This window comes from Macrobrachium rosenbergii, unplaced genomic scaffold (assembly GCF_040412425.1).
Source record: "Macrobrachium rosenbergii isolate ZJJX-2024 unplaced genomic scaffold, ASM4041242v1 60, whole genome shotgun sequence".
Classification (NCBI taxonomy): Eukaryota; Metazoa; Arthropoda; class Malacostraca; order Decapoda; family Palaemonidae; genus Macrobrachium; species Macrobrachium rosenbergii.
Genome location: NW_027100732.1, coordinates 558,366 through 628,292, shown reverse-complemented (window position 1 = coordinate 628,292; position 69,927 = coordinate 558,366). Strand labels below are relative to the sequence as shown.

General features: G+C 44.6%; 4 protein-coding genes across 9 annotated transcripts in view; all 4 read left to right on the top strand.

The window, feature by feature from the left end:
• Positions 1-4,659, top strand: part of LOC136838320 (uncharacterized) — an 18,882-nt gene extending 14,223 nt beyond the window's left edge. For all 3 annotated transcript variants that reach the window (XM_067103211.1, XM_067103213.1, XM_067103212.1), the window contains exon 4: positions 2,433-4,659. In XM_067103211.1, coding sequence (XP_066959312.1) covers positions 2,433-4,426 — 1,994 coding nt within the window. In that variant the 3' untranslated portion in view covers positions 4,427-4,659. The remainder of the gene's footprint in view (positions 1-2,432) is intronic.
• A 23,734-nt stretch (positions 4,660-28,393) lies between these two features.
• spz6 (Spaetzle domain-containing protein 6) lies at positions 28,394-36,390 on the top strand. 2 transcript variants are annotated; one of them, XM_067103194.1, is made up of 7 exons: positions 28,394-28,546; positions 32,127-32,277; positions 33,318-33,438; positions 33,579-33,692; positions 34,062-34,733; positions 34,851-35,016; positions 35,666-36,390. In XM_067103194.1, exons 1-7 carry the CDS (start codon positions 28,523-28,525, stop codon positions 35,756-35,758), a joined length of 1,341 nt encoding a protein of 446 aa, XP_066959295.1. In that variant the 5' UTR covers positions 28,394-28,522; the 3' UTR covers positions 35,759-36,390. The 2 variants fall into 2 exon arrangements, with proteins under 2 accessions (XP_066959295.1, XP_066959294.1); XM_067103193.1 differs by lacking the exon at positions 33,579-33,692 and having other exon boundaries at positions 28,405-28,546; positions 35,666-35,906.
• Positions 36,391-37,001: 611 nt separating this feature from the next.
• Positions 37,002-44,420, top strand: LOC136838309 (chondroitin sulfate N-acetylgalactosaminyltransferase 1-like). Its single transcript, XM_067103184.1, has 7 exons — positions 37,002-37,377; positions 38,727-38,847; positions 39,203-39,302; positions 39,527-39,866; positions 40,894-41,617; positions 42,137-42,405; positions 42,708-44,420. The coding sequence occupies exons 2-6, from the start codon at positions 38,742-38,744 to the stop codon at positions 42,181-42,183; spliced, it is 1,317 nt and encodes a 438-aa protein (XP_066959285.1). The 5' UTR covers positions 37,002-37,377; positions 38,727-38,741; the 3' UTR covers positions 42,184-42,405; positions 42,708-44,420.
• Positions 44,421-47,857: 3,437 nt separating this feature from the next.
• LOC136838298 (uncharacterized) lies at positions 47,858-64,090 on the top strand. Of its 3 annotated transcripts, XR_010852926.1 has the most exons (17): positions 47,860-47,977; positions 50,349-50,504; positions 50,639-50,784; positions 51,672-51,785; positions 51,935-52,025; positions 52,110-52,261; positions 52,833-52,958; positions 53,338-53,416; positions 53,544-53,689; positions 53,824-53,949; positions 54,557-54,665; positions 54,996-55,190; positions 55,592-55,791; positions 55,952-56,101; positions 56,371-56,658; positions 59,907-60,238; positions 60,303-64,090. XR_010852926.1 is itself a non-coding variant. In XM_067103176.1 (16 exons), exons 2-16 carry the CDS (start codon positions 50,395-50,397, stop codon positions 60,101-60,103), a joined length of 2,229 nt encoding a protein of 742 aa, XP_066959277.1. In that variant the 5' UTR covers positions 47,858-47,977; positions 50,349-50,394; the 3' UTR covers positions 60,104-64,090. The 3 variants fall into 3 exon arrangements, 2 of the variants coding, with proteins under 2 accessions (XP_066959277.1, XP_066959278.1); XM_067103176.1 differs by having other exon boundaries at positions 47,858-47,977; positions 59,907-64,090; XM_067103177.1 differs by having other exon boundaries at positions 47,877-48,010; positions 59,907-63,882.
• Positions 64,091-69,927: the final 5,837 nt, after the last annotated feature.

Genomic DNA, 69,927 nt, shown 5'->3' with positions numbered 1-69,927 from the left:
GGAGTCTTGGAAATCAGTTGAAATAGTCTGGAGTTTGGACATGTCATGAGAATGGGAGATGGGAGCATTTACCGTAGCAAGTGTAATTATTACAGTAAATTGTATCACTAATAATATAATATTGAAAACAAGCCTAATTATCAGTCCGTTACCACAAACTTATGAAAAATTGCTTGCGACACGTCGGCAGTCAGCCTGTCGGCCATTTGTCGCGGTAACGCTTAAGCGATGTTTATTTATGGTAAATTTCGTACAGAGTTCACTCTCTCAGTATTGTATTTCATTCAGCGAATCAAACGTTTTTCCCTACAAAACCACTCTGCAAAATATCTTTCAATAAGTATGATGGAACATAATAAATTGTTTCTTTCCGCAGAATATCCTTGTAAAATACGGTAAATGGCGAGACCAAGGACCTAGGACCCAGAATAGAGTAAAACAAGAATAGGACCACAGAGTTAGATCCGGGTACGAGAAGACCTCAAAAAAAAAAAAAGCTTAAATCGTAGAGATTACCCAGTGAGGTCCCTTACAGCGTCCCTTGGGCCGCCCCTAGCGGCTGCAACCCCTTCCGTTCTTTTAGTGTACCTCCTTTCATAGTCCCCTCCTTCCATCTGACTTTCAAAGTGCAAATTTAAGAGGTTTTTCTCCTGTTACACCTTTCAGACCTTTTTGTACCCCTCGGTTTCATCTTCGGCACTGATTGACCTCGTACGATAGGGTGACCTCATCGCTGGTTGGCTTGGCCGTTAGCCTGGGTTTTATTGTCCGTTAACTGCGTCTCAGCGTCCGAGCTTTCGCGGAAATCTCGTCAGAGAAGTTACAGTAAGCCCCCTGGAATTACGGGGATGCATGCACTACCCCCAGGGATAGCTCTAATCCGCAGATACTTAAAACCCTCTAAAAACCCTTATAACTGCCTATTTTGATGGTTCAAAACACCAAAAACCCCTCTAGAAATGCCTATACCTGAAAATTTTAATAGTTTTATCACAAAAAGTGCATTTAGTCACGAAAATAATATGAAAATACAGTAATTTGTGAATATTTCTCAATGAAAAATCCTACGAATAAGCTAATTTTCTACAAATAATCCCACGAATTGTGCGAACACAAATCCCTGGGGGGATTTACTGTATCGTATGTCTGGAGAGGTCCTCCCTCCACAAGGGACGAAGCTGCCCACTGACGAAGCTTTAACGGCGACTGACGCTGTTGTCTAGGCTCAGACAGGGCGGTAGAGCGTATCGATCGTCGCGCAGGATAGTCTGACACCCTGCGTTCTTGGAAAACGAGCGCGACCCTCTTCGAGTCGGTTTGAAATCAGTGTTTTGTTCTTAAATGCTAATCATTGGCTAACTGAATTGGCTGTTTCTATGTTTTGTTTATTTCTTTGAAGGACAAAAACCAAAAAGACATGTTCCCTCTAAACTCACTCCATCCAGATTGCGTGCATGCGCGTGTATGTGTTGTGTATGAATGTGTGTATGTACGCACGTGTGTGTGTGTGTGTGTGTGTACGTACGCAAGATCTTAACATTTAACAGCTGCAAGCCTCGGGTAGATTGTTAGCACAGCCTTCAGATATCAATGTGGTAAGATAATTGAGCATTTCATGTTGTGGGGAAGGACAGACCAGGTGCCCACGCAGCCTAATTGGACCTTACGTTGCCTGAGAAAGTCTCTTTGGACTCGTCACGGATGCGACGCATCCAGTAGCTTATACAAGGAATGTCAGTTAAAAATATCTCTTAAATATTCAGCGTTCCTGTTTTTTCAGACATAGGGCAGAAGTCAATATACTTCCATGATTTTATGTCTGCTTTTGCCTCAAAATTTGGCCGTCATTTCTGCCCGTGTCGAGTCGTTGGACCTAAAGTAAGATTCGGAATTAGATACGGGGACTGTGGGTCCAGTTCTGTGCCTCCCACTAAGCTAATTGATCTCAGAGAGAGAGAGAGAGAGAGAGAGAGAGAGAGAGAGAGAGATATTAAACGAGCTTTCGTAGCATAGAACACTGCTTTGTGCTAATGCTTTGTAGGGCCATATGTGCGCTAAAGATGTCTTTGGAAAATTTGTTCAGTCATACCTCATAAAAGGGCGTAGCCTTCTTGCTTACTTAACCAGGTAACTAACCGACTCAGTAGTTCATCTGTCTTGATTTTGACTGTGTTTTGATAAGGTTGCAACAAGGGTGGGGTAACATACAAGCTTATGCCAAATCTATAGACCAGAGGTTTCGTTCCCCGTGCCTGAAACGACGGGAGCTCGAGTTTCGTAGGTCTCAGGAATGCCTGCCATAAACCCCCAGTGGGTCATATTTCCCTCTCTCTCTCTCTCTCTTTCTCTCTCAGTTTGCACAGCTCATGCATGAATAAGTTAAGCGGCAGTCAAATTTGTTGGTGCTTACTCAACCCTTCTCCTCTCAACAGACGGTCCCGGCATGCAACGCCCCGACACCATCGACGAGGACGGCAACATCTTCGAGCCCCAGATCATCCTGAAGGACGGGATGGTCGTGAAGAGCGAGCCCTCCGAGGAGAACAAGGGGGCCCTCATGCGTCCCGCGGGAGGGGAGACGGGCCCCCACGGCATGGCCAACACCTCCAACGGCAACGCGGCCGGCATCCAGATGCTGCCGCGGCCGATCCTGACGAAGGAGGAGATCGAGAAGCGGCGGGAGTACTACAACAATCACAAGAACAAGGTCAAGTACGTCTGCCACTACTGCCAGGTCCACTTCTACCACAAGCCCAACTTCGACTACCACATCTCCAAGCTGGAGTCGTCGGGCAAGTGCAAGATCTACGAGAAGGTTAACAACCTGTACCTGTGCGAGTCGTGCGGGGAGGGCTTCTCCTGGCGGGAGAAGCTGGAGAAGCACCTGCGGCTGGCCGAGCAGCACGGCACCCACAACCAGAAGGAGCTGCTCATGTACGGCGACTTCCAGTGCAACATGTGCGGCAAGACCTTCAACAAGCGCACCACCTACCTCCAGCACGTCAAGTGGCACGAGGACCGGGAGGACATCCCCTGCGTCATCTGCGGCACCATGTTCAAGCAGGTGGACCTCCGCCACCACCTGATGGAGGTGCACAGCAACGACAGCCTCCCCTGCTGCTACTGCGGCAAGCTCTTCACCAGCCGGAAGTACCTGGAGAAGCACGAGCTCATCCACCAGGGGGGCAACTTCCCGTGCCCCGAGTGCGGCAAGACCTTCAGCCAGAAGAGCAACATGCAGCAGCACCTGAAGACCCACACCCTGGAGAAGGAGTACTCGTGCGACCACTGCGGCCAGCAGACCTTCAACCAGAGGGCGGGCCTCTGCCAGCACCTGAGGAAGCACTTCGGGCCGGCGGAGTTCAGCCACGAGTGCGAGGTCTGCGGCCAGTACTTCTCCAGCGACTACAACCTCAAGCTGCACAAGAAGAAGATCCACAACATGCATATAGAGGGCCTTCAGGACGAATTGTCCGACCACCACTCCGAGTACCTCTCGTCTCCGATCCACTCCCACCTGACGGCGGCCGAGGACGCCCGGGAGAAGGCGGCCTACGGGGCGGCGAACACGGCCGTCAAGAACATGCTCGGCGTGTCCCTGGGCTCGTCCCTGAGCCTGTCGTCCATGAAGCAGGAGGGTGCCAACGAGTCGATGGACGACGGGAGCCAGCTCCACATGCGGGACACCGCCAGCCACATGGCGGACATGAGACACCTGACCGACCGACGGGGAGACACCCCGGGCCTCATGAAGGACACCCTGGAGGCCGAGGAGCACCAGATGCGCATGACGCAGCACCACTCCATGGCCGTGAGCGAGGAGGCCCTCCACATGCCGCAGGACCTCACGCGGATGACCGCCAGCCAGGCGCACATGAGCGACGAGTCCGGGCGGATGTCGGCGGCTCCCCAGTCCCAGCACATGAGCGACATGCGGAACTCAGTCGGAGACAGTCCGGGGAGGATCACGGACACCCCTCACATGACGACGGACAACTTGGGGAGGATGGCCGTGGCCGAGAACTTCGGGAGGATGACCGGGACGCCCGGGGGCTACCTGGCAGAGCACTTGCGGAGGATGGCGGAGAACCAGAGCCGGATGTCCGATTCCATGTCCCACTACGACGACCGGGACAACTACAGCCGCCTGGGGGACAACCTGAGGAGCATGAGCAGGGGGAGTGCGAGCGACCCCATGGGTCGCCTCGGAGACAACTTGGGCCGGATGACGGCGGATAACCTGAGCCACATGGGGGTCATACGTCCCACCCAGACGCCCTCCAGCACTCCCCAGTGGCCCCCACACATGCAGAACCACGCAGCAGCCCTGGACGGCATGAACCAGTCGTCCCAGGCGAGCCAACACACTCTCTACCCACTGCCATTCTGGCCCTACGATCCCTCCCTCCGCCAGTACCACCACTGAGAGGACACCTTCGGTGACGGCGGGAGAAGCGGCGGGAGCCGGGGAGGGTGACCGCTGACGCCCCACGTTGGCCCGGGGGCCTCTTCGGAGGACCTCCGCGACGCCGGGGACGAGGAGGGCCTCCTCCGCTGACCGGCGCGATCGCCAGGCAGCGGCCACTAATCCAGGCCCTTCTGGAGGACACACTCCCCCCTGCTGCCCTCCTGCGGTCGCGGTGAAACAGTAGTGAAAAATAATCCCCCTTAAACTTAAACTTTTATGTAAACATTCATTATATTGACTAACAGTCCTGCTGTAAAAAAAAACGCAAGGTATGGTCGTATAGATGAAAAAAACGTAAAAAAAAAAATAATATGAATTTAAGTTAAATGGACTCAATTTGTAGGTGACGTGCCATTTGAGTTTTGTGATGTGATGGTGGTGATGATGATGATGATGGTACTGATACCGACGTCGGTGAGGAAGACGTTGACTTGTGGTGAAGGGAGTGTCGTTTTTATACACGTGACTTGGACGAGACCGCAGAAGCCGAGAGAGGGGGCCGGAACTCTGTATCAGATTGGAGTGATGTTAGGGTTAAAGAGAAATGGAAAAAAAAAAAAATATATAAAATTGAAGGTTCCTACGACGATAGACTTAACATTTTGTGTAGTACAATTTGCCCAACGTATGTTGTTGTGTCTATATGCCTCCCTGCCTTCCCACCCTCCCGAAAAATTGTCCTCCCAACCCCGGAGGACCAGGGGTGCAGCCCCTGGTCCCCTCTGAATTAAATTTAGCTTTCTTTTGTGCGTGTTCTTAGCAGTCGAGGAAGGAGGAGGAGAGACTGTTTTGGCCGAGATAGAGGAACGGCTGACGATGTGATTGTTGTTATCGATTGTTGCTTTTTCCTTTTGTTATTTGGACACGAGACTGTCAGGATTCGTTTCCTCGTTATTTTTTAAACTTTGTTCATTATTTTTATCATTATTTAATTATATTTAGAGCCGACAGGGGCAGAGTCGTTTCAGTTCCGTACGCAGAGTAGTAGACTCCGGTTCCCGGGGCGAGACCAACGTCTCGAGTTGACGAAGGAAGGATGTCACTTTTTTATGATGAAATTCGGGCACAGGTCCTTCTCCTTTTAGCGAGAGCCAGTCGTTTAGGTTATGGGTTGCTGTAGAGAGCCGTTGCAGAGGGACGGCAGTCTAAGGCTGTGAAAATATGTCGTGATATTTGGGAATATTTCAGTTGCTGAAGTTACGGAGATGTTGTCGTCGTTGGAGTCTTGATGAGCGAGACGGTTTGAACATGTGGTGAGATTGGGGGAGGAGCTGTTGTAAGGAAAGCAGTAGGACTAAGTAGACCTTTAGGAAGGCCCTAGGAAGTCACACTTGGCCCCATTAATGGAAAATCGTAGATATATAACGAGTTCTCTCTGTCCAGTCTTATTTATCCCGCGCAGTTTCCGCCGTAGGTCCCATCAGATCCGAGTCTCGACCCGTCCCCTTTCTCCGGTGATTACCTGGGTCGTCCTAAAAGTCCTTTTAGCCCGAACAATCTCGGTTGATCGGCCAGAAGGGAGAGTGTAAACTCCCGGATAGCTGCGACAAATTGGGCCACGTGAAAGTTCCCCCCCCCTCCCTCCCCCGAAGAAATTCTCGTAAAAGGGACCACACAGTTCAAAATGTGACGAAAGACCGACTGCATCTTTCAAGTCAGGGCGCTGGTTTGACGAGTTCTTGGTGACTTTGGTGGCGGCGGCGTTTGGGGCCTGGATTGAATAGGTTAGGTCATTTGGGTTCCTCACGTTTGAAAGTTTAGTACCAGAGTCGTTGCAAATCGACTTGTGGGTTTGACACAGACCGTACCAAATTAAACCCTTGCTTGCTAACCAGAATAGTTCGAGGTTACCGACGGTAGTTTTAGAAACAGACTGACAGAAGTCGACTTAGATGAGACAGGGGAATGATGACGGTCGTGAGGACAGTGGCTCTCAACCTTTTTTCAGTGTATGCCCCCTCCTTTCAAATCAGCAGGCGGTTCTCGAACCCCCTGAATTGCTGAGTAAAAAAAATTATTTTATATATATTTGTTTGCCAAAACAGTAACATGCATATATAAAGGTATATTTTGCTTGAATCATTCACAGGCACCCCTTAGGGTCCCACTCTCCTGAGAAGCACAAACAGGAATTACCCAAAAGGTTTTTGCCGTTTCTCAAACTGGAAGGTGCCACAGACAGCGCCCAGGGGTGCCGCAAGATTGTCACGAATTGGGCCTCGGCCCAGATCACCTCGATGAACGTTTGTGAAAAAAAGAAAAGTTTGCACAAGTCTCCATGTGATTATAATCAGAGTGTCCACTCTATGTTTGTCTAATCCTGATATGCTCTTTGTTCGTAACAGTATATTTCTGCATGGTTTGAGTGTGGGTAATAATTTTATTCGTTAAACTAGAGGTTCATTCATGTGCTGTGGTTAACAAGGGGTGCCTCGGTAATGATTACGGTAGTTAGGGTGCCATCACCGAAAAGAGGTCGAGAACCATTGTCTCAACGACGACAGGAATTTCTCCATCGTTTACCAGGCTCGGAAATGAAAGTCTCCTTTCCTTTAGGGTAAATTTTATAGAAAAATTGGTATTTTTGTGTCTCTAATCACGAGACGCGTCACGGGAAGTTCATGTCGTTTCCACATTGATGAAATTGTGTCCAAACTTTGAATTTTTTATTGGTTCTGACAAGGGACTCGCTGTAATAGCTCTAACGACTGAGGTGTCATTTGTCGATTTTTTTTTTTTATAGATTTAAGACAAGACTATTGAAAAATTCTGGGCAGTTTGTACCGTTAAATTTGTACGGAAACTGAATGACGACTTTGGACTCTGTAATTATTAGAAGGAATAATTTGGTGGTGTAATGCATGATAATTTGTACTGTATTTAAACTTGTCAAAAGTGAGGAATGGAATGGCTACGATGTTTGTGAAAGGAATTGAAAAATTGTACAATTGATATACACTTAGATTAAAAAGCATTGGACGGTGTTCTTTCAGGTGTTCAGCGTGAGAAGGACCTCTCGCCCCAACTTTTGAAAATGGGGTGTTCCCCCCAGATCAGCTTTAAAATAATCCCCCCCCCCTTTCCCCCCCAAAAAAAGAGGTGGGGTTGAATTATAATTATTTTTATGCATTGTATTTTATTCCCGATTGGAAATGCTTCATCACGTACAAAATTCAACTTCGTATCCTGAAAGATAAGGAAGTTAGAGCAGGTTGAAATTCTAAAACTTTGACGGCCTATAACTCGAAAACTTTCGGGGGGGGCGAGAGGCCCCTCTGACGCTGAACGCCTCAGTCGATATACACTTAGTTTAAAAAGGCAGTGAGTAGTGTTATTTGTACTTTGAAATACTGAATGTTATCTATACATTTGTAATTTACACGAAAAATGTGATTGGTTTTGTACGCGCAGTGGCGTCTTGCGACGACGAAATTGGCACCGTCGCTCCAATGTATATTTATATATTATTCTAAGGCAGTGACTAATTTTAATTGGTATTTTGCAAATAATGTTTGAAATATATATATATATATTTACCTTATATTCTGAAGTAGTTCGCGTTACGTTACTGAGTTGGAGCTGAAGTTATTTTTCTCACGGAGCTGAGCGCAGGAGTGTTGCTTGGTTTGCGGAATTGGAGAGAGAGAGCGGAAAGTTCTATCATTTGGTCAACGGAAGATGACGACAGAGTTATAGATATATTTATGGTTATTGTATCATTAAAAGGCATTGATTGTAAAGTGACAGAAACGTTTATTAGCATGTAGAAGGTTCGGTCGGCCTATGCCGGGCGTCGACGCGAGTCTCGCGCCGGCCGCCCAGTGATATGGAGTCGAAGAGGTGTCGTAGAGTTCGTAAAAGAGTGCGTGTGTGTGTGTGTGTGTGTGTAAGCGTGTGGACAGGCGATGCATACGTGATTTTTTTACACTTTGTAAATGTGTTTCCGATTCCATACGTGACTGGGACCTTAGTTTTCTCTTCGTCACTTTTAAATCTAGGTTTAAGTACTTGCGCCTGTGTGTGTGTGTGTGTGTATAAGTCCAGAGCTCACTGCCGTGTCCCCCCGGGGGGGGGTTTGAGGAAGGCCTGTTGAAGGAGGTAGAGGTATAGGTCGAGGAGGAGAAGAGTAGATGCAACTTCGCCTTCTCATATACGCGTCACCTACTCTCGAGGTGCTGGCACTAAACATGGCGGAAGCTCCCTGGGACGCCGTGTTTTAGCACGAGCCCCTCGGCGGCCGTCTGCTTTACATTTATCAAACGGTGTTTAGTGCTAGAACCTCAGAGAGGTGACGCGTGGACGCCAGGCCAGAGTAGCGCCAACGATAGCGTAGAGGCAATGTTACCAGTGTGTGCAGTAGTCGGTATACCAATTGTAGTGGATTGTTATGATATTTTTATTTTTGTTATCATCATTATTATTATTATTACTATCAAAATCGCATTGTAGAGTTACCCTGTCGTTGTCGCATTCATTTTTGTGCTTGTGATCGTACCGGTCTCCGAGCGCTGGTTTCTAAAGAGTCTCGGTGTCGGACGTACTTGTTCGAGGGGGCGGAGGGTATTCGAACTGCTTTGGGTCAAGTTAAAACGTCCTCCGCTGGTGGAGATACCTTTCTGTCGAGTCGCCGGGTGAACGAGGAACGAAACGTCTCCGCGTCTACGTGATTTCAAACGGTAAAGGCTGTGTCTAGGCGTTACTGCGGCACTTAACGATGCTGAAATTTGCTTGTGATAATCTTAGCGGCGGAGGTTTACGGTGAAGGCTGCGCGGTAAAGTTTGTGATAAAGCTGTCCGTAGAGAATGTGATATAAGCCTTTGACGACGAAGAGTACCACGTAAGTCTTTCCTTCGGAAGGCGCAGATTGTGATATATATAATCTTCAGACAGTTGGACAGATTTTAGGGAGAAATTTTTTGGTCGTGTGTGTGCGTGTATGTGTGTGTTTGCGTGTGCGCGAATTGGCCGACTTGCACAGAGGGCCGGTTGTCGTTAGAGGTCTGTACCTGGCCGATTCCGCAAGGGGGGTCTTTAGAGTCTGTGATTGGGTTCTTTTTATCAAGGCGACATCCTTACTGGGGGTTCCTCTTGCAAATGCGAGGTGCCCCCATCATTGAAGACAAGTCTATCCCCATTTCACCTTTCCTCTACAGGAGTTGTCCTGTCGCTACCGTCCAGGTAGCTGTTACCTATGCACCGTGCTCCATTTTCAGACTCCAGACAAATGATCGAGTCCTCCTCTTCCATTCCCACGCAACTGATTGATTGGAAGATGTATCTGGCAGCGACTCCCTTCCCCAGACGAGATAAAGTTTTTAATTTCTGTCGGTTTCTCTCCACTGCCACGTGAGACCTCGATCTTGGTGGCAGCTTTGGAAGGCATTGGTTGGTGATCGAGGTTTTCCTCCTTCTAGATGTGGTACAGAAAGAGGCCCACAGTACAGTTGACCCGCGGTGTTCGTGGGGCATGTATGCCACAGCCCCACGCGAATAGCTAAACTCTGCGAATACTGCCTATCTTGAGAGTTCAAAAGACCCTCTGAAAATGCTTATACCTGAATATTTTGATAGTTTTATCACAAAAGGAGCATTTAGTCACGAAAATTGTATGAATATGCAGTAATTAGTGAATATTTCCCTATGAAAAATACTTTGAATTTTCTGCGAATAATTTGTATATTGTTTCACAGAAAAATCCACAAATCGTTGAGTCCTCGAATCCGGAACCACAAATAGGGTCCACTGTACTTGTCCTTGTACCAGTGCAAAGCTGTTGTCGCTTCAGAATCTTACCCTTGGATACCAGAAGCAGGTGGTCGAGACTCGTCCCTTCGAAACGAAGGCACGCGCAGGTAGATTCTCCTGCTGAAGGAGGTCTTCCCATCATCTCCTGGGCTTGGTCACCGATTCTCTTATTCCCAGTGCCTCTAGAAACTTCAAGATGAGAGCAATTTTCCATCTCATCTGAGAGCATCTTGCAATCTTCTGGGTCCGTTGCGTGGAGGCTGTGATTCGTCTCGTTTGGTTCTGTCCAAAACGAACCCTTAGTTGTTACGAAGCAGCTTGACTAGGCCGCCGAGTAACGTTTCTAGACTGTGATAGCGCTGGGTGTCAGAAAGATTAGCTTTCCAGTGAAAGTTGGAGCAGCGTCAAGCTCGAGAACTTGGAAGAGACCAGGAAGAATGAGTTGGGGGTGTTGCAAAGAGCCTTCAGCCCCATAGGTGGGTAGGGACTTCGGTGCACTACGGCCATTATTGAAGGTTCATATTCTCTTTCTTCCATCTGACTTTCCACCCTCTACTAACAATTGATTCGTAGTGCAACTGCGTTGAGGTTTTCCTCCTGGTACACCTTTCAGACCTTTTTGCCGTCGATTTTCGTGTCAGCTCTGAGTGCCCTCGTAGGTCCCAGAGCTTGGCGTTTGGTCTAAATTCCATATTCTATTCTGTTCTCAAAGAGCCTTTAGAAGTGCCAGCTTTGAGCTAAGTAAAGGGGTCTTCTTTTACCTGCAGAATTGCTGACAGGGTACCATTTAATTAGGGCATTCCTTCGGCAGCTGTCTTGTATGCAAACATCATAACCGAGCCAGTTCGGGTAGCCGGTTAACCCAAGATTGACCGAACGCCTTCGTTTTATTTTTTGCTTCTTTGGTATGCATTTGAGAGGAAGTGGGTTGCCACTTTGAAGACAAGTGGTTAGGTACATTGAAGGTTTTTCAAACACAGTTGACCCCCTAGAATAGCTAAAATCCGCAAATACTTATAACTGCGTATTTTGATAGTTCAAACACCAAAAAAACCCTCTAAAAATACTTATACTTGAGTATTTTAATATTTTTATCACAAAAAGAGCATTTAGTCAGGAAAATTATTTAAAAATACATTAATTAGTGGATATTTCTCTGCAAAAAATATCACGAATAGGCGAACTTTCCACGAATGACGTGTACAAACGCTCCACGGAAAAATCTGTGGGTAGGTGAAGCCGCAAATAGGCTGGGGTCGACTGTATACTTCCTCGCATCAGGCTTAATACTAGTGCCCGGTTTAAGGGTTTGATCTTGGCCACAACTAAAACGTTAAACAGTCTTTCAGCGCAGTTGTGGGAACCTTGCGATCTCAGAATGTTTGAATTCAGGTGTGTCGGTCTTATTTTCCGTTCGCCTCTTCCCATAACTTTCTCTTTCTCTCTCGCTCTCTCTCTCACTACTGGTTGATTCCCCTTTGGGGACCTCGTGGGTTTACGAAGCCCTCCTCTTGCAGTGCTTTTGCGCGCGGACCAACCGTGGATGTGTGAGTCGCCGGTGTGACTGTGTTTTAGATTACGACCACTTTCAGATGATGCTTATTCCTACTACACTTAAGAGTCGTTGAACTTACCCGTAACTCCACCAGCAGCAGGACCGTGACGGCTCGTTGGGGCACAGGCCGGGCTCTCTGAAGTACCCGGCAGTACTTTGGAAGATCAGGTCAAGGCCTTGAGATTTATTCGGTTTGTTACGAGATAATTAAATTATTTATCAGTGGGTTTTGTTATTTTTTTTGGGGGGAGGGGGAAGTGGCAATCCAGTCCTGAGATGGGTCCGTAAATATTGTTACTTCGGAAAACAGGCTGTGGACGTAGGTTACTATTTGCCGTGATGGGGTTAGGATTTAGTAAGGGAGGAGGCAAGGTTGAGGAGTTGGGGTGGAAGGCACGAAAAAGAAGGTGGACGTTAGACGACGAGGAGGAAGAGGAAGCGGTCGCAGCCTCCCGTCCGCTACGGCGAATCGCGTCCGTAAGAAGTGCAATGTTAGAGAGCTTTATACGTCGTCGGACTTTTCTGTGATGCGTGCCGGTCGCTGTAGTTTGTTGAAGATTCCTGCACTGTTTTTTGTTATGAGAGTTTCCACGATTTATGAGTAACTGTTTGATCTTTTACAGTCGAGGATGTGAGTTGTGTTTGCACAGTTTTGTACTTGGTCGCTTCAACGCCTTCTGGTAGCGAGGGCGTTCTGCGTCTGTCTCTGTCATCCGTGAGGTGGCCCTGCCGTGTCGGACAAACTAGATTTGGGAAGAGAGGAAGGCAGATGCATGCTGTATTTGCCCCTGTCCGGAACAGTGATACGATTTTCTAATTCTTTTCAACGGACATCGAGCGAGCGGCCGGGGACCTCGAGATCATTCCTTGTCTGCGAAATAATCCAAAACTCTGACTGAGGGACAGAAGTGTTCCATTGAACGCACGCACTCTGCTTTCCATCGGCGTTCTGACGTCCTGATTTGGTTGCTAGCTGAAGACGAGGACTTTACGTTTCCATTTGAGTTCTGTGGGTATTTGCCGAGCTTCAGAAACACAGGACTTGGACAGATTCCCAATTTGCAAGAGCTTTGGTGTCGTCAGGAAGTTTGTAGGGTGGCCAGACCTTGGTAGAAGTACCAACTGGATGTGCAGTTACCTCCAGAATTCAGAGGGACATCTGCACGGGCTTTTCGCGAGGCGCCGTTTTCTTCCTCTTGCCGAAGGGACGCCTTAGTCCTCTCGCGAGACTGAAGCCGCAGCTCGAATCGTGCGGCCGTTTGGCAAAGACTCGGCCGTCTGCCTCTTCGCTGTGACGTATTGTGATGCAATTGATCCCAGATAGTTCCTGAAGTTAGTCAGCTTAAGGTTGTTCATTATCTTACGAAGCGGGGGAAGGGAAGGGTACGTCGGGACGGGGACGTTCGATTTGTCGTGGGCGGGGACCGACAACGAGGCGGCTGTGGAGGGCGGGAGGTTTCCGGGAGGAGAGAGGCAGTCGGAATTGTCGTCGGCAACCGGGGGGGGGGACACGGAACGCGCTCTGTAACCATGCTTTCGTTGTACGTTTGTCTTTGGCTGTGGCTAACGGTGACGCATCTTCCACTAACTCGTTCTTCTACGGCTGCGGAGGAGAGAGAGGTCCGACGTCAGTCCCCCCCCCCTCTCCGCTCGATGCATATATATATAGGTGGTCGTTATAACGTTGCTGTATATCTTTGGGCTCTGCAGAACTGGGGCGGTGGGGAAGTGCTTCTTGGTGTGGTCCTGGCGAGGATCTCAGAATCTCTTTGGTCGTCGTTGCGTTTTATACACACGTTTAGTTTGTAAGGGCCGTTGTTTGTTCGTTTCCGGAAAAAATTCAACCCCAGTACAATTAGGTTAGGTTAAAGGCAGCCGCTTCATAGCAGCACTGTCTCTCTCTCTCTCTCTCTCTCTCTCTCTCTCTCTCTCTCTCTCTCTCTCTCTCTCTCTCTCTCTCTCTGGATTTGTGTGATAGATCCAAGTCGGTGTCATTTTGCCTTAAGGCCGTAGCAGCAGCAGCAGTGTGTGAGGGAGTTGCTGCTCTCTCTCTCTCTTTTTTTTTATTTTAGGTAGGCTGAGGACGAAGACCTCACCGCTGTGGTCAGGAGGACGGAAGGATTAATGCTGTAAGTAGAAGCTTTGTATAACAACGTCTGCCGTCTGCTGAGGGTCCGGGGACCAGGCGCTGTTCGAGGCTGCTTTCGCGCCAGAGATTTGGGAGAGCGCGGTCGAACGCACTGCTCGCGAACGCTACCAGGAGGAAGTACATCGTGCCGCTGGTAGCAGAAGGGAGTAGACATCTGTGTGTGTGTGGCGACTTCGTACCGTCAAGGTACTCTTGACAAAATTTGGGAGGAAGTAGGAAAACAAAACTTGATCGGCAACTTTAAGTCGGCGACGTGATTCGTCTCCCGTCTTGAAATCGGCGACGTGATTCGTCTCCCGTCTTGAAATCGGCGACGTGATTCGTCTCCCGTCTTGAAATCGGCGACGTGATTCGTCTCCCGTCTTGAAATCGGCGACGTGATTCGTCTCCTCCCCCCGGTGTGACGGCAGCGTCGGCAGACTGGGGTCCGGCCCATCAGCGAAACGGCAGATCTAGACAAAATAAAAAACCCTTCCGCCTCCTCCTCTGCTCTGACATAAGGAAGGAAGGCGAACGTTCAGTTGTTTTGTGCCATTTGATGTTATTAATATTTATTATTTTTTATAGGAGTGGAGGGAAGTTTTGGGGACAGCGGGGATTTAAAAAAAAAAAAAGTCGGCCCCGCCCCCGTCGGGTCGCGCGACGGCCCGGGAGCAGTTGTCGACAAAAGTTCCTATGCATAAAAAGATGATTATGTAACTTGCGATGTTTATTTAAGGTCCATCGGTGTTTTTTCCTGATTATGCAATGTGTGTGTCGTTGTTACTCTACTCTAGCCACTCGGTCGCGGGGGCCCCGGCTCCCGAGAGCGTCACTCGCGAGGGTTGCGGAGCAGTTTGGGGAAAGTCGAGGCGGCCGTCGTCGCTAGCCGAGAGCGACTGAACGTCCTCTTCGCCGCGCCCGAGCTTCCCGGAGCGACGGCTAGGCCAAGGGAACGTAGGAACCGGCAGAAACCGAACCGTGTCTAGGGAAGTCGGGCGCGTGTTTTTCACTCTAGGCAAAGAAATTGTGTGAGTTGGGCATTTCACTGCAGTGTTTTTATTTTTCTAAGAATTTTTATGCACGGCGTTCGCGCCACAAGGGGGGCGTGTCGAGCCGAGAGAGGCCGTTCTGTGTGTGGCGGGGTGTGACGACGAGGCGGAAGCGTGTGTCGAAGCCCTTCGTGAAGCAAGAAACAACTTTCATTACCTTTCTTAAAAAGTGTGCTTGCGTTGTTTGCCATTTTTGTTTTCACTTTGTTTTCCAAAGGCTAGCGAGCGTCTGGGATGCGAAGTCCGTTCCCCCGCGAAGAAGGACCCGAGTTAGCGTTTGGTCCGCTGCTTATCGCTTTATGTTTTAGGGTTGGTTGAAATTGCGCGCACTTTCGTGACGGCGTGTAGCGAAATTCAGGTCGGGGACGAGTCTACAAGAGCCAGGAGGCAGGACCCACGACAGCGAATCTCGTAAAATGTCGGATTTCGAAGTATTTCGGGGACGTGTCCGAACGACAGGCCCCCTAGGGAAGGCTCGCACGCGGCCGTAATATCTGTCTGTCTTTCACTCTTTCCTTCTGTCAGTCGTCGGGCGAGGCGAAACTTATAAATATTTGAGGGTTTGTCGAATTACTTTGTCACTGCGGTAGAAATTTTGAGAGCTATTAGGCCAACTGTAAATATTATGTGGGTAAAAACAAAATTATTCCTTTTCAGAAGAGGTCCCTTTCTCTCTCTCTCTCTCTCTCTCTCTCTCTCTCTCTCTCTCTCTCTCTCTCTCTCTCTCTCTCTCTCTCTCTGTGACTGACAGCAGAGCAACAGGGGGGCATTAGGAGTGCCCCATGTCCTATAAATGAAAAGTGGGGGGGGAAGCCAAATAGCTCGTAACCGTGCAGTTCCAGTGCGAGTCCTAATCGCTTGGGGTCCATTCGTGCACGCGAGACGACGGGAAGAACGCGGCGGTGTCCGAGAGACGCCGACTCTGCGCGGCAGTTAGAGTCGATCCCCGGTATTCGCCGGAGATGCTTATCACTACCCTTCGCGATTACTTGACGTTCTCTCAAAATGCTTACAACTGCCTATTTTGATAGTTCAAAACGACAAAAAAAAAAACTATGAAAACGCTTATACCTGAATATTTTGATAGTTTCATCACAAAAAGAGCATTTAGTCTTGAAAATGATATGAAAATACAGTAATCGGTGAATACTTCTCTACGGAAAACACCGCGGAGGGGGCAGATTTTCCCCGAACAGCGCGTACTAGATACGTGCCACCGCAGAGAAGTCCGCGAATAAGCGGGGGTCCACTGTACGCTGCGCGAAGTGGAGTTTCCGTCGTGTTTGCATCGGGGACGGACGCATCTCTCTCGATATGAGCCGAGGGGTAAGAAGCGGGAGGAACAACTCCGCCAGCCGTTGGACGGGGAGTTCTCGCGGGGAAACGACACCCCCGCCCTACTCTTGGGAAGCGTCGGAGAGAGAGAGCCCAGGGCAGGTTACACCCTCGCAGACGACCGGAAAGAGCCTTCGCTCGCGTCCGTCTCCGTCTGTCGACAGGGAACCAACGGCGGTCGTTTTCTTTGCTGAGATTTTCCTTCGAACATTTCCATTCGCGCCCCTTCTAGTCAAATTGATTTTTTGACTCCTCCCCAAGTGTACCACTGTACTATATTTGATAAAAACGATAATAATAATAATAGGATTTCGACCAGTCTCTTTTATTTTCAGTTCGAGTCGTTAGGAAGAGGAAGTTTTTTAAAATCACAATGTCCAATTTATATTTATATTTTTAGCTTGTCGAGAACACCAGTGTGTGTAGTGTCAGGTAGAGATTTCCCTCTTGCTTATATAGATATGTGGGGGGTCGGGTGTCCCCCCTCCCCACCCCTCTCGGGGGGGGAGGAGCAGCCTCCCTCCCTAGGGGGACGCGAGGGGGGCGCCTCCTCCGAAACCCAGATTTGTACTCTCTCGTTTGTAGGTCAGCCGACGCAGACTGTCTCCACTCGTCAGTTTAGACTTGTTCGTTTTCTTTCGAAGAGAATAATACCGTACTTCCTTATAATATTGTGGTGTGAATTAGGATGTGTTTCTAGAGCATAATGTAATCCAGAAATAAACTGATCATAAATGTCGGCTGGAGAATTTCATTTGCCCCTCGGAATTTTTTTTTTTTTGGCACGTCTCATCCGTTGTTCTTTTTCCGTGAGGTCGAGTTTGGCTTGAGAGAGACAGCAGGTCCGCCCGAAGAGACGAGGGCCTCTGGTGTAAGTATAGGCCTTCTTCGGTCTGCCCAAGCCAGCGTAAGTGACCAGTACGTACGGTGTAAGTGAGAAAATCCAATATATGTCGCTCCGGATGTACGAAGGAGCCTGAGCTGTAAGTTGCCGTGTTTTCCAGACCACAGGTATCGTATTGATGGGTCCTGATACCAGTCCACTCCTCTCTCTCTCTCTCTCTCTCTCTCTCTCTCTCTCTCTCTCTCTCTCTCTCTCTCTCTCTCTCTCTGTCAGTGACCAATACATACAATGTAAGTAAGAAAAGTCAACATATATCACTCCGGATGTACGAACGAGCGTACAGGGTAAGTTGGAGTATTTCCCAGACCCCAGGTATCCAGTAGATGGGTTCTAATACCAATCTCTCTCTCTCTCTCTCTCTCTCTCTCTCTCTCTCTCTCTCTCTCTCTCTCTCTCTCTCTCTCTCTCTCAGCGACCAATACATACAATGTAAGTAAGAAAATTCAATATGTATTGGAGTTCAATAGCCCCAAATTCATTATAAAAAAAATGGAAATTTGATCACAAAATCCTCAGTTTAGTTAAAAGTGTTTATTATAGTTTTAAATATCAGAAATCCAGCAAATATCAATTGGCTCACGATCACCCCGAACCTCAGAATGACCCCGGAACCGCGAACGGGGCGGGGGTCGACTGATCGAGCCGACCTCTGAGCTAAGCGCCGTAAAAAAATTGAATTACGGCAGTGTATTAAAGAGGACCACATTTATATAACAAGGAAAATAAAAATAAAAGTTTAGTACTTGGCGACGTTACGTCGAGTCTGGGGTCCTGGACGACGCGAAGAGAATCGCGTGGCTTCAGTTTTGAGCATGACTGTACAGGCCCTTTGTAGGGAGTTTGTTCTTTTAGTTCCATAGGAAGGTCATCTCGTGACCTTTACCTTCCAAAAATGAACCGCGTGTTCGTAATTGTCAAGGAAAGGTTCGTGTGGCGTTCTTGCACTTACACTTGTAAAGTGCCCACTTAAGAAGCAATCATTCGTACGTAAATCTTAAGAAAATTTATAAGTGTCTTTATAAATCTAGCTTTACTTATGAAATAGATTGGCATCAAATATAATTCAGATAAAGTGAGAATACAAGGTCAGTTTAAGAAGAGGTTAGGTATTCCCAAAGGCATTTTAGGAAGTGGCCCAGTCAAGTTGCCAGCAGGACTCTGCATACATTAGGTGTAAAAGTAGCTTTGTAAGTAGCTTTCGCTGCTACTTGTTCTGAGTAGCAAAAAGTAGCATGAAAATACTTGGGAATATCTGCAATACTTTGCAGTCAAGTATTATAAAGACTGAGTGAGGCGTATCAGTAACTCTTAAGTAGCTTTCACTGCTACTTTTCAAAAGTAGCTGGAAAGGAGCATGGCAAGCACTGGTCCTCCCTTGCTAGGGTACAATCTGTTGCCACTTTAGGGGGAGTTTTTATGGAGACTGAGAAACTTATACCGGTATTGGTCAAGTCGTACAATCTTGTGGATGGGATGTCTGAGGTAAGATAAGGTGAAATTGGGATGTTTAGGGTGCAATATAGGTGGAAGTGGGTTATTTAAGGTGAAATTGGGGTGTTTAGGGTGCAATATAGGTGGAAGTGGGTTATTTAAGGTGAAATTGGGGTGTTTAGGGTGCAATATAAGTGAAATTGGGGTGTTTATGGTGAAATTGGGGTGTTTAGGGTGCAATATAGGTGGAAGTGGGTTATTTAAGGTGAAATTGGGGTGTTTAGGGTTTAATATAGGTGGAAGTGGGTTATTTAAGGTGAAATTGGGGCGTTTAGGGTGCAATATAAGTGAAATTGGGGTGTTTATGGCGCAATATAGGTGAAATTGGGGTGTGTTAAGTGCAATTAGAGTGTTTTTAAGGTAGCAGGCTGCCACTGCAGTCTCTGGCAACTTGCAACATCAATTGCTGTTTTTAAGGCAACTTAAGCTTGCAATGTTGCACATACAAGTGGCACTTGTTACTGATCTATTTTGTAAGCGAGACTTATAAAGACGCTTATTGATTTCCATAAGTGATTTACACACGAAGCTTCCACTTGCAACCGCAAGAAGGCCGGGCTTCAGGCGACCTGGTTCCACCAGGCGAAGCGTTCTTGAAAGATCTGAATATCTAGTCGCCGAAATCAAGGACTTGTTCGACGAAGAGCGGATCCGTACGAAGAACCCTTAAGACGGTCCAGAATGGCTCGCTGACCTTGCATTTTTTTTTAAAAGGACATCACGCCTAAACTGACCGAGCCAAATCTAGAATTGCAAGAGCGAATTAAATCTGTCTCAGATGATGAGTTCAGTCAATGCTTCTCAGGTCTCTAAAGGGCTCAGGACTCTCACATCACTTCTATACTGGAGAAAAGGCTTAACATCAAAAGTTCTCTTGAGTTTCCCCTTGCTTCTGCGTAGGCGAACTAGCTCAACGTGATTGCGGATGAGTTTCAAGGGAGGTTTGCAGACTTCAATATATATATATATATATATATATGAAAAGGTTAGGGACCACTAGTTTGTAGGAAGACCATTTAACATGACCTTTACCTTCCAAATTTGTAAATGTCATGTAGGTACGGGGTATGGAACCTTGAATCGAATGGCCCCCTTGCATTGGCAAGGGGCCTACTTGCAAGAGTGTCAGACTCTTATGTAAATTACTGATGGAAACCAGAAACATCACTCATTTTTGCAATGTTGCAAGATTAAGTTGCCTTAAAGACATCACTTGATGTTGTGAGTGTTCCTTTGCAAGTTGCCAGAGGCAGCCTGCTAACTTCAGCATCCAAACTTCGCTTTAAAACGTCCCATTTGAACTTGTATTTTACCTAAAACATCCATGTTTTACCTTAAATAACCCTATTTTATCATAAACATCTCAATTTCATATTTCTTTGACCCTAAACATCCCAATTTCATACTTCTTTAACCCTAAACATCCCAATTTCATACTTCTTTAACCCTAAACGTCCCAATTTCATACTTCCTTAACCCTAAATATCTCAATTTTATACTTCTTTAACCCCAAACGTCCCAATTTCATACTTCTTTAACCTTAAACGTCCCAATTTCATACTTCTGTAACCCTAAAAATCCCAGTTTCATATTTCTTTAACCCTAAACATCCCAATTTCATACTTCCTTAACCCCAAACATCCCAATTTCATGCTTCTGTAACCCTAAATATCCCAATTTCATGCTTCTGTAACCCTAAACATCCCAATTTCATACTTCTTTAACCCTAAACGTCCCAATTTCATACTTCTTTAACCCCAAACATCCCAGTTTCAACCTATTTCACTTCAACATCCCAATACCACCTTGCAGCACCTCAATATATATATGAATATTTATGAATGCAGGCCATGATTCATATGCCCTTCTTACACTTACAATAAAGTGTGCACTTATAAAAGTGTGAGACATGAGAAGATGATAACTTTCACTTTAGGAAAATACTTATTATTTCAACGTCACTTAACTAAGCACTTGAAACTGACACTTGAGTAAGTTGCCAGGAGCTGAGAGGGTCGAGTTGAAGCAGTGTTCATGCTACTTAACACTTGTGCTACTTTCCTAAAGTGGTTTATGTAAATCAGTTGAGAAAACTGTTGAGTGTGTCTATAAGAAGGGCATATGTTGGTTGGCCCTTCACATGCAAAGCTTACCAGGGACTGAAACATCCCTATTTTACCTTAAAACATCCCTATTTTGCCTTAAAACAACCCCTTTTCACCTGAAACATCCCAATTTAACTTGTGTTTCACCCTAAACATCCCTTTCCACCTTAGATGACCCAGTTTCACCCATAGTGCACCCTAACATTCCAATTTCACCTATATTGCACCATAAACATCCCAATTCCACCTAAATTGCAGCCTAAACATCCCAATTCCACCTATATTGCACCATAAACATCCCAATTCCACCTTATCTTACCCTAAACATCCAATCCAGATTGTATGACTTGACCAATACTGGTATAAATTTGTCTCCACAAAAACTCCCCCTACAGTGGCAACAGATTGTGTCCTTACAAGAGGACCAGGTCTTCCCATGCTGCTTTTGAAAAGTAGCAGTGGTCAGAGGTCAAGAAATTATCAATGGCAGGCTATGATATAGACCCTCTGTCACTGACCAGAGTCTGGCTCTTGGCTGAAATCAAGAAAGTATCAATTCTCTACCAATTGATGAGTGGAGCAGTTGGTTGTATTGCATAAATGGGCATTGATTACCTTTCTAGGAAGAGCATTTGATGCCCTTTACCTTCCAAAGTTAATTCACTGTAAGAAATTCGCAATGGTGATGCCCTTGTAAGACCACTCTGCCTCTTGTGTAGTGCCCACCTATAAATCTGTCAAGTTTGTATGTAAATCACTAATGAAAATGGATGAATATCTCTGTAAAACTCACTTGACTTTACTTACAGAATAGATTGGCAGTAAATATAAGTGAGACAAAGTGAGGAACCTAAGTAATTTGCAAATAAGTCTGACACTTTGATCAGTGGGCACTTGGTGAGTGCAAGAAGGGCATATGTTGGTTGCCCCTTCACACTCAAAGCTTGCCAAGGGCTGGAGCGTCCCTATTTTACCTTAAAAATCCCTATTTTGTCTTAAAACATCCCATTTTTCACCTGAAACATCCCAATTTAACTTGTATTTCACCTGAAACATCCCAGTTTCACCTAGATTGCACCATAAACATCCCAGTTTCTCCTAGATTGCACCCTAAACATCCCAGTTTGACCCATATTGCACCCTAAACATCCCAATTTGACCCATATTGCACCCTAAGCATCCCAATTTGACCCATATTGCACCCTAAACATCCCAATTTGACCCATATTGCACCCTAAACATCCCAATTTGATCTATATTGCACCCTAAACATCCCAGTTTGACCCATATTGCACCCTAAGCATCCCAATTTGACCCATATTGCAGCCTAAACATCCCAATTTGACCCATATTGCAGCCTAAACATCCCAATTTGATTGACAATTGCCTTGATATCATTCTATTTTCAAATGGCAGTAGGTAGGATAAATAATTGCCACTTTATATCACTTATGTAATGAAAGTACTTATTATTTTGACCACACTTGACTAAGCACTTGGAATTGACACTTGGATAAGTTGCCAGATGCTGAGAGTGCTACTTTTCAATTGTGTCACTTGAATGAACCAAGTTACTACAACAAAGTTCAAAGAATAATAATAATAATATTATTATTCTTTTACTCTGTTCCTTTCCAGTGCTGAATGACCTTGTAGGTCACAGTGCTTGGTCAAGAAGTCTCAGTTCTAGATACCCACTGATACCCATGGCAGTTTCTCCTTCTCTTATTGTTGGGAAGGGCATTTTCTCATGCCCCTCACCTTCCAAAAATTGTTTTTAAATCAAAATATAACTTGGTGGAGCATGAATCATGAGCCCTTCTTGCACTTATCAAGTCCCCACTTATAAAAGTGTCAGGTTCATATGTAAATTAGTTATGGAAATGAATGAGAATATTTCTGACTCTCACTTCACAGAAACATCACTTATACTTTTGCAACATTGCAAGATTGAGTTGCCTTGAAAACATCACTTGGTGTTGAGAGTTCTTTGCAGGTGTGGGGATGTTTCAGTCCCTGGTAAGCTTTGAGTGTGAAGGTGCAACCAACATATGTCCTTCTTGCACTCACCAAGTGCCCCCTGATCGAAGTGTCAGACTCACATGCAAATTACCTAGTCTCCTCACCTTATCTCACTTATATCTATTGCCAATCTATTCTAGAAGTAAAGTAAAGTGAGTTTCATCCATTTTCATAAGTGCTTTACACAGAAACTGCGAGAAATACTCTCAACACCAAGTGTTGTTTGAAAGGCAACTCAGTCTTGCAATGTTGCAAAAGTATAAGTGATGTTTCTGTGAAGTGAGATTCAGAGAGAGACTCATTCATTTCCATAACTAATTTACATATGAACCTGACACTTTTATAAGTGGGGACTTGGGAAGTGTCAAAATGGCACTGCAAGTGTCTGGCACTGGATAAAACAATTAAACAGAGAATTTTGTAAGGTAAAAGGCTTCAAATGCCCTTCCTAGAAAACTAACCAATGCCCAATGCCCATTCTAATGAAATGATGAGCAGCTAGACTCATCAATTGGTAGGCAATTGATTACTCTATAGATTTCTGACAAGGACCAGCCTCTGTTAAGTAACAGAGCCCATATCTTGGCCTCCAATTGATATTTTCTAGATTTCTGACAGATAACAGAATCTGTTAATATCTGCAAGGAACACTCTCAACACCAAATGACGTTTTAAAGGCAACTCAATCTTGCAATGTTGCAAGAATATAAGTGATGTTTCTGTGAAGCGAGAGTCAGAAATGTTCTCATTCATTTCCATAACTAATTTACATATGAACCTGACACTTTTATAAGTGGGGACTTGAGAAGTGAGAAAGTCTCACTGCAAGAGAGTGGCTCTGGATTAATAACAGACATTTTGTAAGGTAAAGGGCTTCAAATGCTCTTCCTAGAAAAGTAATTGAATAGCCTGACTCAACAATTGGTAGGCAATTGATTACTCTATAGATTTCTGACAAGGACCTGACTCTGTTCAGTAACAGAGTCCATAGCATAGCCTCTAATTAATATTTTCTAGATATCTGACAAAGAATAACATCCCTACCTCTGCAAGGAACACTCTCAACACCAAGTGATGTTTCAAAGGCAACTCAATCTTGCAATGTTGCAGAAGTATAAGTGATGTTTCTGTGAAGTGAGAGTCAGAAATATTCTCATTCATTTCCATAACTAATTTACATATGAACCTGACACTTTTATAAGTGGGGACTTGATAAGTGCAAGAAGGGCTCATGATTCATGCTCCACCAAGTTATATTTTGATTTGAAAACACTTTTTGGAAGGTGAGGGGCATGAGAAAATGCCCTTCCCAACAATAAGAGAAGGAGAAACTGCCATGGGTATCAGTGGGTATCTAGAACTGAGACTTCTTGACCAAGCACTGGAACCTACAGGGTCATTCAGCACTGGAAAGGAACAGAGTAAAAGAATAATAATAATATTATTATTATTCTTTGAACTTTGTTGTAGTAACTTGGTTCATTCAAGTGACAAAAGTGAAAAGTAGCACTCTCAGCATCTGGCAACTTATCCAAGTGTCAATTCCAAGTGCTTAGTCAAGTGAGGTGAAAATAATAAGTACTTTCATTACATAAGTGATATAAAGTGGCAATTATTGATCCTACCTATTGCCATTTGAAAATAGAATGATATCAAGGCAATTGTCAATCAAATTGGGATGTTTAGGGTGCAATATGGGTCAAATTGGGATGTTTAGGCTGCAATATGGGTCAAATTGGGATGTTTAGGCTGCAATATGGGTCAAATTGGGATGTTTAGGGTGCAATATGGGTCAAATTGGGATGTTTAGGGTGCAATATGGGTCAAATTGGGATGTTTAGGGTGCAATATGGGTCAAACTGGGATGTTTAGGGTGCAATATGGGTCAAACTGGGATGTTTAGGGTGCAATATGGGTCAAACTGGGATGTTTAGGGTGCAATATGGGTCAAACTGGGATGTTTAGGGTGCAATCTAGGTGAAACTGGGATGTTTCAGGTGAAATACAAGTTAAATTGGGATGTTTCAGGTGAAAAATGGGATGTTTTAAGACAAAATAGGGATTTTAAGGTAAAATAGGTCCGCTCCAGCCCTTGGCAAGCTTTGAGTGTGAAGGGGCAACCAACATATGCCCCTCTTGCACTCACCAAGTGCCCACTGATCAAAGTGTCAGACTTATTTGCAAATTACTCAGGTTCCTCACTTTGTCTCACTTATATCTACTGCCAATCTATTCTGTAAGTAAAGTCAAGTGGGTTTTACAGAGACAGTCATCCATTTTTATAGATGTTTTACATAGGAATCTGACGATTTTATAGATGGAGGGTTTGGAAGAAGGAGGGGGCTGGGTAAACATCCCCTCCTGGAACAACTTAGCAAATACATTTTAGAAGGAGACGGGGCATCAAATGCCCTTCCTATAAAAAAAATTAATAATTACAATCATTATTTTACTTTTACACAGATCAAGAACTAAGTTTTGGGAGGTAGAGTACAGTGGCATAGCTGGCATATGCCATCACTTGTGACCCCCTAGGTGGGGCCAAGGTATTTTTTGGGGGGTGCCAAAGGACATTACACGAAGGTAATGTACATACCAGTTCTGTAATTAGTAAAGTGTACTGTTCTCCAATGTATATATTCATGGGATTGAAGGAAAATGATGGTATTAGTGATTGTAAACCTGTTTTGGAATTATAGGGCTATTAGTGATTGTAAACCTGTTTTGGAATTATAGGGCTATTAGTGATTGTAAACCTGTTTTGGAATTATAGGGCTATTAGTGATTGTAAACCTGCATCTGGAATTATAGATCAGCACAGATTAATCTTGGGAATCAATTTTTCCATACTTTTAGTGTTGCCGATGAAGAAGGCGGCGGTGTTGATTGTCGGTCAGTTATTATCAACCTCATGTCTACCCGACGTGGTCGGGGGACCCTCTGGGAACGAACGCGGGTTTTTGGGAATCGTTGGGAGACAGACTGGACCGCCATGTTGTCGTTACGGAATGGTTCCGCGCGTGCGCAAGTTATCGGGGAGCCATGTTTTTAAGAAGGGATTGGCTATGGAAATCTATTACAAAAGGAAGTATACTAACCTAACGTACCCTAACCTAACCTAGCAGGCCATGTTCCTTAGTCGGGGGCGGACCCCGCAGTGAAGGAAACTCCACTTTTTACCAAAAGCTCCCCCATAACAGTGAATTCTCAATAATCAACCAAAAAACCGTAGGAAAACTCAGTTCCCAAAGCGACACCCGACGCAGAGCACTCGCTCAGTTCTGCCGAACTCTCCTGTTGTAACTTGGTTCATTTGAGTGCCATCGAGTTGGTTCCTTTCCGAATGTCTCTCGTATGATTATTACGCCCATCCGATATCTTCAACCTTTAGTCACTGAAGTAATTTCAAGTTTAAACTCAACAATAGCAATTTCAATCTCCCTCCATTTCATGAATGGGGAATATAATTTGATCTCATAGACTTTGCAGTGCGTTCGCGCTTTACAGTTGCGTAAGAGAGAGAGAGAGAGAGAGAGAGAGAGAGGCAGGCACATAGTAATACCTCCCGTTGTATCTACAGTAGAAGTACCCAATCGTGGTACTGTTCGGTAATAATATTATCGCGTCGTCCTCGCTGGCACCGAATTGGGTCGAGAGACACGATCTCCCCCCCCCCATGCGTCATTCAGGACCCGCAAAGGGAACCTTGCGGCGGCGTTGCTGTCACTTAAGCGACAGCGCTGGGAAGCGTACGGTCCGCCTGTCCGTAAAGCGAAGTAAAGTGCGACTTATAAACACACTTATCAGTTTTCGTAAGCACTTTACACATGAATCTAACACTCTTATGAGTGGGCACTTTACAAGAGACAGAGGATTGTGGGTAATACCCTCCCTATGTTTGAAAGGAAACGGGCATTAAGTGCCCTTTCTATAAGCATTCCCATACCCTTCAAAAGCCACTTATCATACCACTTTAGGAAACTAGCAGAAGTGAAAAGTAGCTATAATGCTGATTTTACTTGACAACTTATAAGTGTCAGTTTCAGGTGCTCAATCAAGTAATGTCAAAATATTAAGCATGTCAACTCTCGGCATGAACCTGACCGCGGTGGCCTATCCTATACCGTTGCCAGAAGCACGATTATGGCTAACTTTAACCTTAAATAAAAACTACTGAGGCTAGAGGGCTGCAATTTGGTATGTTTGATGATTGGAGGCTGGATGATCGACATACCAATTTGCAGCCCTCTAGCCTCAGTAGTTTTTAAGGTCTGTGGCCGGATAGAAAAAAATACGGACGGACAGACAAAGCCAGCACGATAGTTTGCTGTAAAAGGTTGGGGTTATTGATATGGGTAATATCTCAAGGTCTGGTCAAGGCAGTGTCCTTATTCACGCCAAATCAAAGACCGGGGTTCAATCCCGCTCGCTGGTGGTGGCTTGGATGGCGCCATTGCGTAAACCCGGTGGCCCGCCAACCTATCGGTCTGAAAACTCGAGGTTGGGTAGGAGAATGGGTTTCCGTCCCCAACTGGCTGTCGGCCAAGGAAACTAAATTAGGGGATGCAGTATGGGTTAGGTCAAGGTTAAGGTTAGGTTAGGGCCGGTTTTGTCCGTCCGCACCTCTTTCTGCCCGCACTTTTTCTGTCCGCCCTCAGATCTTGAAAACTACTGAGGCTAGAGGGCTGCAAATTGGTATGTTGACCACCCACCCTCCGGACATCAGACATACCAAATTGCAGCCCTCTAGCCTCCTCAGTAGTTTTTGTTTAATTCAAGATCAAAGTTACCCATAAACCCGCTTCTGGGAACAATACGGGACAGGCCACCACCGGGCCTTGGTTAAAGTTTCGTGGGCCGCGGCTCATAGGGCATTATACCGGGACCACCGAAAGATAGGTTTATTTTCACTTAGGTGGCTGTACGGAAAACTCTCTCTCTCTCTCTCTCTCTCTCTCTCTCTCTCTCTCTCTCTCTCTCTCTCTCTCTCCTATTTACTTCTTTGTTGATGTTTCTCGGTGTAAGGAGAGAGAGAGAGAGAGAGAGAGAAAGGAGGAAATAAGAGAGAGAGAGAGAAAGGAAGAATAAGAGAGAGAGAGAGAAAGGAGGAATAAGAGAGAGAGAGAGAAGAGGAATGAGAGAGAGAGAGAGAAAGGAGGAAATAAGAGGGAGAGAGAGAGAGAGAGAAAGGAAGAATAAGAGAGAGAGAGAGAGAAAGTAGGAATAAGAGAGAGAGAGAGAGTGAGAAAGGAGTATTGAGAGCAAGAGAGAGAGAAAGAGAGAGAGAGACCTCTACACCACCTCCATACGACCCCGTGACGTCACCGCTACGTCACGATGACGTCACCAAGACGGTTTTCCCCCCCCTCCCCCTCACCTGGAATTCAAAACCTCACGACGCCGCAAAGATTCCCAATATTAACAATTACTCTCCATTCCCCGTCACCAACGGAGTTAATAACGGCAGATTAACGTCAACGGAACATTAATCTACGTCATTAACGCCCCGGAGACCGCCCAAGACCGTCTTGGGCCGGTCCCAAAGGCTGCCATTTTGGGGGCGTCCTATATAAGATACACCTCTTGGCGTCTTAAGACTCAGTCGGACTTCAGCCGTGGGAGAGGTCGGACGGACGCGCGTACGCCCCGCTTTTGTCTCTCTCTCTGTGTGTGTCTGTATGTGCGCGTCGGTCCGTCACGGGGATTTTTAAGGACCATGTTGGTGTGTAGATTGCTTTTGGTGAGTTTGATCGAATTTCCATTTTTATTTTTTTTTCTATGAATATTTTTTGATATGATTTTTTTTTTGTGTATATTTGTGTGTATTTTAGGTGTGGGTGTATTGGAGGGTGTATATGTGTATATTAGTGTATTTGTGTGTAAATGGGAGAGTGTATTTAATTTGTTATGTAAATAAGCACTAATATATATATATATATATATATATATATATATATATATATATATATATATATATATATATATATATTATTTATTTATTTATTTATTTTATTTTATTTTCATATATACAAATATATTAAATGTATATATTTATATTTATAAATAAATATATATTTATATTAATATATATAAATATATATAAATATATAATATATATATATATATATATATATATATATATATATATATAATATTGCAATCTGTCAAACTCACTGACATATGTTTGCCTCAACAGACGTGACCAGATTTTTTTTAGCACTGGGGAGAAACCCTGGTTAACAGAGCGTGTCTGTACGATGAGAGGGGAGGCGTGTGACGGACAGACGCACAGACAAAAATATATATATGAATTTATATATATGTACGTTTAAGTGAGAACGATTTTTTTTCGATTTTTTCCCCTTATTTAATGGCGATTTTGGGCTTAAAACGTGCTGTTGGTGGGCTATTTCGGGTTAATAATTGAGGAAAGATATCGTATTTTATTTATAATTATATAATTATCAATTATATTAACCGTCACTAATTATATAATCATAATTAACCGATAATTTCCGGGATTATAACCCATTGTTTACATAATTGGGTCGCGTTCAGCGACCCAAACCCCGCGGCATTTTCCCGTTCGGTTTCCCTGACGATTAATCCCCATAAGGAATGTTAAAGGTTTTATTCCCATAAGGAATGTTAAAGGCCGCGTTCAGTAAGGCACACTCATTTCCCGCCTTAATTAATTCCCATAAGGAATGTTAAAGGCCGCGTTCAGTAGGACACATTCCCGTTTCCCGCCTTAATTTATCCCCGTAAGGAATGTTAAAGGTCGCGTTCAGTAGGGCACCCGCAGCCGTGCCAACCACCGAGCTGTTACGACCTGTGACCCCTGACCCGGCCCACCTGACCCCCACCCCCCCCTCGAAAGGTCAGGTCATAAAGGTCGCGGGAAGGGGGAAGCATATTAGGTATTCATGCGAGATATGGCCCTAAATATGCAGCCACATATTCCTTCCGCCATTAGGGAACGGAAACCCGTTTGCGCTGCGCCCGGAGGCCAGGAGAGAGACCAGGCGTGCCAACATGGCCGATTCTAGGCCGCTGACCTAGAACGCGTTTGCGCGCTTTTATGAGGAGTGCGCGCATGTTTCCGCATGACGCCGCATAGATGAACGTATATAGAAGCATTTTTGACGCATAAATGCGCTTTAAAACTCGAAATGCGCATAAATCCGTTATATAGAAGTAGCGGGATTGTGGCGCCATGTTGGCAACTCTGCCGACATGCGAGTTTGGAGACCGTGTGACGTCACGCCCACACCGTTATTAAACGTTGTACGGGCGTGCGGGCGGTGTTGGGGCGGAGAGAGAGATGAGGAGAGAAAGTTAGAGAGAGATAGAGAGAGAAAGACAGAGAGAAATGGTTTCAAAAGACGGGAATATGGTACTAATTTGATTCTCATTAATTATCGTTCAGTATCGTTCGGTCCCGTAAGGTTTGTTGAGGATTTGACGGAGGTGTCCGAAGCATTTTGAAAAAGGGCGGTTTTGGTGGAATTCTTGTTTTTTTAGGTGAGGTTTCTCTCTCTCTCTCTCTCTCTCTCTCTAACCCTTTTCTCGCTTCCTTTTTGCTCTCTTTCTCACTCTCTCTCTTTTGCTCTTTGTATCTCTCTCTCTCCCTCTCTCCCCCTTCGTGTAACTTTCTCTCTATCTCTCTCTCTCTAAAACTATTTCTTTATGTTCCTGTATCTCTCTCTCTCTCTCTCTCTCTCTCTCTCTCTCTCTCTCTCTGTCTAACTTTCTTTCCATATACGTAATTCTCTCTCTCTCTCTCTCTCTCTCTCTCTCTCTCTCTCTCTCTCTCTCTGTCTAACTTTATTTCCATATAGTACGTAACTCTCTCTCTCTCTCTCTCCATCTCTTTATCTCTTCCAAACTCCCCTTTCCACGTTTCCTCTCTCTCTCTCTCTCTCTCTCTCTCTCTCTCTCTCTCTCTCTCTCTCTCTCTCTCAGGGCAGTCCCAGAGGCGGCGGCGGCGGCGGCGGCGGCGGCATCCCCAGATGCAAATGTATTCAGCGTCGGTCGAGGCGGAACCGCTATTTACCGACCCGTAGCTGCCGATTGCAGGGGCCGCTGCTCTGCTGCTGTTACAGCTGTTGCTGTTACTGCTGCTGCTGTTACTGCTGCTGCGAAGAAGAAGAAGACTCTAAACAGCAGTATGATCTGCTGTGAAGGAGAGAGAGAGAGAGGGAGAAAGATATACCACAAAAAACCGTTAAAAAATAATAAAAGAAAAAATCTATAAGCTCGTTCGTTTAGAAACGGCCATTTTTCAGAATGTTTCGGACACCTTCGTTTAACCCCTTAACAAACCTTATGGGACCGAACGAAGCTGAACGATAATCAATGAGAAAATCAGTCCTGCCTCGGACCAATGTTTTCTTGAGAACCTTATGGGAGAAATTACTTGTTCTAGACTGTGTGGTTTTAAACTTATTATTTTCTTGATTTTCTTGTTTATTTTCTTGATTTTCTTTGTTGTTTTCTTAATTTTCTTCATTACTGTGTTTATTTTAATTGCTTGAATGACTCTCTTAGTTATTTTCTTAATTATTTTCATTTTGATAATTTTCTTATTTTTATTGATTTTCTTAATTTTTTGATTTATTTAATTTTCTTTATTTATTATTTTCTTATTTTTGTTGATTATTCTTATTTTCTTGATTGTTTTCTTTATTTGCTTAATTTTATTAATTATTTTTGTTTTCCTAATTTTCTTGATTATTTTTAACCATTTTCTAAATTTTCTGTATTATTTTTATTCTCAATCTTAATAATTTTCTTAAATTTCTTGATTATTTTTATTTTCTTTATAATTTTCTTAATTTTATTGATATTTTTTCTTAATCTTCTTCATTATTTTCTTAATTTTCTTGATTTTGTTGATTTTGTTGATTATTTTCTTAAATTTATTAAACATTTTCTTTCTTTGTTTAAAAATTTTCTTGATTTTCTTAATTTTCTTGATTATTTTTACTAGCTTAATTATCTTAATTATTTTCTTAATTTTCTTGATTATTTTACTAGCTTAATTATCTTAATTATTTTCTTAATTTTCTTGATTATTTTACTAGCTTAATTATCTTAATTATTTTCTTAATTTTCTTAATTATTTTACTAGCTTAATTATCTTAATTATTTTCTTAATTTTCTTGATTATTTTTACTAGCTTAATTATCTTAATTATTTTCTTAATTTTCTTGATTATTTTTACTAGCTTAATTATCTTAATTATTTTCTTAATTTTCTTGATTATTTAAATTTCCTTAATTTTCTTGATTATTATCTCAATTATCTTAATCCCCCAGGTGACCTCCCTCGCCCTGGGAGGGGCACATGCCCAGCAGGAAGCCCCACAGGAATACCCAGAGGGGTATTATGCCTTCCAGGAGGCCCCAGGGAAGGTGCCCCCAAAGGTCAGGAAGCCTCCCTACGTCCAGTCAAGGATTCCCTGTCTCGGTGGGTATTTTGGGGCATTTTTGGGTATTTTTGTGGTAGTTGTGGGTATTTTGTGGGTATTTTTGAGTCGTCAGTGGGTATTTTTGGGGTAGCTTTTGGTATCTGTGGGTATTTTTGTGGTATCAGTGGGCATTTTAAGGTATCGGTGGGTATTTGGGGGGTATTTTAAGGTATTTGTGGTTTTTTAGGGTATTTTTGGGTTATTTTAGGGTATTTGTCGGTATTTTAAGGCACTTATTGGGCATCTGTGGGTATTTTGGGGCATTTTTGGGTATTTTAGTGGTATTTGTTAGTACTTTTGGGGTATTTGTGGGTACTTTTGTGGTAGTTTTGGGCATCTGTGGGTATTTTTGTGGTATCAGTGGGTATTTGGGGGTATTTTTGAGGTATCAGTGAGTATTTTTGGGGTAGTATTTGGTATCTGGGTATTTTTGTGGTATCAGTGGGTATTTTTGGGGTATTTGAAGATATCAGTGGGTATTTATGGGTATTTGTGGGTATTTTAGGGTATTTGTGGGTATCTTAGGGTATTTATGGGCATTTTAGGGTACTTATTGGGTACCTGTGGGTATTTTCGGCATTTTTGGGGTAATTTGGATATTTGTGGGCATGATCAAAAGTCCTTCTTTAATGCTAAGACTCTTAGGTCCTGAGTTTAGGTGGGTATTTTGGGGCATTCTTTGGAATCTGGGTATTTCTTGGGCATTTATAGTTATCAGTGGGTACTTTTGGGTGTATGTGGGCATTTTAGTGTCATTTTTTTATATCTGTGGGTATTAAGGGACATTTTTGGGGTTTATGTGGGTATTTTTGGGGCATTTTGTCTATCCTTGGGCATTTTGGCATTTCTGGGTATTTATAGTTATCAGTGGGTATTTTAGGGGCATCTGTTTATATTTTTAGATATATGTGAGTATTTTAGTGTCATTTGTTAGATATCTGTGGGTATTTTGGGGCATCTTGAATATTTATGGGCATTTTTGGGGCATGACAGGCACTGGCTGACCTCTCCTCTCATTGGTCGATTCCTCCTCCGCCAGGTGCCCTGGAGAGCCCGGAGGAGGCGGAGCTCAGCCTGAACAACCTTTGCGGAGACCTGAACGACGGGCACCTGCCCCTCAACCCCATGGGGCAAAGCGTCATGGGGCACTCGTACCCCTTGTGAGTATTTGAACGGGAGTTTGTAATGGGTATTTGAAGGGGGGGCATTTTAAGGGTGTATTTTCAGAGCATTTTAAGGATAATTTCAAGGCCACTAATACCCACCAATGGCCCTGGCGGGGCATTTCCGTACCCGGCAGCGAGCTGGTGCGGGACCTGGCGCTGGACTTCTTCAGCCGGACGCTGCCCATCCTGAAGGAGGACAGGACCCTGCCCCGGGTAGCGAAGCTGAGGACCCCCAACGTGCCCCTAAGGTAAGGGATGCCTGGATGATGCCCGGATGCCCTTGGGACTGATTGGGCATGGTTGGGCCCTGATATTAAGGGGTAGATTAGGCTGCATTATCCTTTATTATCATTAAGTTTCCCTAATGCCCAAATGCCCAGCTCTTATCAAGCCTGGGTATCTGTGCATGGAGCCTAAAAGGGGTGGGTATATGGGCATTTTAATGACAGTAGTTTGGGATAATTAGATCTGGGTATTAGAGACAACTAGATATGAAGCCTAATTAGGTCTGGGTATTTAACAACGATGCCCAATTGTTCCTGGGTATTTGGGCATGAATGCCCAAATACCCAGGCATAGTTGGGCATAATTAGCCCTAATTAACTCTCTGTATCCAGCGAGCAGTTCCGGATCATCCGTCGGCCAATCAGATCCGTTGGTGGAGATGCCCGAATGGAGGAGGCGGAGCTGGATGCCCAGGGCATTGATTCAGTGAAAGAGGAGCTCCTTCAGGATGTCCGGGCATCCAGAGACACCCGAAGCGACAATGCCCGGCGAGAAGAAGAAGAGGATGAGGAGGACGTGCCCGCCGAAGGCCGGGCATTCGGGGCAAGCAATGCCCGGGCATTCTGCGACGACAACTGGGGCCTCTTCTGCCTCCTGTACAACACGATGTCCGGAAAATCCGGGGCATCTTCCTCGGGCATAGGAGCCGGGGCACAGGACCGCCACGATGGCAGCGGGGCAGACCTGGACTCTGCCCTGAACGCCCTGGGCACTGGTGCCAACGGCGCGCAGCCGCTGACCCCGTGCCCCTCGGCCGTGGAGTACGTGACGCCCGTCTACGCCCGCAACCACAGGGGCATGTGGCGCTACGTGGTCCAGATACCCTACGAGGGGTACTTCACCCAGACCGTGGAGGTCACCCGGTGCCTGGCCAGCCGCTGCCACTACGTGGCGGGGGGCGCGTGCCTCGCGACCCCGCGCTGGGTGTCGCTGCTCGTGGCCGAGGTGTACTACCCGGATGCCCACCTGGCCCCCTCGGGGCATCGGAGCCAGCCGGATCTGAGGTGGGTATCATGTGCCCGTGTTAATGTTTGTGCTTATATGTGAAGTCTTCTTATTTCTCTACATGACCAAACCATATTATTATTATTATTATTAATTAAATTCATTCCCGTCTGCAGCCGGGCAGCCGTGGTCGCGCCCGGCAACCCTCCCATTCCCGACCCCTTCCCTTACGACCTCCAGAAGAGGCAGGGGGGTACAGGGCCCACCAGCAACGCTGGCAGCAAGGAGCCACCCACGACCTCCGAGCACTGCGACGGGCACGACGAGGTCGGCTGCTTTCAGGTGGGTGTGACCTCGTGACCTTGATTTCCCACTTATTTGTGACCTTGAATTTCCATTTGTTTGTGACCTCGAATTTCCACTTTTGTGACCTTGATTTTCCACTTATTTGTGACCTTGAATTCCCACTTATTTCTAACCTTGAATTTCCACTTATTTGTGACCTTATGCCTTTGTGACCTTGAATTTCCACTCATTTGTGACCTTTAGACCTTGAATTTCCACTTATTTGTGACATTGAATTTCCACTTATTTGTGACCTTGAATTTCCACTTATTTGTGACCTTGAATTTCCACTTATTTGTGACCCTGAATTCCCACTTATTTGTGACCTTGAATTTCCACTTATTTGTGACCCTGAATTTCCACTTATTTGTGACCTTGAATTCCCACTTATTTGTGACCTTGAATTCCCACTTATGTGTGACCTTATGACTCTGTGACCTTGAATTCCCACTTATTTGTGACCTCATGACTCTGTGACCTTGAATTCCCACTTATTTGTGACCTTGAATTCCCACTATTTGTGACCTTGAATTCCCACTTATTTGTGACCTTGAATTTCCACTTATTTGTGACCTTACGACTCTGTGACCTTGAATTCCCACTTATTTGTGACCTCGTGACCCTGACCTCTCCTCCCTACCCGCAGGTCCGCCTCTACTACGACTGGTTCCTGGTGCCGGGGTCGTGCAAGTGCTGGAAGCAGGACTACTTCGCCCAGTTCGCCTACAGGAGGAAGTGAGGGCGGGGGCGCGACCCCGCGTCCCCGGAAGCCCTCCGATTGGTCGATCCCGGGCTCCTCCGGACGTCGAGACACTCTCTGATTGGTCGGTTTTGAACTGTCCTTTTCTCTGATTGGTTGATATTTTCTCGAGATACTCTGTGATTGGTCGATTTTAAACTCCTTTGTTCCTGTTGGTCGATAATTTGTTGAGATATTCTCTGATTGGTCGGTATGTCATTGACTTTCTTCTCTGATTGGTCGGTGTACCATCGAATCTCTTCTCTGATTGGTCGTCATTATCTTGACTTTCTTCTCTGATTGGCCGATATATCATCGACTCTCTTCTCTGATTGGTCAATATTATCTTGACCTTCATCCCTGATTGTTTAATATTTATTGTAATATTTATTCGCCGGCGCCTCTGATTGGCCGGATCTCTCTCCCTTCCCTCTCATTGGTCGATTACTGTCGACGCTGCTACTCTCTGATTGGCTGAGAATTTTATACATAGATATTTATTGAATAAAATCACAAATAAAAAATCATTTTCTATATATTTTTATTAAAATATTTAATATATTTATATATATTTATGTAAGTTTTTTGTATATATTTTTTCTGGAAATATATAAAATAAATTTTATATATATTTTTTTATTTTATTTCAACCTTATTTTTTGTATAGAAATATATCAAATAAATATATATATTTATTTTTTTATTTTATCAATATATAAAATATTATTATTATTATTATTATTATTATATAAATTCTTTCTTCCTTATATATAAAATATATATATAAAAATTCATATTTTTTATCAATTTTATCACCTTAATAATTATTGATCTTTCTTCATCATATATGAGATATATAGAATTAATATTCTATCAATTTTACATTTATAAAATATATAAAAATTCATATTTTTTATATTAATGTTTTAACAATTTGATCACCTTAATATTATGTCACCTTTTTCACGAGACTGAATCTCGTGATTTACGAGACCCCCCTGATTTTTGGAGGGGGGGGTGGGAGAGGACAGAGCCTGGTGGGTAGTGACGTCACAACGCCTCCCCTCTCTCTCTCCTCCCGCATCTCAGTAGAAGCTGAGACGTGGCCGAGTGAAGAGCGTCCCTCTCTCGTCTCTCCGATTCACATCTCGATTTCTCTCGTTTTTCGCCGCGTCTCTCTCTCTCTCGGCGGCGAGAGAGAGAGATAAACCGAGAGAGAGATTCTCTCTCTCGTTAGAGACGTCTCTCGGCGGGAATCGAGAAAGGGCGCGGCGGCGGGGACGGGAAATAAATAATATTTTCCCCCCGCTCGTATTGATTCTAGCCGGGAGAGAGAGAGAGAGAGAGAGACAGAGACAGAGACAGAGAGAGAGAAAAGAGAGAGACAGAGAGAGAGAGACGGAGACAGTGAGAGACAGAAAAAAGAGAGACAGAGTGAGAGAAAGAGCGAGTGTATGCATACATTTTTTTTTTGCGCGGGAAAGTGACGTCATCATTCCGATTTCCAGGCATACATTTTGCGCGGGAAAGTGACGTCATCATCATCATCACAGCAGTTCCAGTCGGTGACGTCATCGGTGACGTCACGAAATATTTAAAAAAATATATATATTAAGAAGGTAACGATGATTAATAATTGAACGATAATTTATTTATACGGTTTATTGAATAATTTTTTAATTTAGGGAATTATTAATTAATTTTCCGGATTTGTATTTTGAATAATAATCGAGTTATTAATTTTTTTAAAAATTTAATTAATTCATTCATGATAAGATTACCTTGGGACGGGCATTGGCAAGTTGCCTATGAGAGAGAGAGAGTGAGAGAGTGAGAGAGAGAGAGAGAGATATATATAGATACAGAGAGAGAGAGAGAGAGAGAGAGGGAAAGGATCAACTGTGTGAAACAGAGAGAGAGAGAAAGAGTCATCGCAGACCTCTTTATTATTCTGTGACTATAAAACCGGCTACTCATCTCCGGCATAACAAAGAGGATTTTGTGTCCTACTCTCTCTCTCTCTCTCTCTCTCTCTCTCTCTCTCTCTCTCTCTCTCTCTCTCTCTCTCTCTCTCTCTACTGTATATATATATATATATTATTCTCCCTCTCTCTCTCTCTCTCTCTCTCTCTCTACTGTATATATATTATTATCTCTCTCTCTCTCTCTCTCTCTCTCTCTCTCTCTCTCTCTCTCTCTCTCTCTCTACTGTATATATATATATATTCTCTCTCTCTCTCTCTCTCTCTCTCTCTCTCTCTCTCTCTCTCTCTCTCTCTCTCTCTCTCTCTCTACTGTATATATATATATATTCTCTCTCTCTCTCTCTCTCTCTCTCTCTCTCTCTCTCTCTCTCTCTACTGTATATATATATATTCTCTCTCTCTCTCTCTCTCTCTCTCTCTCTCTCTCTCTCTCTCTCTCTCTCTCTCTCTCTCTCTACTGTATATATATATATTCTCTCTCTCTCTCTCTCTCTCTCTCTCTCTCTCTCTCTCTCTCTCTCTACTGTATATATATATATCTCTCTCTCTCTCTCTCTCTCTCTCTCTCTCTCTCTCGCTCTCTCTCTCTCTCTCTCTCTCTCTACTGTATATATATATATATTCTCTCTCTCTCTCTCTCTCTCTACTGTATATATATATATTCTCTCTCTCTCTCTCTCTCTCTCTCTCTCTCTCTCTCTCTCTCTCTCTCTCTCTCTCTCTCTCTCTCTCTCTACTGTATATATATATATATATATTCTCTCTCTCTCTCTCTCTCTCTCTCTCTCTCGCTCTCTCTCTCTCTCTCTCTCTCTACTGTATATATATACATATCTCTCTCTCTCTCTCTCTCTCTCTCTCTCTCTCTCTCTCTCTCTACTGTATATATATATATATATTCTCTCTCTCTCTCTCTCTCTCTCTCTCTCTCTCTCTCTCTCTCTCTCTCTCTCTCTCTCTCATTCTCTCCCCCCCCCCACCAGATCGATCCCGGGAGGATGTTCCTGGCCGTCCCGCGGAGGCTGAGGACTTCCCAGTGCCGCCTCCTCCTCCTCTTCCTCTCCGTCGGCCTCCTCCTATTGGCCGCCTTGTACGTCTCCACCGGTGAGTCGGGCGGGGTCACATGAGGTCACGTAGGGTCAAACTAGGTCGCTTAAGTCAAAATGAGGTCAAATTAGGTCATTTAAGGTGAAATAAGGTCAAAGTAGGTCACATAAGGTCATATAAGTTCATGTAAGGTGAAATAAATTCAAATTAGGTTAGAGTCACATAGTCAAATTAGGTCATGTAAGGTCAAATAAGGTCACATAAGGTCAAATAAGTTTGTGTAAGGCCACATCATGTCATATAAGGTCAAATAAGGTCACTGAGGGTGAAATAATGTCATACAAGGTCAAATATGGGTCATATAAGGTCACAAAAGGTCAAATATATGTTAATTAACTGGTTCACCCACCAGTCAGGGTCGATTCGCCGGACAGTCGCCGGGCAGGGGCACAGGATGAGGAGGAGAGGTCATTCAACTACCCCGAGCCAGAGCCCAATGGCGGGGTCACAATGTAAGTAAAGCTACAGTAACTTTGACCTGAGATTAAAATCAGGTCAACATAGGTCGAGATCATAACCCATCCTGACCCATCATGTCAATGTAGATCAAGATCAAAACCACTTGTGACCCCTCAGGTCAATATAGGTCAAGATCAAAACCCCTTCTGACACCTCAGGTCAACATAGGTCAAGATCAAACCCTCCTAACTAATATGACCTCCCCCTCCTCCCCCAGCGGAGACGAGGTGATCTTCCGCTACTTCGACGGCGATGACCTCAGCGCCTACCAGACCCCGGAGGGGTCGGACTCCTCCCCAAGCCGACCTCTGACCCGACAGGAGGTCAAACAGCTGACCTCTGCTAGGGCGGCCGCCCTCCGCCACCTGGAGGGAGAGGGGTCGCTGCCAGGGGGGCGGAGATACCTCGGGGGCCGCTACAGGTGGTTGGCGGAAGGTGTTGAGTACGACCTCTCCTTCGGCGACCCGGGTCGCGGGGTCACGACCCGCTTGACCCTCTTCCAGCAGCTGGAGCCGACGCCCAGGGTGGTCAGGACCATCGAGTCCAGCGACCGGCTGGTGAGGTTTTTTGGTTTATTTTTGTTTTTGGTTTAAAATCTATTTTTTGTTATTTTTATTTTGGGTTTGAAATCTGATTAATATTTGGTTTAAATCTTTTTTGTTTTTGGTTTAAAATTGGTTAAGTTTGGTTGTAAATTTGTTTTAATTTTTTATTTTGGTTTAAAATCTGGATTGTTTATTATTTTTACTTTTGGTTTAAATCTCTTACTTTTATGTTTAAAATCTGTTTAATTTTGGTTTAAAAATGTGATTTATTTCTTAGGTTAAAACCTGTTTTTAATTATGATTTAAAACCAATTTAATTGAGATTTTAAACCATTTTAATTGAAATTATAAAACTATTTTAAGATATAAAACCAATTTAATTAAGATATAAAACCAATTTAATTAGATATAAAACAAATTTAATTAAGATATAAAACCAATTTGATTAAGATTTTAAAACCAATTTAATTCAAATTTTAAAACCAATGTAATCAAGACTTTAAACAATTTAATATTTTAAAACCAATTTAATTCAAATTTTAAAAACAGCCTAACAATATTTTTAAACTAATTTAATAATGATTTTAAAACCAATTCAATTAAGATTTAAAACCGATTTAAACCAATTTAAATCCAATTTAATCAAGATTTAAAACCAATTTATAGCAATTTAATCAAGATTCAAAATAAAAATTAATTCAGATTTTAAAACCAATTTCATTAATAATTTAAAACCAATTTAATCAAGATTCAAAAATAAAATTAATTCAGATTTTAAAACCAATTTCATTAATAATTTAAAACCAATTTAATCAAGATTCAAAAATAAAATTAATTCAGATTTTAAAACCAGTTTCATTAATATTTTAAAACCAATTTAATCAAGACTTAAAATCTGCTCAGTTTAAACCTCAATTGATCATTATTTAAAACCAGTTTAAAGCAATTTAATCGAGATTCAAAACCAAATTAATTAAGATTTTAAAACCGATTTAATCAAGATTTAAAACCAAATTAATCATCGCCTCTCCTCCCCCAGGTGGTGAACCTGGTGGTGGCCCTGAAAGGCCGCACAGACAAGTTCTCCCTCTTCCTCGACCACCTGGTGGGGGCGGTCCTCCCCGAGGACCACCACCTCACCCTCACCGTCGTCTACTTCGCCGACGCGGCGGCGGAGGAGGCGCGGGAGGCCGCCCGCAGGGCGCTCTCCTCCGCCGCCACGCCGGGCATCGAGTGGTCGTTCGTGCCCTTGGAGGGAGAAGCGGGGAGGGAGGCGGAGTTCTCCCGCGGGAGGGGATTGGACGTCGGGGTCGAGGAGGTGTTGAAGCGGAGGAGGAGGAGGCGGCGGAAGGGGGAGGAGGAGGAGGACGCTAAGGTGGAGGCGGCTCCTTCTCCCGCAGGAGGAGGAGACCTCCTCTTCTTCTGCGACGTGGACGTCCTCCCGAAGGCCGACTTCTTCCGCCGCTGCCGCGCCAACGCGGTGGAAGGCCGGCAGGCCTACTTCCCCGTCCTCTTCTCCCTCTACAATCCCCGCCTCGTCCGCCCCCTGGGGGACGGCGACCCCCCGCCCACCGCGGACGCCGCGGCGGCAGCCGGCGCCGACCGCCTGGAGGTGTCGGAAGCGGCCGGCTTCTGGAGGGAGTTCGGGTACGGCATGGCCTGCGTCTTCGCCTCCGACTACCGCGCGGCCGGGGTTCCCCACCTCGCGCCTGGGCGCGGAGGACCAGGCGCTCCGAGCGCCCGTCAGAATGGCCAACATGAAGGTGAGGCTGCCGTTTCAGTTTCAGGAAGTTTCAAATTGTTTCAGTTTTAAAGGGTTTCAGTCTCGTGAAGTCTTTGTAATGTTTCAGTTTCATAATGTGTCACTTTTAAACTGTTTCAGTTTCAAGATGCTTCCATCCCAAAATGTTGCCACAGTTTCAAAATGCCTCCAAATGTTTCAAAATGTCCTCTAAATAACCTTAATTCCTCCCGTTTCGTACCCATTTTTTTAACTTCCCAGTTTTGCCAAAATACCGCCCCAGTTTCACCTCCCAGTTTCACCTCTCAGTTTCACCTCAAAGTTTCACTTCCCAATTTCACCTCAAAGTTTCACCTCCCAGATTCACTTCTCAGTTTCACCTCCCAGTTTCACTTCCCAGTTTCACTTCTCAGTTTCACTTCTCAGTTTCACCTCCCAGTTTCACCTCCCAGTTTCACTTCTCAGTTTCACCTCCCAGTTTCACCTCCCATAACCAAAATACCGCCCCAGTTTCACCTCCAACCCCGTTTTGTTTCGGCAGGTCCTGCGAGCGCCGGACCCGGGTCTCTTCCACCTGTACCACCGTAAGGATTGCTCTTCGTCAGGTTCCGCCACCGCCTCCGCATCTTCCTCCTCCTCCTCCTCCTCCTCCTCCCCTTTTGGCTTCCTAACCTCCGCCTCCACCTCCGCCTCATCATACCCAGCATGCCTCAAGTCCAAGGCTTTGAACGAGGGCTCTCGGCTCCAACTCGGCCTCGCACTCCTGAGGCTCCGGGAGGGAGCTGACGTCGAGGGCGTCCTGTCGAAGAGGTTCGTAGTTTCACGATGATGTTTCAGTTTCAGAATGCTTCAAAATGCCTTAGAGTAATCTTGCAGTCCTGTTTCATCGATGTTTCAGTTTCAAAATGTCTCCAGATGTTTCAGAATGCCTCCAAATGTTTCGAAATGTTTCCAAATCTCTCCAAATGTTCCAAAATAATCCTGTTTCACGGGATGTTTCAGTTCCAGAACGTCTCCGAACGTTTCAAAGTAATCTTCCAGTCCTGTTTCATCGATGTTTCAGTTTCAAAATGTCTCAAAATGTCTCAAAAGACTCCTGTTTCACCCGACAGATTCTACTATTTCTGGCTGGTCCCGTACCTGGCGGGCTTCCTCACCCTGTCCCTGGCAGCCAATGTCCTCCAGGCTGCCGCCGCCGTCGTCTCAGCCCGCAGGAGGAGGAGGAGGACGGGGACCGAGGCGGCGGCGGAGAAGCGGCCGTGATTGGTCGAGGAGGAGGAGGAGGAAGGGGAGAAGAAGCGGCTGTGATTGGTCGACGAAGATTTGTCGATGACGAGGAGAAGGAGGAGACGCTGCTGTGATTGGTCGATGAGGAGGAGGAGAAGAGGTTGTGATTGGTCGACAACGCAGAAGAGGAGGAGGAGAAGCGGCCCCGATTGGCCGATGAGGAAGAGGAGAAGCAGCTGTCCTGGTTGGTCGATGACGAAGAGAATCAGCTGTTGTGATTGGTTGTGGTCGATGACTCTAAGGCAGCTGTCCTGATTGGTCATTGACGAAGAGAAGCAGCTGTCCTGATTGGTCGATGAGGAAGAGAAGCAGCTGTCCTGATTGGTCGATGACGAAGAGAAGAAGCAGCTGTCCTGATTGGTCCTTGACGTCGAGAAGCAGCTGTCCTGATTGGTCGATGACTAAGGCAGCTGTCCTGACTGGTCGACGATGAAGAGAAGCAGCTGTTGTGATTGGTCGACGATCCCAAGGCTGTTCTGATTGGCTGCCGGCTCTGGCATCTGTCCTGATTGGCCGTCAAGGAGCAGAGTCGGCCGTCCTGATTGGCCAGGGACTCTAGAGCCGTCGCAATTGGCCGCCAAGGAGCAGAATCGGCCGCTGCGATTGGCTGTCCCAATTGGCCGCCTCGGGCCCAATCGGCCGCTGCGATTGGCCGACGGCCGCAGACTCAGTTCCATCTGTGATATTTAATGGAAGTGTTGCCATGTGTAGATCTCAGTTTTACTTTTAAAACCAGTTTTCTTAGTGACTGGTTTAGTTTATTCAGGGTTTGATAAACCAGTCTGGTACAAAGTCGGGCCAACTGTTTTTAGTGTACGCCAGTTTTTTCAATATAGACCAGTTTTAAAATCAACATAAACCAGTTTTTTGCATGTTTTTTAATATAAGCCAGCTTTAATTTCAATATAAACCAGTTTTTGCATGTTTTTAAAATAGACCAGTTTTATTTTCAGTTATAAACCAGTTTTTGTAAATTTTTTCAATATAAACCAGTTTTAATTTCAAACAGAAACCAGTTTTTTGCATGTATTTTAATATAAACCAGTTTATTGTAAAGTTTTTCAATATAAACCTGTTATATGTTCAAACATAAACCAGTTTTTTCATGTTTTTAAATATAAAAACTGGTTTTAATTGAAAACATAAAACAGTTTTTTTGCATGTTTTAAAAATTTACCGGTTTTAATTTCAAACGTAGACCAGTATAAACCAGTTTTTATTTTAGATATAAACCAGGTTTTTAAACAAACCAGTTTTTTAAATATATAAACCAGTATTCTCCAGTATAAATCAGTTTCTTCCAATATAAACCAATTTTTAAGATATATGAACCAGTATTCTTTGAATTTTAAACCAGTTTTTCTTCCAATGTAAACCAGTTTCATCCAACACAAACCAGTTTCTTCCAATATAAACCGGTATACTCCAGTATAAACCAGTTTTTTTTTTCAATGTAAACCATTTTCTTAAATACAGCTCATATATGTATTGTCAGTACCCAGATAGTATAAATATAAGAATAAAAAGTCTCTTTTATATGAGTGCGTTTCCATTCTCCCTACGTGTTCAGACCGTATATATATATTAATGTATATGTATAGAGAGAGAAAGAGAGATTAAGGGAGAGAGAGAGAGAGAGAGATTGAGGTAAAGAGAGAGAGAGAGAGAGATATTGAGGGAAAGGAGCCTTGTAGCATTGCTGTTACTTAACTGCGTGTGTTCGTCATCCACAAGAGTGGATAAGACAGAACGAGAACATCCCGTTTTCTCTCACCCGCGGAACGCAACATCCACCGTACAACATTTCCGTTGTCAGTTGGTTACTTAGCAACGGGACCTACAGCTTATTGTGGAATCCGAACCACATTACAGCGAGAGATGAATTTCTATCACCGGAAATAAATTCCTCTGACTCTTCATCAGCCGGCCGGGGGAGTTGAACTCCGACCCATCGAGCGACAGTCCGCAGCTCTACCGGCTCGCCCAACGAAGAGCTTGGTGTTGACTGGTTTATTGGTAGTTCTTTAATGAATGAATGTGGAGATTCTTCAAAGATGTTGTTATTGGCCTGTGCGGGCCGAAAGGTAGCCTCTACACACAGACAGGGCATGACAGAGGTAATGTTTCGGGCATCCGCGACAAACATGGCGACTGTGAGAGAGACAGTGAACGTACAGTGATAAAACGTGTATCAGTAGAATGGCGAGACGTTAGGCGCCTTCGCGAACAGAAACATACGTACAGTTCGATACAGAAGATTCGGTGGAACGTTACGAGTACACGATTGGAATGCTTGCGTGGCAACGCAAGCGGTGGCGACTGTACGTAAATCGAGACGGCGACGGTTGGGGAGAAACGGACGGAAATGTTGTACGGCAGAAGCTGCGTTCCGCGGGTGAGAGAAAACGGGACGCTCTTGTTCCGTCGTGTCCCCTCCGATGGGTGACGAACGCACACGTGTGTTTGGAAGCGACGGGTCTCGTACGCGTTCCGTTTGCGAAGACGCCGAACGTCTCGCCGCTTCACACAAATTGTGCCACCGCATTGCAGTCGTTAATCTGTCTCGAATCTCACGCGATTGGCCACGTGTAGAATTTCCTGGCCTTTCCACTGATACACGTTTCGTCGCCGTACGTTCATTGCCTCTCTCACAGTCGCCACGTTTGTCGCGGATGCCCGAAACGTCGCCACCTCCGTTTTGCCCTGTTTACGAGTGTGGATGCTACTTCTTGGCCCGCACGGGACTATAACAGCATCTTCGAAGATTCTGTACAACATAAGGAACCATTTAGGTGTTTTTTGTTTTTGGGTCAAATTACAGCATTAACCAGCAAGCACTAGTTGTACTGAAATTCCAAATGGAAGACAGTTTCAAGTCTTTAACTGCCCCCTTGGTTGACTAACAGCTCACTGCCTTCCGGCGACCGTTTTTAACCTAACCGGCCACTAATGCTTCGCTTTCTTCCTGAGGTTGACGGAAACTTAAGCCAGTCACGAAGGAGCGTCCCGTCGCAAAGGCTCTAGTAACTCAGTTACTCGAGCTCCTGTTCTTGATATAAGAATACACATTGATATAAGAATACACGTTGACATAAGAATACACGTGACGAAGAACACTCTCCACGCGTCCTTTGAAGCGACGAAGAGTATCATCGCCACGTAAACTCGGGTTAACCCCAACCACGAAGAAGCTTTCCGTCATGGTATCGGGGGGTCCGTAAAACCCAGGGGGAGTTTTTTCTATGTCAATCCAAAATCATTTAGAGGGATAATGCCGTCCCGTATGAAATTGCCTTCCAATTATCAGCGCTTACTTTATTAAGTTTTATTTTTTCACACCTTACAAATTTGTAACGGGCGTTCGTACCCTTTCAGGGACATCATAAATTGTACTGCGTGGACTCCAGTTTGGACTGTGGATATATATTTATTTTACTCAAGTGTTCCAAGGTATGCAACATGCCAAGTGTTAAACGTGCTTCACATAATTGGATTTAAATATATATATTTATACGATCGTTGTGTAGTGTATAATGAGGCATTTGGTAACATTTTAAGGTATTTAGAAGAGGCTGGATTACTTCACGATGAATTAGGATACTCAGCAAATACAATAAATTACTTAATACAATAAATTACTTAATTTTTTTTACATTTTAATTATCCTCTACAGAGTAAATTAAAATTCAGAGCACCAGGTGTACGATAATTCCCAAAACTTTTTTTGAGATATTCGTTAATTTATCGTCTTTTAGGCTGAATTTAGGAACAAAAACAATGATAAATTAATGTATTGTGAATAAAATGTCATATTTTAGGCAGAGGCATTTTACACGTCCCTTAAAATGCCCTAAAATGCTTAAAGTACGAGGATGCGATGTACGATAATTCAAAGACGCCCGAGAGACATTCATCTTTTTAATATAAAATACGATAAAAAATGATTCATTATATATAAAAACATCGTATTTTATACACGAATATTTTATATGACCTTTAGAATACGTGAAATACCTTAAAATACCCTAAAATATAAAAAATATAAATATACAACTCTTAAAATACCCTAAAATACACTAAAGAGAAATTCCTTATTTTTTCGTCTCTTAATAAAAAAAGATTTTATGATATAAAAAGCAACGTATATTATACGTAAATATATATTAAAAACCCTTAAAACACCCAAAAATATATCCAAAAAACAGCGCACTTATGCATGAATATATTATTTAATCCTTAAAATACCCTAAAACGCCCTAAAATATCCCCAAAAATATATAAAAAACACGAGAGAAATTTGGTAATTTTTGTCTATTAGACAACAAAAAACTATTTTGTGATATAAAGAACAACGTATTTTGTGCGTATATATATTATATAACCCTTAAAATACCCTAAAACACCCTAAAATATCCCCAAAAATATATATAAAAAACGAGAAATCGACAACATCCAAGAGAAATTCCTTATTTTTTCGTATTTTAAACAATAAAAAAGACTTTTTATATATAAAAACAACTCAATCTATCCTTAGATATATCATACAACCCTTAAAATACCCCAAAATACCCTAAAATACCCCAAAAAACACACCCACAAAACACGAGAACTCGACAACACCCAAGAGAAATTCCTTATTTTTTCGTCTTTTAAACGATAAAAAACGATTATATAATGAAAATAACAACTCATTATATACTTAAATACAATATGAAACCCTTAAAATCCCATAAAATACCCTAAAACACCCTAAAATACCCCAAAAAACACACACACAAAACACGACAACTCAACACCACCCAAGAGAAATTCCTTATTTTTTCGCCTTTTAAACGATAAAAAAAGATTTTATATACATAAAAACAACTCAATCTATCCTTAAAAACATTATAAAACCCCTAAAACACCCCAAAACCCCCAAAAAACCCCCAAAACCCCCCTAAAACACGACACCTCCCAAGAAGGAAACGTACGATAACCCCAACCTCCCGAGAAGGACGGTTTGTTTACATCCGACATCGCGGCCTCACTTTCGCCTCTTATTTCCGTCAATATTTCGTCTGTTTTGGCCCGTTTTGGCCCCCGCGAGTGTCCGGTGGGTCCCCTGGGGCATCTCCGTCCCTTTCGCGTGGGTATTTGGCGGGTATTTCGGGTATTTTAGCCGGGATTCGAGGTTAAATGTGCGCCTTAGGGGGGGGAGCTTGGGAGACGTCGGCCATGGGGCGTCTTTTGTCTTAGGGGCATTTTGGGGCATTTTGGGGCATTTAGGGTATTTAGGGCTCCCTATGGGCATAGGGTACGTATTAAGCTACTCTGGGGTACCCTAGGCTAGGTAGGTTGGTCCTTGGCTGCGTCTTTTGTCTTACGGGTATTTTGTGGGTATTCGTACCCATAAAATACCCATGTTGGGTATTTATGGGCACAGGTTCAATATTAAGCCAGTCTGGGGTACCCTAGGCTAGGTCGTCTAGCCTAGGGTGGGCTGGGCCGCTTGCTTTATGTTAGGGGTTTTTATGGGCATTTTGGGGTATAGATGCCCATAAAATGCCCATTTAGGGTATTTATGACTCTATAGGTGATTTGATCTATTCCGAAGCTAGTTTGGGCTACCCTAGGCCAGGTCGCCTAGCCTAGGGTAGGCCGGGCTGCATCTTCTACTAAAGGGGCATTTTGGGGTATAGATGCCCATAAAATGCCCATTCAGGGTATTTATGACTCTATAAATGATTAGATCTATTCTGAAGCTAGTTTGGGCTACCCTAGGGTAGGCCGGGCTGCGTCTCTTACCGTAGGGGTTTTCGCGGTCATTTTGGGGGTATCTCTGCCCGTAGAAATGCCCGCATAGGGTATACATGACTCTTTACAACGTTCCGGGCCAACTACGCCCTGCAATCATTCCCGGGGTTACGACAGAAGAGAGATTCCGATCGTTCTAATTAATGGAAGATATAAATCTCAACGTTCGCGGCCTCACGCATTCGCGGGTTCCTCTCTGGAACGCATCATCTAGCCAGCATTCGCGGAAAGTTCGCCGGTTCGCGGTATTTTCCACTGCGAAATATTCACTGATTGCTGCATCTTCATATAATTTTAGAGGGGTTTTCAGCATTCGCGGATTTGACCCGTTCGCGGGGGGGGGGTGGGTGTGGGGACGCACTGTATGCTTATGTTGGTCCGTCGCGAGATATCCAGTCGGTTTGAGTGACTTCGAAAGCGGGCGTTCCGGGATCGGAAGATGGTTCGTGGTGACTCGCCGAGAGACTTGACAAATAACGCAACATCAACGTAATAAATCAATAAATATACAAATCAAACAAACGAGCGTGAAAACGAGCGTGAAAACGAGCGCGAAAACGAGCGCGAAAACGAGCGTGAAAACGAGCGCGAAAACGAGCGTGAAAACGAGCGTGAAAACGAGCGCGAAAACGAGCGCGAAAACGAGCGTGAAAACGAGCGAGAAAGAAGCGAGAAACTAACAAACAAACGACCAGGGTGGTCGCGAAAGAAACCGAAATGCCATTCTCGATAACTGGCGACTCCCAGCCGTGTAAGTATTCGACGGACCGGAGAGCGACCGAAAAAACGGCACCCGTTACGGGGGGAAACGCGGCCTCTTGGTCGTCGAGTAATAGAACTTGGAAGAAACTTTCCTTTTCGAACTTGAAGGAAACTTTCTCTTTCGAACTTGACAGAAACTTTCCTTTTCGAACTTGAAAGAAACTTTCCTTTTCGAACTTGAAAGAAACTTCCTTTTTCGAACTTGGAAGAAACTTCCTTTTTCGAACTTGGAAGAAACTTTCCTTTTCGAACTTGAAAGAAACTTTCTTTTTCGAACTTGGAAGAAACTTTCTTTTTCGAACTTGAAAGAAACTTTCTTTTTCGTCTCGTGACGAATCAGGAACGTCTCATTTGGGGGTCTGACCATGTCGGAAATCGTCTTACCCCAAAGCATCGTAATTATAGCGGGAATTAATAACCAGGTTGCCTAGCCTAGGGTACTCTGGGCCAGTCTTTTATTTTAGGAGTATTTTGGGGTATTTGTGCCCATAGAAATGCCCATGTTGGGTATTTATGACTCTCTAGATGATTAGATCTATTCTGAAGCTAGTTTGGGCTACCCTAGGGTAGGCTGGGCTGGTCTTTTATTTTAGGGTATTTTGGGGTATTTGTGCCCATTTAGGGTATTTAGGGCCTTCTAGCCTAGGGTAGGACAGGCTGAGTCTTTTATTTTAGGGGTTTTTATGGGCATTTTGTGGCATTTATGCTCAAGAAATGCCCATGTAGGGTATTTAGGGCCTTCCACGGGCATAGGTTAGATCTGAAGTTAGCCTTGGGTACCCAAGTCTAGGGTAGGCTAGGTAGGGGTATTTTGGGGCATTTGTGCCCGCAGAAATGCCCATGCAGGATATTTATGACTAGATACTACTACTAAAATCATCGCCTGACGCCTCTCCCTTCCGTTCCAGATCGAACCCGTGCGTTGACCCTGTCGCTCGACACGCCACCGCAAAGATGCCGAGGAACTGGGACGACGAGAACGAGGACAGCTACCACGAGGAGGACGACAACGGCAGCCAGGGCAGCCGCAGCCGCAGCCGGTCGCCCGTCAGGAGCCGAGACGGGTGAGGAGGGGGAGGAGGAGGAGGAGACTCGGTACACGTTTTGAAATGGTTTGGTCATGTGGAGAAATAGGAAAACCCCTTTCTCTCTCTCTCTCTCACTCTCTCTCTCTCTCTCTCTCTCTCTCTCTTTGCAGCAATGGCATCATCACGGGGACGAAGGCGCGCGACATCTGCAACGACCCGGACACCATCGAGGCCCGCATCTGCGTCATGGGGTTGAACCAGTCGGTGGACAAGGAGATGATCGAGGAGTACTTCACCCAGTTCGGGAAGGTCGTCGGTGAGTTGGCCCCCCCCCGGGGGGGGGCGATTTCCCCCCCTTTCCCTCTCCCTTTCTCTCTCCCTTTCTCTCTCCCTTTCTCTCTCCCTTTCTCTCCCTTTCTCTCCCTTTCCCTCCCTTTCTCTCCCTTTCCCTCCCTTTCTCTCCCTTTCCCTCCCTTTCCCTCCCTTTCCCTCCCTTTCCCTCCCTTTCTCTCCCTTTCCCTCCCTTTCCCTCCCTTTCCCTCCCTTTCCCTCCCTTTCCCTCCCTTTCCCTCCCTTTCTCTCCCTATGTAACTACACAGCTTGACCGCGGCGGTTCCAGATGCTGTTTTAGCGTGGGTAACTAGACCCCCGCCCCCCCCCCCTGCCGGGGACGAACGGGCACGACGTGCTGGAGGGCCCAATTCGTCTCCGCTGCGGCGTCGGCGCATTTGGCCCCCCCCCCTCGAAGTTCTTTCTCTTCCGCGGGAGGACCAAACTTCTGCCTCGCCCGAGCTCTCGAATCTGCAATGGGCCCGGCCAACGAAGAAGCCGCCCTCCAGACCTGCCCCTCGCACGTGAGGTTCCGGCCGTCCGCGTCCCCGCGGGAGCCGGGGTCCTCCAGTTTTCCGTGCGGACCACCGAGCGTCGGTGTTCAGAAGTCCCAGACCCTCGGGCACGGGCGATGGATGCCGCGCTCCAGGACCGGTCGGACCTAGATGTCCCCGCCATCCCCTTCCCGCGAGTAGTGGGCGGGGTCCAGTTACCCGCGCTAGAGCAGCAGCGCGTTAAGGCGGACGTCGGATTTGGAACCGCCGCGGCAGTCACTTGGGGACGTCCTCTTTCCCGCGAGGGTCCCTGAAGGCTTTGATCCTCTCTCCTTTCCCTTCTGTTCTCTATAAGTCGAATCTCTCTCTTCCGTTCCAGCGATATTCGTCCTGAGGAACAAGCGGAACGCCTTCGTCCAGTTCGAGGACGAGGAGGACGCCAAGGAGTGCCTGAACGCCGGCGACACGGCGCAGATCGGGGACGTCGACGCCAGTGAGTACCTCCCGTTCTCTCCTCGTTTCCAGACCGTCTCGGTCTCCGTGAGATATGTGGCTATTTAAAAAAAAAAAAAATCCCGTTTTCTACCTCCTCGGTAGACGGGGTGGACTCCGCTAAAGCCGAGGACTTGTCGTCTCTTGCAGTGGTGAAGCCGGCGAAGCAGGGGGCGGGCGACGCCAACAAGCAGCAGAATTCGCAGCAGCAGCAGCAGCAGCAGCAGCAGAAGAAGAACCAGTGAGTTGGCCCCTTTTACCGTACCTCCTTTCGTATTCTCTCCCTTCCGCCTTGCGGGACCTTACGACGCGCTTTCTCCCGCAGGAACAAGGGGAACCGCAACCGGGGCGGGAAGAAGAACGTCGACTTCAACGACCCCAAGACGGCCGACGCCAGGGTCTTCGTCGACCCGGTCAACGGGGCCATCACCAAGACCGACATTCAGGACTCCATGGAGAAGTTCGGCATGGTGCTGGGTGAGTCTCTCTCTCTCTCTCTCTCTCTCTCTCTCTCTCTCTCTCTCTGATACCAAAGGGGTATTTCATCTCTCTCTCTCTCTCTCTCTCTCTCTCTCTCTCTCTCTGATACCAAAGGGGTATTTCATCTCTCTCTCTCTCTCTCTCTCTCTCTCTCTCTCTCTGATACCAAAGGGGTATTTCATCTCTCTCTCTCTCTCTCTCTCTCTCTCTCTCTCTCTCTCTCTCTGATACCAAAGGGGTATTTCATCTCTCTCTCTCTCTCTCTCTCTGATACCAAAGGGTATTTCATCTCTCTCTCTCTCTCTCTCTCTCTCTCTCTCTGATACCAAAGGGGTATTTCATCTCTCTCTCTCTCTCTCTCTCTCTCTCTGATACCAAAGGGGTATTTCATCTCTCTCTCTCTCTCTCTCTCTGATACCAAAGGGGTATTTCATCTCTCTCTCTCTCTCTCTCTCTCTCTCTCTCTGATACCAAAGGGGTATTTCATCTCTCTCTCTCTCTCTCTCTCTCTCTGATACCAAAGGGGTATTTCATCTCTCTCTCCCTCTCTCTCTCTCTCCCCCGACAGGCGTCCAGATCCAGTCCCGGAAGGACAAGAACATGCCCCGTTACGCCTTCGTCCAGTTCCGGGACAACAACAGCGCCCGGAATTGCATCCGGCGGAAGAACATGAGCATCAAGGGGTACAACCTCAGTGAGTAATTGGTTTTAACCAGTCGGTTGCTGTGAAAATGTAACAGTTTAGCCAGTCAGTTGTTGTGAAAATGTAACAGTTTAGCCAGTCAGTTGCTGTAAAAATGTAACAGTTTAGCCAGTCAGTTGCTTTAAAAATGCCACAGTTTAGCCAGTCAGTTGCTTTAAAAATGCCACAGTTTAGCCAGTCAGTTGCTGTGAAAATGTAACAGTTTAGCCAGTCAGTTGCTGTGAAAATGTCACAATTTAACCAGTCGATTGCTGCAAAAACACACTTTATCTTTCGAAGTTTAACACCTTTCACTTTCCACTCTGAATGACCTCAGGATCATAGGTCCCAGCACCTGGCCTTCTCTATTCGACTCCGTCTTCTTTTCCAGTGGTCCGTTCCGTCACCTCCAGCAGCAACAAGTCCGACGACCAGCAGCGAATGGGCGGAATGGGGAACGTCAACCGAAAGTGAGTTTTGTTCGGGGTGGCTGGGAAATGTGGGGAGAATGGGAGAAAGGCGACCGGCGGTCGCTATATAAATCCCCTAAAAATGTCATAACCGCTCTCTTTTTTTCCTCCTCCGCTCCCGACGCAGCCGCAACACCAGCCTGCTCTCGTCCGAGTCCACCACGACGGACCCCACGACCGCCCGGGCCAGGGTCTACGTGGGGAACATCAGGGGCGACTCCATCTCGAAGGAGGACCTGAGGACCTTCTTCTCCAGCTTCGGAATAGTCACGAGTAGGCCCCCTCCCCGCACCCCTCACTTCCCTCAGTGTTTGAACCACATGAAAAAGTAGCGGTTTTCCTCAGTATTTTGAACGTAAAAGTAGCGGTTCTCCTCAGTAACAGTAACACTTCCTTCCTCCCCGCAGGCGTCAGCCTCCACAAGAAGAAGGACGGCAAGAAGGGCTTCGCCTTCATCCAGTTCAGCGACGAGGAGGGGGCCCAGAATTCCCTCCTGGTGGGGAAGAACGTCTTCCTGCACGGCCAGCAGTTGGGTGAGTCCCGTTCTGGGGCCTTTTTGTCCAGTTCTGACTTTTTTTTTGGCAAGTTCTGACGCTTTTTGTCCAAAATTCCGACCATTTTTGTCCAATTCCGACCTTTTTGTCCAATTCCGATCCTTTTTGTCCAATAATTCCGACCCTTTTTGTCCAACAATTCCGACCCTTTTGCCCAACAATTCAGATCCTTTTTGTCCAACAATTCCGACCCCTTTTGTCCAATAATTCCGACCCCTTTTGCCCAACAATTCAGATCCTTTTTGTCCAACAATTCTGACCCTTTTTGTCCAATAATTCCGACCCTTTTTGTCCAACAATTCCGACCCTTTTTGCCCAACAATTCCGACCCTTTTGCCCAACAATTCAGATCCTTTTTGCCCAACAATTCCGATCCTTTTTGTCCAACAATTCCAACCCCTTTCTATCCAATTCCGTCTGGCAAAACTTGACAGAGCCTCCTCCACTGTACTTTATATTCCAGCTCTGACCCTTTTGCCCAATTCCGACCCTCTCTGTCGTCAGCTTCCGACCCTTTCATGTCGTCAGCTTCCGACGGGATTTTACCGAACTTCCCCGACTATATTGCACCTTCCAACTCCGACAGAAATCGGCCCCGTGAAGTCCGAACAGGCGAACAGCGTCAACACCTCGGCCCTCGGGGGAGGGGGCGGCAGCAACATCAGCCCTTGGGATATGCAGCGGCCTTTCGATAAGTGAGTCTTCTTCCCTTTGTCGTTCTCTCTCTCTCTCTCTCTCTCTCTCTCTCTCTCTCTCTCTCTCTCTCTCTCTCTCTCTCTCTCTCTCTCTCTCTTTCTTCTGTTGGTCCCGCTTTCTCTCCCTCTCTATTTTTCCTCTCTCCATATCTCTCCCTATTCCTCTTTCTGTTTTTGCTCTCTCTCTCTCTCTCTCTCTCTCTCTCTCTCTCTCTCTCTCTCTCTCTCTCTCTCTCTCTCTCTCTCTCTCTCTCTCAGAAATATCAGAGCGCAAAATCACTAACATCGTCTCTTTTTCTCTCCCTCTCTCTCTCTCTCTCTCTCGCACAGCAATTCAGGCAACACCTTAGGGCTAAACAGCCTCATGAACATGAACTCGCCCTCCTTCAACACCGCCGCCGCCGCTGCCGGCCTGGGCATGGGGCAGATGTCGTCGATGTCCCTGTCGCAGGGTCTCGGGGGCATGAATCTCGACCCCAACCGACCCAACGACGCGGAGATCGTGGTGGCCAGCGTCGCCCAGAGGTGAGTTTTCGGGGGCGTGAGGCCTCCGCTTTCGTCAGTTGATTCAGGTCCCCGTTTTCATCGATTAATTCAGGTCCCCATTTTCATCAGTTCGGTTAATTCAGGTCCTAACTTTCAATTCAATTAATTCAGGTCCCCATTTTCGTCAATTGATTCAGGTCCCTGTTTGTGTCAATTGATTCAGGTCCCCGTTTTCGTCAATTAGCTCAGGTCCCCGTTTTCAATTGATTCAGGTCCCCATTTTCATCAGTTGATTCAGGTCTCCGCTTTCATCAATTAATTTGAGTCTGTCTCGTGAGAACGTGACCCAAGTTTGTCATCATCTTTCTCTCTCTCTCGCCTCGATCCCTTCTTTACCGTTCCTTTCTCTCTCTCTCCCTCTCCCTCCCTCCCTCCCGCAGGAGCTACGCGGAGTTCGTCGAGTCGCAGCTGCTCTCCATGAACCTGAAGGTGGACATGATCTTCCCTCCGCCCGGCATCTCCACGACGAAGATCATAATGGACCTGATCAAGAGAAAGTGCCTCTTCGCCATCATGATCACGGACGAGAACGAGATGAGGCGTTCCGTCACCCTCCACGTCCTCCAGGGACCGTTGCAAGGTGGGGTTGCGAGTGAGGTGCTCTCTCTCTCTCTCTCTCTCTCTCTCTCTCTCTCTCTCTCTCTCTCTCTCTCTCTCGTTCGTTCGTTTAGACGTTACTCTGTCAATACTCGAAGTCGTTTTCTGGCGAACTTCTAAAACGTTTTTTGTATGATTTCCAGCCCACTGCAACATTCCCATCTCCAACGCCCTCCGCCTGATCGAGGAGAACTTCACCGAGTACATCCAGACGATGCGGAGACCAATGATGGGCGGGGGAGGTAGCGGAGGAGGAGGAGGAGGAGGAGGCGGAGTGATGAATATGGGGCAAGGTAAGGGTGTCGAGAGACTGAGCGAGTTTGCTTTAAAACTGAGGTCCCCGTATGTCTCCTCTCTCTGTGACTTCTCAAGTCTCCGAACGGGACTTCCTAGTCCTGCTTCCTCTGTGTAGATTCTCCCAGTTCCATAGCATGTCCAGACCATCCCTCAGGTCTCTCAGACCTCCGTCGTCAGCTTCCAGCGGCGAATCTTGAGCATAATGATGAACAAATTGATCTCCGATTTCGAAATGTCATTTTGAAAGTGAGCCTTCGATTTTCAGGAATGCTCGGCAACACCAACTTCGGCGGGAACAACCTCAACAGCTCGGCCGCCGGCCTCTTCGGCTCTCCGCCCTCCAACTTCGGCGACAACAGAGGAGGCGGCGGCGGCGGAGGAGGAGGAGGAGGAGGAGGAGGCGGAGGCGGCGGAGGAATGCAGAACCGCGGGAACACAGGGAATGGTCTCCTGGGCCCCGTGCCCAACGACGGGAACGGCCTGATGGGGGCTGCCCCCACGATGGGTGGGCAGGGCGGAGACATGAGCGGAATGTACTCCCTCGTGCTAGACAGTAAGTTCCTCTTGGAGGAGTTGGAGCCGTTTTCCCGACCGGCTTCGAGATGGGGCTGAACTGGCCTTACCGTATCTCTCTCTCTCTCTCTCTCTCTCTCTCTCTCTCTCTCTCTCTCTCTCTCTCTCTCTCTCTGCAACTGTAGGTCCTCGTACGTCGCCGCCTTTATTTCCCGCTCCTTATCTTGCTGTCCAGCCTCTCCAACTCCCTCTGTTCGTCAGGCCCTGACGGAAACTTGATGCTCAACTTGTTCTCCCAAGTGTTTTTCAGGTGTAAGTAAGTGCAGTAAGTGTAATCATGTTCCTGTATGTCCCTAAAGTTGTGCGTCTGCCTCCCACGGAATTTAATCTTACGTTGAAGGACGCGACGGCCGTTTATTTTCAGGTTTCGATACAAGTCCGTGCATATCTTCAGCCCCTAACTGCTACGACCCCTTTCATTCCTTTTACTTAACCTCCGTTCATATTCTCTTTCTTCCATCTTCCTCTCCTCAACCCTCGCCTAACATCGTGCGACCCAGGTAGCGGAATTGGCTCCGGGGTAAACTCGCAGGTAGATTCTTCCGAGAGTCGTTTTGTCGTGTGTCCAAAGCGGTACGGTTTTCCTTCGACGTTTGCGGCTGAACGCCTCGGCTTGTCGTCTGCGTCTGTCGTAAATTCCTCGGTGAACGGAATCGCACGGGGCTGTCTTAATCCCTCCTCAATATTTCCTGCAGTTTTTCATTCAATCGCAAGCGTTCGTCGCTGTGTGAAAGCCGATTTATCCGCTGCGAAAACTCCCCCTCGATCACCGTAGGCATTAGAACCCCCATTTGGGGTTCTTGTTCATCACAAACGTGTTACGCTCGAGACTCAAATCGTCCCTGTAACTTTCCAGGTTAAGAGATGAATCATAGTACCAATGGCTTACTGAAGTTGCACCTCATATATGCAATCTGATTTTGAATTCTTATCTTAATTAGTCTTTATAACGACATTGGAGGCGACATTAATGTATTCTCTGCGTCGAATTGGGCCGTCACTTCCACGTGTAAGGTTAGAATCGTGACGTCGATCGTGTTTATGTCGCGTACTTTATTTATGGGCCCCGTACGTTTTCTTTTCAGGAGAATGCCAAGTGTTCAACTAAGTCTAGAAATCTAGACTTTCCCGCTGTAGGTTTGAAGGTGATATAATGAAGCCTTCGAGGCTTATAAAAGTCTTTTTTCAAAAAGTCAGGTTAATGGCGTCGCACTGTGGTGGTTTCGCTGATAACACCGGGGTCATTTTGTATTATGAAAAGGTCTAAGATGATTATAAACATTATTTAGAAACTTTAAATGACTTTTTCCATTTCAGGATTTGTAATGTACAGGCTGTATTTACTTTCAGGATGTCAAATATGTATTTGAGACGTAATCCCTCTTGTGACACACTCAATCTTACGTAATCCCTCTTGTGACACACTCAATCTTTTGCAAATTTCTCTTGATTCAAGAGTCAGTTTTATCCAGGTTTCAGGATTAGTCGTGATTTCGTACCTTTTGGAGAAATTAAAATATCGTCTCTTTAACTCACACGAGGAGGATTTTTCCACAAGCGTTTCCGAGAGAAATTTCCTCTCGATTTTACGAGAGGTGAAGATACGACGACCTTTTTTATGACGTCTGGTCCTAAAAGGTCACGTCCCAGGCTGACCTCACATGTAACGTTCCTGCCGTTTATCATTGAGGAGATAGGAATGGAAAGCTGTTTATATAAAGCCTTTGGGGAATTGCTTGCCCAGGGTACATTCAGTCTTCGACGCTTGAAGACAGTGCTTACCACATAAGACTGTGTCGGACGGGCAGTGCCTTCTTAGTCCGTCTGTAATCAGTTTTCAATTTGGATATTTCTCCGTCGTGTATTTTAAAAGAGACGTTTCTCAGAATCTTCCTGGGAATTCCGAAAGCTCGGATCTTTCGTAGATCGTGACCCCCCAAGGAAGGGTTTTCAGGGGTCGTTATGTGTACGATATTTACAGTTTTTTCACTCAGTATTTCCAGTCACATTATAGTTATAGACCACAGATAGTCCCAACGAGCTTTGTACTAAACACACCAGGTTCAAACCCTTTTTGTGGGTGTCACAATCTTGGAAAGATCCTGAAAGCAGTCGTATTGTTAAATTTTTCCTTTTTTTTATTGAAGTTTTGAACGTTCGGACAATTCGTGAAATTTATTTCGTTGTTTTTGCAATTTTTTTTGTGAGTGATGTGACTCCGGACAAACCCTTTTTGGCAGATTTTAGCGGATAAATTTAGGTGCTTTTTGCGGACGCTGCTCACGAATTCTCTAGTCGAGCTTTCGTTTCCATTGGCTACGTATCGTAAGCTAAACCTTTTCGCTATGTACAGTTTAATAGACAGGTTTGTGAAAGGGTATTCTTGTCTAAGAATTGAGTAGACCATGTTTTAAATTTATGTTCTTGTCTCAGAATTGATTTGACAGCTTTCTGAAAGGGTATTCTTGTCTAAGAACTGAATAGACAGGTTTGTGAAAGGGTATTCTTGTCTAAGAATTGAGTAGATCATGTTTTAAATTTATATTCTTGTCTCAGAATTGATTAGACAGCTTTCTGAAAGGGTATTCTTGCCTGAGAGTTTAATAGACCATTTTTTTATTTATATTCTTGTCTAAGACTTCAATAGACAACTTTGAGAAAGTGTATTCTTGCCTGAGAATTGAATATACCATTTTTTAATTTATATTCTTGTCTAAGAATTAAATAGACAGTTTTCTGAAAGGGTATTTTTGCCTGAGAATTTAATATACCACTTTTTTCATTTATATTCTTGTCTAAGAATTCAATATACCATTTTTTAAAATGTATATTCTTGTCTAAGACTTCAATAGACAGCTTTGTGAAAGTGTATTCTTGCCTGAGAATTGAATAGACCATTTTTTTAACTTATATTCTTGCCTAAGACGTGAACTTTGGATGTTCAATTCTCGTCTTAAGAATTTTTGACCTTTTTTGTCCTAAACCTGTTTTGCTTTCAGCTCGCAGACGTCTGCTTGCTTGCAGAGAAGCTGAGAGATTTAAACGCTTTGGGGTTTTGACCTCGTCTTTTCATTTTGTGTAAACTCTTGTATATAATTTTAACTTGATTTTAAACCGTGTCGAGAGTCATTTTTAGTCCCCAAGATGATGCTAGACCGATTCTATTAATTCTAACCCTCCTCGTCTCTCTCTCTCTCTCTCTCTCTGCCTCTCCACCATCTCCTGCAGGCGTGAAGATGGCCAGGGAACTCAGGAACATCAAGGGGGAGGTGGACGTCAAGGAAATCATGCAGGGGCGAGAGTTCCAGGAACGAGTGGCCGCTCTGAAGGCGAAGGCGAACGCCGTCAAGCAGACGATGATGGGCAGCGGAGGTGGAGGAGGAGGCGGAGGCGGAGGCGGAGGCCCCAGAACAGGCTTCTTCTAGACTCGTGTTCGTCCCTCCGAAGAAGTCTCCTTTCATATGCGGGTGGGAGGGCTGCTGGCGTCGCATGGCGTTGTGGGCTTTAGGAATGTTTCTGACTTCTTCCTCTTCAGGGGACATAACTGAGGTCTAGGAGAAGCAGCCTTTTCTAGGGGCTTCTCCTTCTAGACCTGTTCGTCCCCCTGAAGTCTCCTTTTGCTAGGAGAAGCCCCTTTTTGTAGGGGCTTCTCCTAGACGTGTGGTTTTGGCCCTCTGAAGAAGCCACATTCATTCTTATGCCCACAATGCCCAAGCCTCCCTCCCCACCCACACTTATTTGTGTGGGGGGGTTCAGAGACAGAGAGCCGCACTTCATTACGCTTTGCGCTTTTCCCCCGGGAGATGGGGACTGTGGCGGCTCTCTTCAATTTCCTCCTGCGCCCCAAAGGGGGGCGTTATCGCTTTTAAGGTCGCCTGCAAGGAGGCCCTTCCAACCTCCCGACTGAGAAAGTGCCGTCAAGGGACTTACGAAAACCTCGAACCTCTTTTCAGTGTTCACTTTCGTGCTTCACTTGTGGACTGGAAACATTATCATCACTATAATTTACATCTCTTGCAGTGCGAGTGTCAGTGTACGAAGGGTATTAATGTGGAGGGTTTGACAATTACTGTTACTTTTCTTTGTGCAGGAGCCTTATTTTTGTTTTGCTATTGATAGCACTAACTTTACCTTTTGTCAAATTTGGCATAAACAGTCTGTGTAACTTTCATTTCATTGGTATATTTGTCAATGTAAGTCATTATCATTTCCAGCCAGAGTTTGAGCGGCTAAGTGCAAATAAGTCTTGCGTAGTTAAATGACCTCTTGCTTCTGACCCGATGCCAAATTGTGCCGCTGAGGATGACAATTTAGTTTATATAATTTGAAGAGGCCTTTTCGAAGTAGAGATTTTAGCCAGGTAGAATGAAGGCTTAGGAAAGGTTAGATTTTAAAACTCTAAATATTTATAAGTCACGAGAGGGCCAGTAGTTATTGCTAAACAGACCCGACACTCGGGACGAGAATTGATCTCAATGATTTTAGTTCGTGACGTAACCCGGAACATTTTCTGCCTTCGTGAATTGTTGATTAATATTTGTATGTAACTAATTACTTTATATAATTACTGGTCACATAAATCATAATGATTCAATTTGCCATCCAGTTTATCCTGTTATACATTCAGAAACAGAGATTACCAAACAATGCCTTCTTCTGAATAGATCAGGAACCTTGAATTCCTTTTTTGCTTTCTCAGCGGACGATTCAGGCCCGAGCCCTAAGCCTTTATGTGACGGGGAATGTCATGCAATGACCCCAGAGATATTCTTATTTGCATTTAGTTGGCCATGTTGGACTTTTCTGTGTTAGTCACAGTTTATGAGAATTACGATTTTGTTCGGCCCGATTCAACCCTTGTCCGGAATGCTGACGTGTTTAGGGGACTTGACGACAAAGTTCTTAGTACTGCTATAATTAACTTTTATGTTAAATCTTACAGACATATCGCAGACTTTCTGTAATAAAAGAAACCTTAAGGTTTGGTTTCCTGATCTAAAACCTCTTTGTGGGTTTGTTCAAAATTGTCATTGTAGTTTTATAAGTTTTTTTTTATTATTTCTTTGCGAGCAATTTCTTTATAGACTCTCTTATTTATTGACTGTAGAAGCATAAATAGCATTCATATATAGATCAAGCTTCAAGTAAACTGCAAAAATCAGTCATTTACTGAATGGACATGCTAATTTTTAACCTCGGGTACAACGATACTCGATAATTCACAAACATTCAGAGCAGAGGTCAGCTCACGTCTCGACCAGGTAGTTTTGCAGAGCTAAACGGTGCCGATTCAAAGCTCTCACACACCAGGACCCTAAACATGCCAGTCAGACAAGGCGAGAGGTTCGAATCGGGTCACTTGTTCTCGAGCCGAGGCTAACCTCGACCCGAGGTCGACTCAGATCACCCCTTTTTCTCGATGTTTTGTCAAGTGTGAAGAGATTAGGGCTCAATGATTCACCCACTTCAGATACTTGAAATCTGTATTTTATAAGTGTGTGTGTTTTTGAAACCCTGTTTGAGGCAGGAGGTCAATTATGGGGTTTTTTCTTCAGACTTATTTTAAAATTTGTAACCAATTTCTCTCGCTGGGTTTTTTTGTAAAGAGAGAGAGAGAGGGAGAGACCAACTCTCTCTTTAAACCTCTCTCGATCCCTGCTTATGCCATGTCCTTATCATGTCTCTGTTTGTATATATATAGAAATGACCAACAGCTGTCAGGCAGATTATTGTACTGCTATGGAGAGAGAGAGAGAGAGAGAGAGAGAGCGTACGCTTTGCGACTTTAGTCGTGGAAAAAGGAACGATTAGATTTTCCTCTGAATGTTTAACGCTGCTGTTTCCATGTTTTGAAATGGAGGATGTTATATTATAATTACTGTACGACTGATTGGTGGAAAGTGAGAGTCTGGGTGCTCCTTTTATGCCACGTTGGGCCGCGATCCTTTGCTGATGCCCTTGGCGGCTCGCGGCCTTCTTGGGCGACCTTACGAGTGGATAAAGTTGATGTTCATTTATATCTCTCTTTGACATTTTCGTCTTGCCCAAAGTGACATAAAAGGAGACGTTTTTATCAAAGTCACAGTTCAGAAATTATTGTAAATTAGTTTTCACAATTTTGCATTCGAGATGTTTTCCAATAAAGTCCAAAAATCGTTCAGTCGTTCAAATTTTCCAAGAATTCCGACAATTTCCATCAATCACTCGATTTCTGCCGAACCTTCGGCAGCTGCCATCTTTGTAGTAGTATACGGCCCTGTCTTGATTTTCGTGCCGAGACAGAGTCAGTCTCGCCATGGAGAGAGTTTTTTTATTATTATTTTTGTGTCCACATTTTTCCTGTGACTGTTTAAATGTTAACTTCCTCATTTGCAAATGACTTTTTATTCCTGTGAAATGTTTTTCAGCAGCAAATCAATTTTATGTCTTTCCGATGAATCTTTTGATCAGTAGGTTTTTTGAAGTGACGGGAATTGCCAAACGTAGGGTTTTCGAGGTTTTTGCCAACTATTTCAGGCTTTGGGGTCTAATTTTGCCAACTATTTCAGGCTTTGGGGTTAAATTTTGCCAACTATTTCAGGCTTGGGGTCAAATTTTGCCAACTATTTCAAACTTGGGGTCTAATTTTGCCAACTATTTCAGGCTTGGGGTTAAATTTTGCCAACTATTTCAGGCGTGGGGTCAAATTTTGCCAACTATTTCAGGCTTGGGGTCAAATTTTGCCAACTATTTCAGGCTTGGGGTCAAATTTTGCCAACTATTTCAGGCTTGGGGTTAAATTTTGCCAACTATTTCAGGCTTGGGGTCAAATTTTGCCAACTATTTCAGGCTTGGGGTCAAATTTTGCCAACTATTTCAGGCTTGGGGTCTAATTTTGCCAACTATTTCAGGCTTTGGGTCAAATTTTCCAACTGTTTCAGGCTTGCGGTTAAATTCTGCCAACTATATCAGGCTTGGGGCATAATTCAAAGCAGTTTTTAAATACCCCTGATTGTTCCTGGGTAAAGTTTTAGCTCTGCCAATCGCTTTAGGATAGTTTCTTATCCATAACTCTCTCTCTTTATTTATTGACACTATCTCTCTCAGTTTATAGTATCTTAAAACTTCATTCCTTTAATTGATTGGCAATTCCCGTCACTTTCTCACCCCAGAAGGGCCTCTCCTCTCTCTCAAGTGCCGACAGCTTTTGCCCACAGGGATTTATAGAAGGGATTCATAGGGATTTTCATCCCTTACAATAGTGAGTACTTTAGGGGATTGTCCCTTTTACTTAGAATTACATTGTATTGAGGACTTTTGTCACTTATATTTTCAAATTGGAAGACCCAGTTACTTGTGTGTGTCCAATTTTCTTATGATTATCATTATTATTATCATTATCATTATTATTATTATATGTCTATGTGAATGAAGGTGTCTTTTTATTCCCCTCCCAATTTTTTCGAAGTCTGGCGGAGACTCCAGGAGACGTTTAAACTCTCTTATTTGACTCCGATCTCTACTTCATGCCGTCTGTCGTGTGCGTCTTGGCCTCAAAGAGACGTCTGTTTATTGTCTCAGATAAACGACCTTAAAATACGGCGCTGGAACTTTCCAGCGAATTATACGGCATTCGCACTTTTTAATTTTATTTTCAAAGAGACTTCGGCAAAAGATTTATCGAGCTTTGAACTTTTCGTGTTGAGCCGATTGGCCCTGAGAAAGCTTCTTTTTTTTTTGTCATGCCTCTCTGCTGGTGCTCTCATATACTCTCCCAATAGAGAGAGAGAGAGAGAGAGAGAGTTTATGCCTTTGTCAGCAAGAAATTCATAGTAGCCTCTCATAATACCCAATGAGGAACCATTGGTACCTTAAAAGCCAAGCCATTATGATGATCCTACATGAGTATAACCCTTTAGTTTACAAGCTTTCCAGTCCTATGATCCGTTTCCTTCGAGTTGAAGGCATACGTCGGCATTTGATGTCCTTCCGTTCTTAAATGCTTTTTGTTTTTAGAGTACAGTGGACCCCCGCCTTTTCGCGTTTCCGATTTGTGGGTTTTTCTGTGGAAATGTTCACTAATTACTGTATTTTTATATCATTTTTGTGACTAAATGCACTTTTTTGTGATAAAGTAAAAAAATATTCAGGTATAAGTGTTTTTAGAGGGTTTTTTTGGTGTTTGAATTATCAAAATAGGCAGTTATAAGGGTTTTTGGAGGCTATCAAGTATTTGCGGAGTTTAGCTGTATGCATCCCCCGCAAGTACTGGGGTTCAGGTGGGATCTGGACTGAGGTGAGGTATTGTAACATTCTTACGCAGAGCGGAATGCCCGTGTTTGCCCGTATTTGAAGCAGGGCAAATCTTACGAATGAATACGGCATTCGAAGACAGCAATTGTCCACCAAAGTTGGCAATCCACGTTCCTATACGTCCCGTGTACCCTAAAGTTATGTTTGCGTCTCCGACGGAATTTGATCTTACGTTGAGGGATGTGAGGCCCATTGATTTTCAGGTTTCAGTCAAAATCTGTGCATAAGTTTTTTGCAAATGGAATAAACTGTATCAGTAATCATTGCTAATATCAACACGGCCATTTTGTGTCATGAATAGGTCCAAGATGATTATAAATATTAATTAGAAGCTGTTTAAATGACTTTTTCCATTTCAGGATTCCTAATATACAAACTGTACTTACTTTCAGGATGTCAAATACTATATTTGGGTCATAATCCTATTAAACACATTCTCAATTTATTACAAATTTCTCTTGATTCAAGAGTCAAACGTTTTATCCAGATTTATACCTTTTGGAGAAATTTAAATATCTTCTCTAATTATGAAGAGGTTTTTTCCACAAACATTTTCGTGAGATATTTCCTCTCGATGTTACCAGAGATAAAGAAACGTCGACCTTTTTTTTACGATCTCTGATCCTAAAAGGTCATGTCCCAGGCTGACCTCACGTTTAAACGTTCCTGCTGTTCCTCGTTGAGGAGATAGGAATTGAAAACTGTCGACAATTGGTCTTTTATTTGCATGTTTTTATATAAACCCTTTGTTAATTGCTAGCCTAGGGTACACTCAGTCTTCGACGCTTGAAGACAATGCATACCACATAAGACTGTGTCAGACAGGCAGGGTCTTCTTAATCAGTCTGTCATCAGTTTTCAATCTGAATATTTCTCTGTCATGTATTTCAAAAGAGACGTTTCTCAGAATCTTCCTGAGAATTTGGAAGCTCGGATCTTTCGTAGATAGTGACCCCCAAGGAAGGGTTTTCGGGGGCCGTTATCTACGACCAATATTTCTTTTGGGGGTCAATATCTCTTACGATATTTACAGTCTTTTGTTTCATAAGTAAAAAGCCACGATAATGTATACGAGTGATTGTATTTTTATTTTTTCCAAAATACAAAAGAATGAGAGTTAGCGACCATTTGCCGTTGTGCAAACAGTCGAAAGCTTCCTTGTTTAACTATTTATTTTTGGATTGTAGTAAAATGCAATTGCTCATATATATTATTGTAGCTTTTTGCTTATAATTTCTGGTTACATTTTATTGACACACCTTAGATAGTCCCAATTGTACTAAACACTGCAAAGGTGGATACGTAACGGGTCCAAATCCTTTTAGGGGGTGTCACTATCTAGGAGAGATCCTGAAATCAATTAATATTATTATATATTTTTCCTTTTTTAATGAAGTTTTGAACATTCTAACAATCCATGAAATTTATTTCATTGTTTCTGCAATTTTTCGTGAGTGATGTGAGTTTCATTCGGCAGATTTTAGCTGATAAATTTCAGCGATTTTTGCAGACGCTGATCATGAATTCTCTGATTAAGCTTTCATGGCCATTGTCCTTGTATCTTAACCTAAGCTTTTTTGCTATGTACAGTTTAATAGACAGGTTTGTGAAAGTGTATTCTTGTCTAAGAATTGAATAGACAGGTTTTGAAATTTATTCTTGCCTGAGAATAGAATAGACCATTTTTTTCATTTATATTCTTGTCTAAGAATTGAATAGTCCATTTTTTTAAATTTATATTCTTGTCTAAGAATTGAATAGACCATTTTTTAAAATTTAGATTCTTGTCTAAGACTTCAATAGGCAGCTTTCTGAAATGGTATTCTTGCTTGAGAATTTAATGTACCATTTTTTCACTTATATTCTTGTCTCAGAATTGAATAGACAGCTATCTGAAAGTGTATTCTTGCGTGAGAATTTAGTAGACCATTTTTTAAAATGTAAATTCTTGTCTAAGACTTTAATAGACAACTTTGAGAGAGTGTATTCTTGCCTGAGAATTTAACATACCATTTTTCTTAACTTATATTCTTGTCTGAGACGAGCAGACAGCACTTTGAATGTTCAATTCTCGTCTGAAGAATTTTTGACCCGTCACTCAGCTCTCTCTTGGCAAGCACCTGCGTTCATTTTTCCACGTCTTAAACCTGTTTTGCTTTCAGCTCAGCATGAGAGATCGTCTGCTTGCTTGCAGAGAAGCTGAGAGATTTGAACGCTTTGGGGTTTTGACCTCGTCTTTTCATTTTGTGTAAACTCTTGTATATAATTTTAACTTGATTTTAAACCGTGTCAAGAGTCATTTTTAGTCCCCAAGATGATGCTAGACCAGATTCTATTAATTCTAACCCCTCCTCTCTCTCTCTCTCTCTCTCTCTCTCTCTCTCTCTCTCTCTCTCTCTCTCTCTCTCTCTCTCTCTCTCTCTCTCTCCACCGTCTCCTGCAGGCGTGAAGATGGCCAGGGAACTCAGGAACATCAAGGGGAGGTGGACGTCAAGGAAATCATGCAGGGGCGAGAGTTCCAGGAACGAGTGGCCGCTCTGAAGGCGAAGGCGAACGCCGTCAAGCAGACGATGATGGGCAGCGGAGGAGGAGGAGGAGGAGGAGGCGGAGGCGGAGGAGGCCCCAGAACAGGCTTCTTCTAGACTCGTGTTCGTCCCTCCGAAGAAGTCTCCTTTCATATGCGGGTGGGGAGGGCTGGTGGCGGCGGCTGCGGCGTTGTGGGCTTTAGGAATGTTTCTGACTTCTTCCTCTTCAGGGGGACATAACTGGAGGTCTAGGAGGAGAAGCTTCTCCCCCTAGACCTGTTCGTCCCCCTTTCCTTTAGGGCTTTTTTGTAGGGGCTTCTCCTAGACTTGTGGTTTTGTCCTTCGGAAGAAGCCACATTCATTCTTATGCCCACAATGCCCAAGCCTCCCTCCCCACCCACACTTATTTGTGTGGGGGGGTTCAGAGACAGAGAGCCGCACTTCATTACGCTTTGCGCTTTTCCCCTGGGAGATGGGGACTGTGGCGGCTCTCTTCAATTTCCTCCTGCGCCCCAAAGGGGGGCGTTATCGCTTTCTACCCAGGTCGCCTGCAAAGAGGCCCTTCCAACCTCCCGACTGAGAAAGTGCCGTCAGGGGACTTACGAAAACCTCGAACCTCTTTTCAGTGTTCACTTTCGTGCTTCACTTGTGGACTGGAAACATTATCATCACTATAATTTACATCTCTTGCAGTGCGAGTGTCAGTGTACGAAGGGTATTAATGTGGAGGGTTTGACAATTACTGTTACTTTTCTCTGTGCAGGAGCCATTTTTTTGTTTTGCTATTGATAGCACTAACTTTACCTTTTGTCAGATTTGGCATAAACAGTCTGTGTAACTTTCATTTCATTGGTATATTTGTCAATGTAAGTCATTATCATTTCCAGCCAGAGTTTGAGCGGCTAAGTGCAAATAAGTCTTGCATAGTTAAATGACCTCTTGCTTCTGCCCCGATGCCAAATTGTGCCGCTGAGGACGACAATGTTTGACATTTTACTTCATGTGATTGTTTCAGGATTCCTTTTCGAAGTTCAGATTTTAGCCAGGCAGAATGAAGGTTTAGAAAAGGTTAGATTTTAAAATTCTAAACATTTACAACGTCGAGAAAGGACGCGAATCGATTTTAGTGGTTTTAAACAGACCCAAATATCTGTCGAAACCTGGCAATGATTTTAGTTCGTAATCGTTGGTTAATGTTTTTATGTCGCTCGGCAATTCATTCATCATAATTGTTCATTAAATCATTTTCAATTTATTAGCAGTTACTTGATATATTTGATCTGAGTTGAGAAATAGATGAGAAATTACATCCATCCAGTTTATCTTGTTATACATTCAGAAACAAAGCCAAACAATGCCTTCTTCTGAATTGTCATCTTCTGTAATTGAACTGCTTTTTCAAGTTCCCAGCGAACAATTTAGGCGCAAGCCCTAAGCCTGTATGTGACGGGGAATGTCATACTCTGAATATTCTTATTTGCATTTAGTCGGCCATGTTGGACTTTTCTGTGTTAGTCACAGTTTATGAGAATTACGATTTTGTTCGGCCCGATTCAACCCTTGTCCGGAATGCTGATGTGTTTAGGGGACTTGACGACAAAGTTCTTAGTACTGCTAGAATTAACTTTTGTCTTAAATCGTACAGACATATCGCAGACTTTCTGTAATAAAAGAAATCTTAAGGTTTTGTTTCCTGATCTAAAACCTCTTTGTGGGTTTGTTCAAAATTGTCATTGTAGTTTTATTTCAAGTTTTTTTTTTATTATTTCTTTGCGAGCAATTTCTTTATAGACTCTTCTCATATTTATTGACTGTAGACGCTTAAATGGCATTCATATATAGATCAAGCTTCAAGTAAACTGCAAAAATCAGTCATTTACTGATTGCATATGCTAATTTTTAACCTCGGGTACAACGATACTCGATAATTCACAAACATTCAGAGCAGAGGTCAGCTCACGTCTCGACCAGGTAGTTTTGCAGAGCTAAACGGTGCCGATTCAAAGCACTCACACACCAGGACCCTGAACATGCCAGTCAGCCAAGGCGAGAGGTTCGAATCGGGTCACTAGTTCTCGAGCCGAGGTTAACCTCGACCCGAGGTCGACTCAGATCACCCCTTTTTCTCGATGTTTTGTCAAGCGTGAAGAGATTAGGACTCAATGATTCACCCACTTCAGATACTTGAAATCTGTATTTTATAAGTGTGTGTGTTTTTGAAACCTTGTTTGAGGCAGGAGGTCAATTATGGGGTTTTTTCCTTCAGACTTATTTTAAAATTTGTAACCAATTTCTCTCGCTGGGTTTTTTTGTAAAGAGAGAGAGAGAGGGAGAGACCAACTCTCTCTTTAAACCTCTCTCGATCCCTGCTTATACTATGTCTTTGTCATCTCTCTTTGTATATATATAGAAATGACCAACAGCTGTCAGTC

What these genes read in the sequence shown, in the direction of transcription:
- LOC136838309 (XM_067103184.1), top strand. Translation starts at nt 38,742, where the DNA reads ATGTTCCTGGCCGTCCCGCGGAGGCTGAGGACTTCCCAGTGCCGCCTC. An exon ending in CGCCTTGTACGTCTCCACCG is followed by an intron (nt 38,848 to 39,202) that starts GTGAGTCGGGCG and finishes TTCACCCACCAG; the next exon opens with TCAGGGTCGATTCGCCGGAC. An exon ending in CCCAATGGCGGGGTCACAAT is followed by an intron (nt 39,303 to 39,526) that starts GTAAGTAAAGCT and finishes CTCCTCCCCCAG; the next exon opens with CGGAGACGAGGTGATCTTCC.
- LOC136838298 (XM_067103176.1), top strand. Translation starts at nt 50,395, where the DNA reads ATGCCGAGGAACTGGGACGACGAGAACGAGGACAGCTACCACGAGGAG. An exon ending in ATGGGGAACGTCAACCGAAA is followed by an intron (nt 53,417 to 53,543) that starts GTGAGTTTTGTT and finishes CTCCCGACGCAG; the next exon opens with CCGCAACACCAGCCTGCTCT. An exon ending in GTACTCCCTCGTGCTAGACA is followed by an intron (nt 56,659 to 59,906) that starts GTAAGTTCCTCT and finishes CATCTCCTGCAG; the next exon opens with GCGTGAAGATGGCCAGGGAA.
- spz6 (XM_067103194.1), top strand. Translation starts at nt 28,523, where the DNA reads ATGTTGGTGTGTAGATTGCTTTTG. An exon ending in TGGTGTGTAGATTGCTTTTG is followed by an intron (nt 28,547 to 32,126) that starts GTGAGTTTGATC and finishes TTAATCCCCCAG; the next exon opens with GTGACCTCCCTCGCCCTGGG. An exon ending in GTCAAGGATTCCCTGTCTCG is followed by an intron (nt 32,278 to 33,317) that starts GTGGGTATTTTG and finishes CTCCTCCGCCAG; the next exon opens with GTGCCCTGGAGAGCCCGGAG.